Here is a 72,089-nt window from a genome sequence, read left to right on the forward strand (position 1 = left end):
AGCCTAGGACCAATTTCCCTAGTTCAAAGTCTTCCAAGCAATCTTGTTTCAGTAGAGAGGGGGGAGGAGAGAAGTGCCCAGGGGCTGTGTTTCCCCCTTTTTATATCCTGACTCTTTTTACTGGAAAAGTCCTTGCTGAGTTATGGAGTAAGGTAGTTCCATGGCGCCTGTGCATTGCGCTGGCAACGGAGTGAGCTGAGGCTGCGGGGGAGGGGGAACAGCAGGGGAAGGGCCGGGGTAGCCTCCTGGGGCAGGAGCTCAGGGGCAGGACAGGATGGTCCCGCGGGCCGTAGTTTGCCCACCTCTGCTGTAGAGCTTTCATTCTAGCCCTGCTTACTTAGAAACCTAATGCATACTTGTCCTTTCTAACGACTGATGAATCTCATACTTCTATAATACTACAATTTAAATCTATTTAGCATACAATGATTATATAAGACATAGCATCTTAGTTAATCATAACATCACATAACACACAATAAATTAATGATAAAATAAAGTAATTGGCTACAGTCAACATGCCATGAGTTGACAATGACCCCATATCTGAAAATCATGCCCTAAGACTCTGGCCAATTTCATGCTTTTATCATAAACCCCACAATTCTTCCACAAATCTGACTAGCTACCAGGCAAGCCCTTAGTCTCACCATTTCAAATACTGCATGAACAGCTTAGCCATCCAGTTTGATATTTGGACTCCATCTTTATTGTAGTGAAAATCCATATCCCTGTATGTCAGCATGTTGAACATTTCCCCCAACTCTAGGTCCAATCCAGAAAGGTACTTTATTGAATTCCTAAGTATAAGCACATTAGTAATCACTAGGATGACTCACATTCTTGACACTAGGTATCAAAGCAATATGGAGTGGGCTGGCTTTAGTCATGTATTTGAGAAACATGGTTAATAGGTTTGAATGGACTTATAAATATTTTTATTTACATAGCACCACTAGGGTGCATGTCCTTATAGATAAGTATGACGATAATCTCATTTGGACCTTACTAATTTAGGCCCAAAACATGAAGCAAAAAAGCACACAGGTGGACCCTTTGCCCCAAAAAAGAACCCCACTGAAGTCAACAGAGTTCCACAGTGGTCTGCCTATATTTGTCGGAGCCTGATCTAACAAACACTACTGAGCATACAGCTTATGACAGTAACTTCCCTATGCGAGGTGATTTAAAGCCAGGTGTGTTGATAACATCTCTTCCTTTGGAGAGCTGGACTCAAAAGAGACAATATGCAGACAAAAGAAGTGGTAAGGAAAACAGCTGTGACTGATGGCTGTAGTTAAACAATGAGCTTTTTTAGTTCTATGATTTGTGCATGGATTTTTCTTTTGTTGATATTTTTTCTATTTATGTTTAGCATTAATTGATTTTGATCTTCTGTCTATTTATTGTTCTCCAGGAGATTGTGGGAAAGATAGAACAGCTCTTTTTGGAAGGTGTGTGTTTTAATAAGGAAGTAGGAGGTATGGATGGAAGTAAGTCTGACTCAGGGTTTGTGTTACGGATACAGAACCACATGGAAGAAAGCTTGGAGTTGAGAGTGGGAGGAAGATATGTATGGAGTAGCTCAGGGGCGGTGGAACTGGGCCAGCAGGCAGGCCAGTGTCCCTAAAATGGAAATATTAAGTGGACTCCAGCCCCCCCAAGGGGAGGGGCACAAGGGAGACAGCAGGACTCAGAGGGGCTGGACTGGCCACTCCAGCACCCAGGATTGGGTCAGGGAGCCAGGTAGGAACCACTGGGACCCTCCTTCCCAGCATGGAGCTGGCTGTTCCCTCTTTATCTCAGCTGACTCTCAGTACCTCCCCTCCCTCCCGCTTTATTCCTTCACCCCGTCCCTATATACAGGGAGCTTCCACGTCCCCTGGAGCAGCTGATCATACAGCTGAGTTGGAACAAAGCAGCGAGCAGGGAAATGAAAATAGACAAGAGATAGGAGTTGCAGAGACATGAAGGAAAGGACAAGGGGGCAAACTGAGGTGTAAAGTTGGTGACCCAATTAAAAAAAAATCAGCATGTCCATAATAGCTAATAAGTGGAGGCTGTAATGTGAACACCCAACTTCTGTTTCTTTGCAACTACTGCACCCTTCTATTCTTTTCCTTTTGCTTGTTTTTTTCCAACAGAAATTGATGAGAGGGAGATGACAGAGTATGAATTAAAAAAACCCTCAAAACCCTTAATACATTTAAACATACTTGATTTTGAGTTTGTAACCATCGCGTTAGCTCTGAGAAGACTTTGACCACACAGTAAGTATGGCTCTTACTGGGAAATGAGAGTAAACACTCAGAGCAGACCTCTATTTGCACAAGAGCAAAGAGAGGCATACGTTGAACAGAGTGTAGTTTGTGTTTAATAAATATAGCTGCTCTTGTAAAAATGTTCATCCTCAAAACAGATTACAAGAAAGTACTGCTACCTGTTATAAACCACTCCATCTCAAGTGCTACTAGCATTTAGACATTGAGCATGCACTCTTGTTCTTGGTTCTGTGTGTACCTATTCTCTTTTTAAGTATTTCAGGTCACATTTTTATCAAATTGTGGCAGCCGCTGTCCATTGCGGTGAATCACACCATGTCACAGCACAGCAAGAATGCAGTTAAAGATGAGTTGGAATGGAACTATTTGGATTTACATCCAACTCACAAATTCTATCTGAATAGCTTTTTACTGATATATATTCACAAAGTAGGAATTTAGGAAACCAGTCAAAGTACTTCTCTCTGTCTCTACATTGTACCAATATGAAACAATGTAATGAGTGATGATTGAGATTTATGATGACAAAGTACAGTTGTACCAGTACATGCTGTGAAGTGTTGCAGACCCCTGTGATGTAGCCACTTAGACAGCACTCCATGTCCATAAAAGAAAATATTTTAGGATAGGGATCTCAGTGACACTTCTTTGAGACTCCGGCAGAGTGAGTAAACTAACATCATCAGACTCCTCTCCCATGCAGTCTGACATATTAGGCTAAATGGACCAGGAGTACTTGAGCTGTTGGGTGGGGAGGAAAAGTGAAGATTTGTTGTTGCTTAGGAGCCCCATATTTAAGTTTGAAAACTCTGACTCCTGTATCAAGAAGAAGTGAGACTCAAAGAGGGGAAATCCATGCTTGTTGGGGACATGAGAGAAGTAAGAGAAATGCCCCTTTCTCCCAGTAGCCAAAGAAAGAGGAGAGTGGAGATGAGATTCTTGTATTATCATGTCATTAATTTTGCATCAATACATCAAGGTGCTCAGTTATGACAAAGGCAATGGGAAGATGCAAAGGTGCAACATTAATACACAATTAAAGGCTCTCTGTAACAGTTTATTCTGTCTGTTAAAGGCCAGGTCACATTGGTATATCCCATATCTTTCATAGGCAAAGGAAACAGATATTAAAATGTTTCTCTATGGTTCAATCCATGTATATATAGATAGTTACTGAATCTTGCTTACTATCCTGTTTGACAGGATGTTCTCCAACTCTGGTATTCATTTCCTTCTTTGGTCAGCCTGAGCCTGAAGTTGTAGACCAACTTTTTTCATAAGGATCTGGGGAGGGTCAGGGAGAAGTTTATAGGTAGAAGGGATTAAGATTATGGGGTGACTGAGTTGGGGGGGTCTTATTAAATGACAGAGTGCCATTAGCTTTTTGAAGGATACTCATTAACTGGAAATCTGATTAATCAAGTAGTGCATGGCAAAATATTAGATTTTATTGTATTTATTTTTAATTTTGGGAGGAGCTAAGAGCTCTGGGTAGATGGTAGGTGCAATAGAAATTGAAAAATAAATGAATCAAAAGATGGACCTAGTTGTATAAGGACCAAGATGTTTAAGAATAAAGTCATATAATAGTGAAAAAACTAATAACTAGCATTAAAAAGACAGGAAATACAAGGTTAAGGTTGAGAATTACCTAGCTTGCAAGGCATTAAGCAGAATGAATTGAGCCACTCTAATATCCATAAGCAGGCATTAAGATTAGTAGTTTATGACAGTGCAATTCATTTAAATGGAAAATATCAGAAAACTGCATGGTCAGGTATACATTTGTTAATGAGGTGTCAGTGAATATTCCTTGATCTTAACAGGAGATAAACTGATCTTAACTGTTTAGAAACACACAGGATGAAAAAAAAAAAAAAAGAGAGAGAAAGGTCAGATCAGTGTTACAAAGGTTTCTGTCCATATATATACTTTCTATAATAGCACTTTTACACCTGATAATTCCAGTTCCTTACCATCCAGTTAGTGCCATCTCATAGCCCTTTCCTGATGTTTTTCTTTGATGACTATGAGCTATCACCTGTTTAAAGAACCTATCAATCAAAAAGAACCTAAATAAATAGCCAATATTCAAATGTCCCCTGAGGTAAAATCCATTGTTACACCCACCAGTTTGACATCAAATGGTGAGCATAGCAGGGTGTGTAGGGATATTGCATATGTGGGCTGCAAGTCCTTTAAAGCATGAACTTTTTTAACCAGGGAGGAACATGTTCTTATTTTTCATGGGCTTGATCTAAAAGCCATCTTAGTTAATAGAAACCCTCCCATTAACTTCACTGGGTTTTGGATATTTTCTTTCCTATTTCTGTAGGAGCATTCTCAGTATTAGGGGAGAAGGAATAATTAGAAGTAAAGGGGTATAGCAATATACAGGCTGACCTCTGAACACTCCCTCTTTGAAGGTAACAAAAGTCTACTGAACAAGGTTTGGCACCTCTCTACTTATGCACTATTATTAATGTATTCATAGCAAAAACTGAATGGTCACTAGTTTATCACAACTCAGAATTGGTGTAACTTGACCAGGCTGAGATAGGATACAGTATAGTTTCAGTTTGGTATCAGAGAAGTTAGCTATTACCATTAATGGAAATTATGCAGTGCTTTGGTGTCATGGTAAAAACCCATCCATATAAATCATAAGACGTTTTCAAGTAGAAATACAGTCGAGAGAAAATAACTTTGTAATGACATTTCAGGTATCAATAAAGGCAAATAAAGTCATTAACTTACTGTTTAAATACATCCTACTCAGTACTTTATACAATCTACAAAAGCTAATTTTAGAGAAAGGTGCCAGCAATAAGATCCCTACCAACAAATCACATTTTTATACACTTATCGATTATACCACAACATAATATCATTCCTAGGGGAATCTAGTGCCTCTGGCAAAGAAATTAGCTTTCAGATTAATAGGATTCCAAGACCAAAATGGATCACTGTGATCACCTAGTTTGATCTCCTGTATAACACATACCCATAGAACTTGATTTAAAAATTGTCCATGCTGGAGAATGCAACACAACTCTTGGTAAACTGTTCCAATTGTTAATTACTCTCACTGTCAAAAATATACACCTTATTTCCAGTCTGAATTGTTCTAGCTTCAACCTCCAGCCACTGGATTGTGTTATACCTTTCTCTGATAGATCGAAGATCCCATTATTAAATATTTGTTCCCCATGTAGATACTTCTAGATTGTTATCACGTCAGACCTTAACCTTCTCTTTGTTAAAATAAATAGTTTGAGCTCCTTGAGTCTATGACAAAAAGGTATGTTTTCTAATCCTTTAGTCATTCTTGTGGCTCTTCTCTGAATCCTATCTAATTTATCAATATCCCTCTTGAATTGTGGGCACCAGAACTGGACACAGTATTCCAGCAGCAGTCACGGCAGTGCCTAATAGAGAGGTAAAATAACCTCTCTATTCATACTCGAGATTCCCTTGTTTATATATCCAGGATCAAATAAGCTCTTTCGGGCAGAGCAGCACATTGGGACCTCATGTTCAGCTGATTATCCACCATGACTCCCAAATCTTTTTCAGAGACAGTGCTTCCTAGGGTAGAATCCTCCATCCTGTAAGTATGGCCTAAATTCTTTGTTCCTAGATGTATACATTTACATTTAGCTATGTTAAAACACATATTGTTTGCTTGCACCCAGTTTATCAAGGGATCCAAATAACTCTGAATCGATGACCTGCCCTCTTCATTACTTGCCACTCCCCCACTTTGTGTGACATCCTCACATTTTTTCACTGATAATTTTATGTTTTCTTCCAGGTCACTGATAAAAATATTAAATAGCATAGGGTCAATAACTGATCCCTGCAGGACCCCATTGGAAACACACCCACTTGATGTTGATTCCCTATTTACAATTACATTTTCAGACCTATTAGTTAGCCAGTATTTAATGCATGTAATGTGCGCCATGTTGATTTTATATTGTCCTAGTTCTTCAATAAAAATGTCACATGGTACCAAGTCAAAAGCCTTACAGAAGTCTAAGTATATTATGTCAACACTATTAACTGTATCAACCAATCTTGCAATCTCATCAAAAAAGTTATCAAGTTAGTTTGACAAGATCTATTTTCCATTAACCCATTTTATGTACATTAATTACATTACCTCCTTTAACTCTTTATAAAACAAGAGCTATATCAGCCACTCCATTACCTTGCCCAGGATCAACGTCAAGCTCATTGGCCTATAATTACCTGGCTCATTCCATTTACCCTTTTTAAAAATTGGCACAAGATTAGCTTTCTTCCAGTCTTCTGGAACTTCCTCAGTGTTCCAAGCCTTATTGAAAATCAACATTAATGGTCCGGCAAGCTCCTCAAACAGCTCTTTTAAAACTTTTGGACGCAAGTTATCTGGAACTGCTGACTTAAAAATGTAGCTTCTGTTTAACATCCCCCAGAGATAAAAGTGGACTGGAAAGTGTGTTATCATTACCATATGATGAGACTATATCATTTGTTTTTCCCCAAAAAATACAGGCTAGAAGTATTTATGGAACACTTCTGCCTTTTCTGCATTATTACTGATAATTTTACCATTTCCATCTAGTAATGGACCATTACTTTTTCAGGATTCTTTTTTGTTCCTAATATTTTTTTAAACTCCTCCTTATAGTCCTTAACTATGTTGGCCTTAGATAGCTCCTTCTGACTCTTTGCTTCCCTTATCAATTTTCTACAATTCCTAACTTCTGATTATATTCATTATTATCAACTTCCCCTTTCATTCATTTGTTTTATCTATCTATCTTTCTATCTATAGATATGTTATTACCCATAACATAGGGAATTTACAGATAGATAGATATATAAAACAAATGAATGAAAGGGGACGTTGATAGTAATATATATATTTTACACTTCCTTCCCTTTTAAACCAGATCAGTACACTGTCAAATTTCTTATTTCAATAAATGATATTAAATCCCCTATGTTATGAGTAATATGGACTTTCAATAGGACTTTCAATTTATGATAGCTTCACCCATTTGTTTCTGCACCCTATGCAACCAAAATAAAATATATTTTGATAGTACAATTTCATTCACAAGATTTGAACCCTTGTGTAATTACTACAGAAGACTTTAATCTTGAGTTTAAACACAGTTATACAAAGGGTTAAGCACCTTTTATTATGAGAGATGGCCAAGGAGGCTGGCTTTCATTTCTCTCCCATCTTTTTATTAACTATTATTGTTTATTTATATATTTATTAGATTTCAAATGTTCAAAAGTGTGTGAGGAGACACACAGCTACACATACAGACATGGTCCCTGTCTCAAAAAGCTTCCATTCTAAGTTCAGGTCTGACATAATAAATAAGATGCAAAGACAAACTCCAAACTAAAAGGACTGGGGTGTGGGGAATTGGGAGAAAGACAAAAAAACAACAATGAATAACACTATGTGGTTATTGAATAATGGCCTGATCCAAATCCCACTGAATACAGTGTAAGGTTTTCCAGTAGCTTCAGTGGACTTCAAATCAGTCCCTAGGGTAAGTATACATCTTGGCAGTTCTGTTGCATTAGGTTTTTGATTATTATTTTTTTAAATAATAGTCACTTGGGTTGTGATTTTGCAAAACCTTATCAGGTTGGGTAGCTTGGTAAGGTCCATTTTATCTGCACCACTACTCTTGGAGAGTTTTGGGGAAAAGGGGCAATAAAAGGTTTCAATGTTGGCTCATATCTAGTTGCAAGAGCTTTGGTGACATTGGAATACTCCCTGAAGAACAAAAAAGGGTCCTTTCCCCCTTGTGTACTAACTGATGTGAGAGGCATAAGGCTATCTGTTAAGATTCACTGAGGTCTATTGCTATAGTCATTTATGAAATAGCATAATTCAGTAGAGGACATGGTGATACCTATTAAAGCTACAGTCAAACTAGACACACTTTGAATGCATTTATCATAGAACTTTCTGTTTTCTTTGCAAGGCAGATACAATAATAATAAACAGTGAGCAAAGAAAGTTAATCTACCTCCATAGAATTCAATAACAAGTCATTGCAGATCCCACAGGCAGTTGCCAACTCTAGTTTAAAAGAGCATTGCATCAGGTAACATGGGATTATATGATCTACCTTGGTGTAAATTTCAAAGATATAGTAGTATGTCTGGCTCTTTCATGACACAGACAAATTGCTTACTTTGCTGCTCTGTCCTATAATTTTGTTAGCACAGTGAAAAACTCATGTAAGTGGACAGATCATAGATTAGAGCTGTTAGGTGGTAGCCTCTTTTGGAAAATTTTCGTAATGCTTTATCTATCACCTGTATTATTTGCTCATTCCAAGCAGGAGCACCTGTTTATCAGCTGACTCTGCCATCTCTTTGGCAACACACTCCTGGGGCAGGGTAATACTGAAATGCCTTTTGCTCCATGGTCAAACCTTAATACTTCAGGCTCCATTTACAATAAAAGTATTGTCTGAGTTGTCTACAGGAAAGTTTCCATACAATCAGTGTATATATTTTAATAGATTTGACTAGCACCACAGGCTGTTCTGATTATTTTTTTCACTGTGGAATCTATCTTAAAATAATAATCAAATTTCCCAATGTTGAACTTCACTAAGAATAAATGCTATGTGATCAGATGCATCAATTTTAACTGAATTTTTAATGAGCTGTCAAAAGGTGCTTTGTAAGCAGATCTTTAATGTAAAACTGTACTTGGGCTACTACTACAGGTCTTTCATTATTAAACAACAATGCAGAGAAGCTGAAAACAGTAAAGAGTCCAGCTATAGAAATCCCAATGTGAATGAAAGACTGGAAAACTTTCACTGGGGATCCATAAAATGCTTCAATAGAATACTGTATATATATCAGCTACTTGCCTACATACTCAGCCTGAAAGTCACCTACTATAAAAGCTACACTGTAGACAGTTAACTGAAAGATGTAAACTACTTGGGAAAATCTGACAAAGAAACTTGCTTTTTAAATTAGGCGTTCAATAATAACAAAAGAGGAGTTTGCAGGATAGTTTGCTACCTGAAGGGCTTGAAGTAGAATACTGTGTACTCTAAATCCCATTTAGACAATTCCTTGTATTCACTAAACATTATAAAGATGAAAGAGTGCATTGTGTTAAAACAATACACTGTATAAGATCAAGTTTAAGTTTCCATCCAGTACTAGATATGTTATAAAATAAATATAATGGATCTCCTCTTCATAAGTCCAATATAATTGCCCTAATTCATCAATGCATTACTCCAATTCTATGCTGGTGTTGCTCAATTGAAATCAATGAAGTTACTCCACCATAAAACTAGAGTAACACAATGGTAAATCAGTGTTTCTTTTTATAGGGCCCAATCCTGCATGTCTTTTCTACATAGGATTCCCACCAATTTTAATGACAGGTCAAATTTTGCTGTGAGGGTGAACTTCATCTCTGCAGAGAACAAAAACAAAGTCTGTGCAACAGTAGGACAGAAGAACATTCCAGTAGGATCCTTATTAATCATTGTGAAAACATTTAAGGCCTGATTTTCACAAGCGTTGGGCACTTGCAGCTCCCACAGAGCTGTGGGTACTCATCACTTCTCCAACTAAGGCCATTAAAATGATCAATTTATGAGATCACAAGCTCATCTTCTCCCCTTCTGTCAGTATAAATAATGGCAGATCCCTTTCACTGGCTGAAAGCTCTCTACTGAGTCCACTAATATTTTATGTATGAACAATGCTCCAGAGTTGTAGGAGCATCTTCAGGCTTAATAGAGAGATATCTGGGTGAAATGTAATGGCCTATGATAAACAGGAAGTCAAATGAACAAATCCAATGGACCATTCTGGCCTTAATCACTATGAAACTATGAAAGAAGGGGGATTTTGGAGAGTTTTGCACACAAATTGCTTTCAATAAACTATTTTTTGGGTCTAGTCTTGTACTCAGGACTATGGCAAAATGCCTATTGGCTTCAATAGAAATTTTGCCTGAATGAGAATCAATTGCATCAAGCCCTTCCATGGTCAATACTATAAGTTAGTTTCATAATCCTGTTTACTGATTATAGAATCAAAGCAGGACCAACCACCAACTAAATCATCTCAGCCAAGGTTTTGTCAAGCCGGGCCTTAAAAACCTGTAAGGAGGGAGAGTCCACCACCTCCCTAGGTGACCCATTCCAGTGCTTCAGCACCCTCCTAGTGAAATAGTGTTTCCTAATATCCAACCTAGATCTCCCCCACTGCAACTTGAGACCATTGCTGCTTGTTCTGTCATCTGCCACCACTGTGAATAGCCTAACTCCATCCTCTTTGGAATCCTCCTTCAGATAGTTGAAGTTTGCTATCAAATCCCCCCTCACTCTTCTCTTCTGCAGACTAAATAACATCAGTTCCCTCAGCCTCTCCTTGTAAGTCATGTGCCCCAAGCCCCTGATAATTTTTGTTGTCCTCTGCTGGACTCTCTCCAATTTGTCCATATCCCTTCTGTAGTGGGGGGACCAAACCTGGACGCAACACTCCAGATGTGCTGAATAGAGGGGAATAATAACTTCCCTCGATCTGCTGGCAATGCTCCTTCTAATACAGCCCAATATGCCATTAGTCTTCCTGGCAACGAGGGCACACTCCTGACTCATATCCAGCTTCTCATCCACTATAATCCCCAGGTCCGTTTCTGCAGAACTGCTGCATAGCCAGACTTTAGCAGTGCATGGGCTTCTTCCTTCCTAAGCGCAGGACTCTGCATTTGTCCTTGTTGAACCTCATCAAATTTCTTTTGGCACAATCCTCCAATTTGTCTAGGTCACTCTGAACCCTATCCCTACCATCCAGCATATCTACCTCTCGCCCAAGTTTAGTGTCATCTGCGAACTTGTTGAGCGTGCAATTAATCCCATCATCCAGATCATTGATAATGATGTTGAACAAAACTGGCCCCAGGACCGACCCCTGGGGCACTCCGCTTGATACCGGCTGCCAACTAGACATCAAGACATTATCTACAGAAGTACACATTTCAATGTAACCTTAGCAATAGAGTCATGACTGATTTCTCCATAATATATAATGTGTATGTGTGCTTCTGTGTATTTTATATATTTGAGCTTCAGACACTTTTCTCTCTAGTATGTGGTCTGGCTTATCATACCTCCACTTTGCTAGTGCTTCAGAAGATGTGGCTTTTCATGAGAAAGAGAAGGGTATAAGTCTGGCTATCAGCATGACGTTCGGTAAACACACTGCTTGTGCTATCATCAGCAAGGGGAAAATGAATCACCTCTCTAATCAACTCTACTTCTTCCACCTCAACTCTTAAATCTTGAGTTCCCTCCCAGTCTTGTTTCTTTGTAGACAGTAAAAATGTGCTGCCTGAAACACACTGCTCAAGCAACAAGAATCCCCTGCAGACTTAAGATAGACAACTTTTAAAAGGGCTTTCTAGAAGATGGTAAACTTGGATCATCCCGCTGAGCTCAGTGACAGCAAAAATCAATCTTGCCAAAGCTCCCGTTCAGTTTACAGTCAGTGAAAGACGAAATTTTCTGGTTTCTATTTCAACTCCATTCCTTTTTGGTCAAGTTACACATTTGAATCCTATCGTTTTTACTATGGAGAGTATTTCTGAAAGCAAATTTTTTAATTTGAAATTGCAGCCATCAATGCCCTGCCAACTTTTGGCAATTTAGTAGCTTTATAGCTCAATGATTCAAATTCAGTGTCCACTGCTAAACGCCACATTTACTGTGGCCCCGGAGGTATAAATGTTTATAGAAATAGAATAGGACTTAATATCATATAATCTGTGATACTGTTTCAAGCTAACCACTGATTTTGTAAATCTGTTGAAAATAGCCCTTTTACTCTGAAAATGTTTGCTAGAGGTGCAATCCTACAGCTAAACTAAACTCCTATTAATTTTGATGGGAGTTTTGTACAAGTAAAGACTGCAGGATTAGCCTCTGAATTTGCCTGCTTACATCAAAGTGTTCAGATCAGTACATGTACATAATTGTTGGCATACTTACTATAATACAGTAACTGAGTGCACAAATGGACAATTAGATCTTTTGTGCATGCAGCTACTGTGATTGTGTTAAGTGACTAGATAAATTATGTGCATGTAAAACTCTGAAAATCAAATGCCTAAATATTTGAAATCTAGAATCTGCTTAGTACTTTGCCAAGTGTATAGTGAGGGGGAAGACACATGAAGTCTTCGCTAACCTGTCCCACAGCCAACAAAAAGGAATAGGAAGATTTTATCCCATGTATTTTAGGGCTAATCCATCCCCATTCCTCTTAAAGCATATCACATCGTGAAGGGGACATGGAGAAGGCAAGGCCATGGCTCCACCCCAAAAATGAGCAGCACAGGAGGTGGCAGACTGCAGAAGTGGGAACAAGCTGCATCACGCTAAGATGTGTAGTACCAGGCAGTATGTCTCCTGGAACTCCCCCACTGTCAGTAGCATTTTGCAGACCTCTAAAGGATGTGCCTGGAAAGCACAATCTAGTTCTTAATCAGTTGGCTAAACCTTTCATGTTTGATGTAATGTGTTTCCTCAGTGACTGTCAGAAATTGCCTTACAATTTTACTATATGGCCATCCCTATTTTAAAGCAGTAACACCAAACTTGCAGTCAGATTTATTCATACACCAATCGAGACTAGAATGATACTGTGTAAATTTCCTGCAGTAAAATAGGTTAACAATGTACATATGGCACAGAATGTCGAAAATCAGGATGCTTGTTTTCCAAAACAAAACAGATTTTGAAAATCAAGCTCAGTCCATTTCTTTTTTAAGCAATTGGGTTAGTTTTCAGAAAGGAAAGGGGGCACATAGCTCAGTGGTTTGAGATTGGCCTGCTAAACCCATGGTTGTGAGTTCAATCCTTGAGGGGGCCATTTAGGGATCTGGGGCAAAATCAGTACTTGGTCCTGCTAGTGAAGGCAAGGGGCTGGACTCAATGACCTTTCAGGGTCCCTTCCACTTCTATGAGATAGGTATATCTCCATATATTAGCAAACTTCAGCTTCAAAATTCAGAGGTGCTGAAAAACTCAGGGCTGGGAATGTTATTTCCAGCCCTTTCCAACTTGCCTTGGATATTGCCATCCTTTTCTTATTTCTGTCTCCGGAAAGCAGAGCTTCAGAGTATAATGTTGCACAAGTAAAAACTTCCACTAATGAACTGAGGCATGCAACCAAAAAGCTTAACGATGAGTGGATGTCCAAATGCCCGCCAAACATGTATACCTGCAATTATCCCCTAAATTCTAAAATACCGATTATCTGCTGCTGTGATATTCCTTTGGTGCTGATTTTGGCAGGCAATTTTTATAGGCATAATGTGATATGTGCTATTTAGTGTTTAGATTAGGCTAGCTATACTGGGAATATCCACAGATAATGGGAATGTGTTCATTGACTTGTTTCCAGTTAACTTTTGGTCTGCATATGAAAGAAGTAGTGCATCTTGTCCTCATGCTGAAGATAATACTGAAGGACAGCAGACATTCAGAAGAAAAGAGGATTTTTGCAGGGGAGATGTCTGTGAACTCCTCCCACTGTCACTGATATGTCATAAATGTGACATAGTCCCCAATACTGACAACAATTACATACATGCTTAACTTTATGCAGGGCTGGCTTTAGGACCTGTGGGGCCAGATTTGAATATCCGGCGGTGGTCCGGGTCTTCGGCAGCACTTCGGCGGCGGGGGGTCCGCTCCGCGTCTTCTGCAGCACTGAAGGATCCCTCGCTGAATGCCGCCGAAAACCCCGGAGCGGACACCCCCCCTCCCACAGCCGAAATGCCGCTGGAGCGGACCGCCGCCGGGTGAGCCTAAGGCGCTGGGCCCTCTTACCCGCGGGGCCCGATTCCGGGGAATCGGGAGAATCGGCCTAAAGCCGGCCCTGACTTTATGTGCACTGAAATCCAATGGGACTAGTCACATGCAAACACCCATTAATGCACGATATTTTGCAGCAAAAAAAAAAAAAAAGCATGGATGACTGTGATGTGGTATACCAACCCCACACAGGGCTAGACTGGATTAATGAGAGCTAGTGGATCAATCAGCCTCACCCTGCTACACCTGCAATAGGTGTCAAGCGTGGAGGGAGAAGTTAAATAGGCTGAACCTATTTATGTTGGTGGTGATCAGGAAGGAGAGCTGATCACCGGCATCTACTCAGTGAGAGAAGCCTGCCTAGAGCCAGGGAGCTGGAATGGACTGCTGGCAGATAGAGTCTCTCTGAAGGAAAGTGGGCCTACAACAGAGAGCCTGAGACAGTTGGGAAGGAAAGCAGGAAGAAGTGAGTCTGTGATTGTGGAGGGCCCTGCAGCAGCAGAAAGACTCCTGCTGAGTCAGGGACTGACCGGCAAGGCAAGCAGAGGAAACTCTCCATCAGCAGAACTAGCTGAGCGGCAGCAAATGCCATGAATCTCTGAAATGACCATGTGGAAGAGGCTTAGAAAGAGTGATGCTGATACACAATGAGCTGGGGAAGAGATTGTGCCAAAGGCGCAAGACAGGGAAACATAGGAAGTGGTCCAGGGAGGCAGAAAGGGGGTCAGTGTACTCAGGTCCTGGTCCAGAACCCAGTGAAGAGGGAGGGCCTGGGGTCCTCTGCCAGCGCACTGAGGAAGGAAACTCCCTGACAAGGGGTAAGGGCTATTGAAAACCAGAGGTAAAACCTGATACCAGAGGTAATGACTAATGAGTCGAGTCAGACTGAAGGCCCAACAGAACTATTGTTTGATGGGCTATTACTTTATCCCAGAAAGGATGGAACTATATCTGACCCAGATGGAGGGCTGTGTCTCAATAAGAAACAGGCCACTACAGGACTGGATCAGCTGTCAGCAGGAAGTGCTAAAGTAGAAGAGCCTGCTATGGCATGCCCAGTCACAAGGGTACATTCCAGCCTCATTCCACTCTGGTCCCTTAATGACACAAAAGAGCTGGAGCAGCATTAAAGGACCCATATAAAAGAGTCAGAGAAGTGAAAAGGAACCGTGGTTCCAAAAGGGGTATAATGCTGTCTCCCAAGGACCTCCTCATTAGTCCTGGTGTAGGGGCTGCACTGTGGGTGGGGCTGGAGGTGGAGGAGTGTGTATGTAACAGAACACAGAGCTGCAGAGATTCCAGGCAGTGCTGCAGCCCACAGGACCCCCATCAAGGGCTGTCAATGTTACACGGGGGGCCTCTCCAGGCAGTGAAGCAACTTGTGATAGCACCAAAGTGGCTTAAAGTCACCTTAACCCTCCCTCCCTCTGTGCTGTGTTTCTTAGAGGCACAGCACAGAATCTCATCCCATGCCTTCATTGTCATCTCACCCCATTGACTTCCACCAAGGTGTTCATGTGTAGGTTCATGCTGGAAATATCACTTTCCTTTTCCTTGTTGATAACCATTACAGTCATCCAAGCAGGAGGCAGAAATAATGCCATGTGGCTTAGGTGACGCATCACATCCAATGAATAGTGAGCGGTGAACAGTCATAGGTATAATCAAAGCAAACAGTTCGGGAATATAATTAGTAAACAGAATAAATGCCTAGATTTGCTGAATAAACTATTCACTATAAATTATTTGTCTAACTCTGCACCCAGATATCACTTAAAACCTACCATGGTGGTGCTATCATTTTTGTTGATGTGTTTGCTTAATTTCTGGATACTCTATAAAGTTACCTAATGTCATGTAATTCCCCAAAAGGCTAGCTTGCAAACTGGTACTTGCACGAAACACATCACAAAATTACATATAGCAAGCACTATTATGCCCATTTAAATAAGAGCTGCAGTTACAAGTGTCAAGAAGACCTCAGTTAGCTATGTGACTCCATCCCCCCCTTGTGGAAAATGACCTGTCCTTGGCTAATCATACTTTGGTCATCTCCTGGCTGGACTACAGCAGAGCATTATACCTAGAGAAATGATGAGAGAGAGAATGAACCTTGTGCGACAGATGTTATTGTTTCACTTAATGCTGTACTGGAAGGAGCTGAGATACTATACTGATAAAGATGGTATAAAAAAACTTTTATAGAATAAAATAAAGGTGAATAGCTCTGAATTGCTATCTTATCTGATCTTGTGCCTTGTATCTCTACATAATTTTTCTCTTTTTTTTTTCTATTGGGATTCTTAGCCTGAAAGAGAGGTTATAGGAGCAGTGGAATTTAGGGGTGGGGAGAAACTATAAAGAGAACTATGCAAATTTGCACAGTTTGTTAGACATTTACAGACAAAAAAGCTTATTCTGCACCAAGAAGGATCATTAGTTTCAGTAATTAAGAGAAGTTTCCTCCGGGATAGCTCTTGTATTTACAAATTAGCATTCTTTTAAGAGAGTACTGGGCTCTAATTCATCACAGATATTCTTCTTGTTTTTCTGTAACTTGAGCCCAAACAAACAGGTTTTTTTTTAAACTTGGGTTCTAATTACCCTTTTTCCTCATGTAAATTACATTTTTTGTGAGCAAGGTTTCTCCAATTACTGTTGAGAGTTATCCACCCTAGGTCTGTTTTTTCCATTGGGGTTTGCACCACTTAAGGAAAATCTGTTTCTAATCTAGTTCTTCATTCGCACACCACAGGATGCCAACACTTATGCATGTTTTTTTTTTTTTAGTCCAGAAGGAAAACTACTTCTTAGTCCTAGCAGTTTCCTTGGTTTTGTTGTAACTTTGTTTAGTGGAAAAAAAGGAAGGAAAAAAATAGTATGGTCTAATGGTAAGAGCAGGATTTGGGCAGAATGGCTAATGGCTCCAGAATTTGTCTTCTTCACTTTATTACTTGTCCACTACTCTGTGTCCATGGACAAGACACTTAGGACAGATTTTCAGGTGCCTAAAGATGCTGATAGGTGCCTAGTGGAATGTTCAAAAGTGCTTAAGCAAGTTAGGTGATTAACGCCCATCGTTCCTGCTTAAGCACTTTGAAAATCTCAGTAAGGACCAGATTTCAAAGATATTTAGGTGCCTAATGATGAGACAGGCACCTAGTAAGATTTTCAAAAGCACCTAACTCCCATTTCAAGAACATAAAAACGGCTATACTGGATCAGACCAGTGGTCCATCTATCCCAGTATCCTGTCTTCTGACAGTGGCCAATGCCACATGCTTCAAAGGGAATGAATAGAACAGGGCAATTATCAAGTGATCCATTACCTGTTGTCCAGTCCCAGCATCTGGAACTTAGGTGCTTAGGTGCTTCTGAAACTCCAGCTAAGAGCCTATCTGGATCTTTAGGCACCTAAATACCTTTGAAAATCTGGTCCTTTAGGTATCTTTTTGAAAAGCTCGTAAGTGCTTCATTTAGGCCTGACCTTGCAACCACGCATGTGCTTAACGTTACTACCACAAGTAACCCCATTGAAATCAATGAAGTCACTCACTGTATTAAAGTCAAGCATATTTGTAAATAGTTATAGGATCAGGGCCTTACACTCTTTGGAAGTGTTTAGCTAAAATCTTCCTTGTCTCAGTTTACACACCTGTAAAATGCCACAGAGGTGCCATGAAGCTTAATTAATTCTTTGTAAAGCTCTTTGAAATCTCAAATAGGAAGCACTATGTGTGTTCAAATTATCATTATAAAGTGTGCTAATAAATCTCCATTATTCCCAGATATGCCTCGGCAGCATGAAAAGATATTTACCTGCTCTGAAAGCTGGAGACCAAGTGATTATCATTTTTAAAAGGATAGCTGTAGCAATTAAATAGTGTTCATACAGATTTTCAGTAGAAAGACCCTACTAGCTATTAGACATTTGTTTTGTTGTTCTGTTACAAAGCTTGAGGAAACACTTTTAATTCCAAAATATAGAATGGATTGAATTTTAGTTAATTTATTAAAATGAGTCAAATTCCCAGCTCTAATTAAACACATATAAATTAACTTTCCAGCAATTTTTTTTTCAGAGAAAAGTATTGTCACTGCTTCCTACTAAACTGGCTTGAGATGGGAGTTGAAGTCACAATGCTAAGTGGAAAGTGATTCTGATTCGCTCCACTAGATCCAGAAAAATACAGCAAAAAATATTTAAGAGGATTGTGGTTAAATAATAAAGCTATTACTTATGGTTTCTGGAAGTTTTATTGAGCAAAAGAGGGAGAAATATACCAAGTAATCATAGAAAATGGAGCATAGATCATGCTCCTGTATGAACATCTCTCCAGATCTAGTTATGAGGTGAAAGATTCCTGCCATCTCAGGCATCATTATTGCTTCTCTTCCTGACAGGGCATAAATTATTTCAAACAAAGGGGTCAAAGTGTTCACCCCAAAGATCCCTCCAAGTTTTACTGCAGTGGATAACCTAATAAACATCACCAGTGACAAAAGGGAGTGCAGGAAAGCGTTTGATTACAATTTTTAGGATGGATGACATAACATTTCTGACACATCAGATGCAAGACCATGTAAAAGTAAATTGCTTCTCTCAAGCACAGAACTGATGATCTGGTAAACCACGGAAGGCAAAATAATCTTCATCTCATGGGCATTGCTGAGGGGGCCAATGCAGTTATATTTTTGAACAATGACAACCCTATGTGCTTCCGCTTGGAACCACTGCAGGTAGACTCTTAGTTGACCATTTTGCATCACTTAGTTGGTGAATGCCCTGTGGGAAAAGTGGTACCCATAATAATATTTTGGCTACACCAGAATGGTGTCAAGGTAATAACGGGTTCTCTCAGAAAAAAACAAAGATGAATATAGTTAAAGAACCAGACCATCTTCTTTTTGTATGCCTGGTTAATATTTTCTTGGTTCACTTTACTAATGGATATATCTCACTGGTAGAAGTAGTGCTTTTACAATGCTTAAAATATACAAAGACCAAAAACTAAATCCAGATATACAGAAGATTTTCATAGAAAATCACCCACACTAATTAATGTTCATGCAAAATAATAAAAATGTCAGCCTTCCACAACATACACATCTAATTCACTGCTCTACAGCCAAAATGCTTCTGAAATAAATGTAGTCAAACTTTACTAATTCTGGGTCACTGAGAACGAAAATGATGCTTAAAATTGTTGATTGGCTCTAGTATTCAAGATATGCTATTGGGTCAGTGTATACGACCCTTGACTTGGGAATCGCGGAGGATAAGTGAGTTATAAAGGGAAGGGATCTCAATTTAAACCAGAAATGACTAAAATACATCTTTGACTGGATCTATGAATAAATCTATGACTGGGTTTGAACAGTACTTGCTTTTTAGGCAAAACAATGAATGATGCAATCTGAAGCTGGTATTGCGTCATACATGATATGAATTGCATCATGTTATTCCTAGAAGTCGTGGATGATGCAATCATAACGAAGCTTACATCACTCTGCTGAACAAATTGCCCTATATCAGCTCTAGAAATCATACAGTGTCATGCTCTCTTATTTGTCAGTGGCTAAACAGAAATGTGTTCCTTTGCAAAATCAAACAAAGTGAGCAGAGATGCCTCGTATTTGTGTGAACAGTGCAGATAACTTCTGCTATGTTTGTGGTGAAGTGACTTTTGCATCACAAAAGTACAGTATAACCATTATGGTTAAGAAAGCCCATCACCTTTATTTTGGCTGCAAAATTGGAGATCAGGACAAGACGTGGGCCCCACACATATGCTGCAACACTTGTGCAACAAATCTTCACCAGTGTTTGAACAGGAAAAGGAAATCTATGCCTTTTGCAGTGCCAATAATTTGGAGAGAGCCAACAGATCATACCAGCAATTGTTACTTTGGCATAGTGCCTCCAGTTGGGAAAGGTGTGTCAAAGAAGAAAAAGTGGACTGTGCATTATCCAAACATTCCATCAGCTATACGCCCAGTACCCCACGGAGAAGGACTGCCAGTTCCTGATGCACCAGAATCATTCTCACTTGAGTCAGACGAGGAAGAGGATGAAGCTTCTGGTCCTGAACCATCAATGTCACAGGACCCACATTTTCTCCCATCCTCCTCCTCTGAACCACACCTCATAACACAAGGTGAACTGAATGACCTTGTCAGGGATTTGGAACTACCCAAGAGCAAGGCAGAGCTGTTGGGCTCCAGACTACAGCAGTGGAATCCCCTGGCAGGTGATGTTAGGGTTTCCATGTTCCGTGACCGTCAAAAGGATCTTGTCCCATTCTTCTTCAAGAAGGTGATCTTGTAGCCTGCAATGACATCGATGGTGCAATGGCAGCCCTCAACATCATTCACGATACAGATGAGTGGAGAGTGTTCATTGATTCATCGAAGACAAGTCTTAAAGCTGTTTTACTGCATAATGGCAATGTTTTGCCATCAATTCCAGTTGGTCATGCAGTCCATATGGAGGAAATCTATGACAACATGAAACAACTTTTGAGGTGCATAAACTATGACTAACATCAGTGGCAGCTTTGTGGCGATTTGAAGGTTGTTGCTCTCTTGCTTGGTCTGCAGACTGGATACACAAAATACTGCTGTTTTCTCTGCGAATGGGATAATCGTGCAAGAGATTCTCGCTACATCAAGAAAGATTGACCACTCTGACAGTCATTGGAGCCTGGGAAGAAAAGTGTTCAGCATCCACCACTTGTTGAATCAAGGAAGATTTTGTTACCACCCTTACACTTCAAGCTGGCTCTGATGAAGAACTTTGTCAAGGCCATTGACAAAATACAAGCAGCTTTCAAGTACCTCTTTGGAAAATTTCCAAGATTAGGTGAAGCTAAGTTAAAGGAAGGTGTCTTTGTTGGTCCTCAGATTCGTGAACTTCTTCGAGATGATGCATTTGACCATGCACTGCGTGGCAAGGAAAAGCCGGCATGGAAATCCTAATTCCAGTTAGTGGCAATAAATTTTCTCGGAAACAACAAGGCAGACAACTACAGGTTGTTGGTGGAAAACCTCCTCAAGGCATACAAAAGCCTTGGTTGCAACATGTCACTAAAGATAAATTTTTTTGCACTCTCATCTAGATTTTTTTCCACCGAACTGCGGAGCAGTGAGCGACGAGCACAGCGAGCGATTTCACCAGGACATTGCAACAATGGAGAAATGCTATCAGGGCAAATGGAGCCCATCAATGCTTGCAGACTATTGCTGGACAGTGACAAGAGATGCTCCATTTAATGAATACAAGAGACAAGCCAAGAAGCGCCGAGTAGACACTGAATAGGACTAAACTATCTACATAATAGTTTTTTGCCTTTTGTTTCATAATACATTTTATTTATATAACCCTTTTGCTGATTTTTAAAGTGTTACATAAACAGGACAGGTGAAATATTATCATGTAAAGCAACCATAAACACATGAAAAGACCTAGGTTTACAATTTATGATTAAAACTCTACTATTTACACAATATACATAGACATAAAATGTAAAAACTTAAATATCTTAGAAACAGTAGCCAATCAGTTGTTTTAATTGTCATATTTGAATTCAGCACATCAAAATACATAATAAATAGCACATATCATCTCTGAAGCAGACGACTTCTCAAAAATTGTAGACCAGTGTTACCTCTGTCCCTGAACTCAATGGAATGCTTAACAAAAACACAGTAAAAAAGTTGAGATTGCAAAATATCCTTAACACACAGAGAAAAATTCAACCTTCTTGGCTACTAAAAGGTTGTCGCTGAATGATTGTAGCTGAGAAACTCAATAAGAACCTTCCATTTTACCAGAACTACCAGATCCCAGCTTCCCCACCAATAAACACAACATTGTTCGCATAACACTCCCTGGGACAACAAATCCATTTTAAGTTTTTCTCTTCACCCTGTGGTTCTCTCACATCCAGTGATTATCAACGCCCCTCTGATCACTCCCAACAGCAGCACCTTTCATGTGCCATGGGTCTCTCACCCATTATGAATGTTAGTACTACCCATCAAATCCAGCTACTAACAGGATCAAGACAGAGTGCAAGTTGATTTGGGCAATATGGAGAACGCGGACTATAATTTTCTATAGTTCTATTCAGTTCAAGATACCTCATCATAAACTACTCAGTAATGACCTTACTAACCCTTGCAAACTCTCATAAACACAGGAAGGTGGGAATTGTGCATCCAAACTCTTACTTGAATAATAATACAAAGCATAGAACATACAAAAACTTCCACACAACTCTTTCATAAGGCTACTAATAATAGCTCAAGTTTTCTGTCACTGTCATCCACAAGTGTTTAGTGAAGTGTGTGAAAAGCTGAGAACATATAGGTTGAGACTTTCATTTTCTCTTGATGTGTCCTGCAGTCCTCTGGCTATGGTACCTTATATTTTCCATCAAAAGAAGAAATGATGTTTTTTGCAGATGGGCATTGGACCTGTGGGTCCTGATGAGAAGCCCTTTAAAGTTAAGGAAATTATTCCCAGTGACTTCAAAGGGCTTTGAGTGAGGCCCCTGATGAATAGGGAAGAAACTTGTGAGATATTTTCAGAGCTGACCAGGTTTTCACTGTATTGCCCCAGTTCTATTTAATGGGCGTTGAATAGCTGAAACCCCAAACTAATATTTGAAAATTTAAGGGAAAGACTATTACTATAAAAGCTTTAATGTATCAGTACATGCTTTTCAATCTATAGCATCCCATAGATTAAATAACATGCCAAACTTGCAGGCTGGCCTGTTTGAAGCCACCAAAAGAGCGAACAGAAGACTAGGTTTTGCTTTAACCGTAGACTGATGAGAATTATTGCAAATGTATATATCATATTTACAAATCATGTGCATTTATACAAAGGGGATTTTCAGTACATATGCAATCCTTCTCCAGCCTGCTATGATATGACCTTGTTATACACTTCCATCTATTCATTTCAAATGTCCCATTTCTTCTTATCCATGAGATCAAATTTAGTAGCAGGCGACCATCAAATGTTTCTTTCAAAGTAAAATTCCAAAATTAGAAGAAAAGGTCTCAGTACCCCTGAATTTTCACTTTCTTTGAATTCAAAGATCTCCTACTGGCGAGTGTATTTTTTTTAAACATTTCATTTTGAACATGTACTCTGAATTTAGCAATAGCACTTCTTTTTTCCCTGTCCATCTAATACCACTCCCTCCTTATAAGAATAGCTCTTAGCAGTTATCTAAGTAGAACACGAATGAGCAACACTTCATGGAAGCTGTGTTAAAAACTCTTTCTCATGGGTAAGACTGGGATTTTTTCTTTACCCTATTACTATTAACTTTTTATTAGTTTTTAAAAGCTTTGGTTTTATCACTTCTCTGAGCAAATCCACTTCCATAACCCTTATCCACATGAGGAAAACTCAAGCACCATGGTGCTCACTGGACATGGCTTGAACTAAGCAAGTGATTACACAGGTCTGCAAACTAAAGCACGGAAATGTATACAGAATGTTGTTCAATAACTTCACAGGTCTCTTGCAGCACAGAAGATAAGGCAAAAAAGAGCTATGATAACAGCCAGTGGGTTACACAGTAAATCTTGGCTGCTTTATATAGGAAAGGGAAATTCCAGACCACTTCACTGCAGCCATAGAGGAATATGTTGTAGTGGAGACTGTGTGCAAAAGGTTCAGAGCCCTGTTCTTCTTGAGCTGTCTGTGCAGCATCAGGCAGAGGTGAGGCATGGGGGAATTTTCCCACCACCCCTCTACTCAGCCTAGGGTATTACTTCAGCTGTAAGTCTGAGGAGGACACTGGACAGTACCTGCACAGCCTGTTAGCAGGTTATATCCCTTCAACGACATACTGATCTGTTTCTGCCGAGTTATTGTGGCAGTTTACTGTGGTTCCTTTACTCCACCCTGGATAAATGGCTATGGGAGTTGCTCTTTGGCCAGAGAAAGTGGGTATCTAGGACAGATGGACTGCTGCTGGGAAATGCTAGGGAACAAAGCCATAAGAGATTTACTTTTTCATGTGAATTACCAATAAAGTCAAACCCTAGGAAGAGAGCAAATTTGGAATGGACCTGAGCCTCCTCTGTGTTTCATTTTCTGTGATCATTTACACCTATGCAAAGTGACTGTAACATGGATGTACAAATGCTATCACTAGTATGAGTGAAGAATTTTGATTTAATAGTGATTGCCACCCGCTTTGCACAGATGTAACTGATTGCATAAGGCAGTGAATAATCAGTCCCAATGGATCTAGGTTCTGTTTAGAGCAGAATGGGAGCTCCACTTGATTATAAATTTTAGAGTCCCGCCCCGCTTTGACTTGCAAACCTCAGTGTGAAAGTTATGCAAATTTAGACTTCTTTGTGCTCAGTTAGTGCCTCTCATTAACATGCACCCTACACGTCATCTCAGAATTTGGCCTCAGGAATTCACCCTCTTATCTACTCCCAAAGTATAAATTAAATAATAATAACAATTCAGGAAACTGGAAAAGACACATATATATGCTGAGGGTGAGGTATAGAATCTAAAGGAAGAATCTGTCCCCAAATATTGATTCTTCACCAATACCTTCAGGTAATACACAATTGCAAAAAAACATACACCCTGTCCCAGTGCTAGAATCCTGGAGATCTGCAAAGCTGCTGGATCACTGAGCTAATCTAGCAGCACTGGCATTCTAGTCAGATAGGCATGCTACAATCCTCTCTCCTCACACAAGTGTATACATCAGCCATCACAACAACAGTGCTCTGGTACTATGATTCCCTCTGATCTTTCAATACATGACTTAGTAGAGGAGCAGGATTAACAGTTGTTCTAGTCTTGTGCTTGTCTTCTTCCCTCATACCCATAAAGAAAGGAGGGTGTCCAGCTCTCTGGATCTCCTGAAATCCACAAATAGTCCAGGGGATGCAGGAGGCTATGATTACTTGCACTGAGGCTTTTTCCCTCAGCTGCATGCCAGCTGCTGCTGCTGTCCCATGATTCCTTGGTGGGGGTGTGCTAGCAGTTTCCTCTGTGGACCTCTATCTCTGGAACTCCTCTGAAGTTGGGGTTCCACAACACCAAAGAGACAACAGAAAAGGTAATACAGTTCCATCTGTATTAATGATTCCATATATTCCCCAGATAGACCAGGAAGAGAACATGATGTGCATTACCACTAATCCTGTCTGGTCCACCCATTACATACTCACAGGTCTCTGGTTCTGGAAGGGCCTCCATAGAATCCAGGACTGATAGAGAGTTTCAGGTAAGTGGCTTAGTCCTCTCTGCCGCCTGGGATCCCCTTAGTGCCCAGTTCACAGAGGAAAAGATAGTCTGCTCTCACTGAAAGAGAGGGTTGGAGCCAACAGCTAACTCTGATCTACTGGAAAGAATAGCCTCTTCAAGTTAAAGTTACAGATTTATCTATGCATTGACACTATGCCCATCACCATTGTATCTGGGCCAGAAGATGATGTGAACCCAAACCCCAAAGTGTGTTCAAAATCTGGATCTGAGCTTTGAGTCCATGAGTAGTTAAGCTCAGACACAGCTGAGGAAGAAGAAGAATTTAACAATTTTTTGGCCCTCTCAGTATTTTGAGAAAAAGAAGGACTAAGGACAGCTGAAAAAGAAGCTGTGAAAAAGAATGGATAGCTTCACTGTAACAGTGCACAGGAAAGCAATTATGAAACTGAAGTTTTAGCACAGCTCATCCAGTGCACTAAATGCCCCAGTAACAACTATGTGGGTGAAGCAAGACAATCACTACACTTTCAAATGAACTCACATGGAAAGATAAGAGACAAGAACACCATATCACTTGTGGGTGAACACTTTTCACAAAACAATCATTCAATATCTGACATCTCCGTCCTTGTCCTCAAAGGAGACCTGCACAACACCTTCAAAAGACAAACCTGAAAGCTTAAATGTATAACTTTGCTAGAAACTAAAAATCATGGACTGAATAGAGACACTGGACTAATGGTCTATTACAACAATCTATAACCCACTAACTCACTCCCATCTTTTTTCTCCTTTCCCCTCCCCGGTGACTGGAGAGAAATTAATGAGCCACTTCACTTTGATTGGTCCCTTGAAATATGTGTTAATTATGTATGCTAAACAATTTGTTCCACCTTGTATTTAACTGTGGTCTGGTCTACACTACAGACCTATATAAGTATAACTACATCGCTCAGGATTGTGTTCCTTTTATGGGGCTGAGGGCGAGGTGAGGCGAGCTAGCAGGAAGAGTTACAGAAAAGGATGTGGGCAATCACAATAGTTACATGTGCCAATAAGTGGGCCCCCAGTCCTGCATATTCCATGTGTAGTATACAACAAGGCATGTGCTTAAAGTTAAATATATGCATAAGTCTTTGCAGGATTGAGGTCTAAATATGTAGATTTACATACACTGTTCTAAAATTTTGGGGCCCAGTTGTGCTGCTGTGTTGATGTCAATAGCAATTTTGCAACTTATTTTCATGGGATCAGGATTGGACTCTTGGCTCTTAATACATTTGAGAATGTGTTCAGTATTAGTAATGGATAATTGAATAATATGTTATCAAATTTACACAATGTTTTTCATGATAGAGACATAGATAAGTAATTTGTTTTGTTTTGTTTCTTTAAAAATTATTTCACAAATATATATGGCCCAGGTCCTCAACTGGTATAAACAGGTGTAACTCCATTGACTTCAGTTGAGCTATACCGAATTAGTTCAGCTGAGGATTTGTCCTGTTAAACGCTACACCAGATAAGATCAAAACAATAAAAAACTAAAAGGTACAATGTATTGGCTGCAGCAAGCCCACAAAAGAAATTAATCCCCAAAATGCATGTTAAGACATATGCATTGTAAGACTCTCAAAGTAGTGTAACCATGTATTGCTCTTTGTAACTACTGAATATCACAGGTTGAAATCAGAAAGCAGGACTTCAGGAAAGAGTGAAATTTGTAAAAGGCCATGTATTTCTAGTGACACAGATACTTTATCTAAGCAATCAGGGGAATTCTGAGGGAAGTGTGGTCTAATAATATAAGATCAGTTTTATATTTGGATTTTACACCAAGGCTGCAACCAAACGTGTCCATTAATGGCTGTTAGCCAGGACGGGTAAGGAATGGTGTCCCTAGCCTCTGTCTGTCAGAGGATGGAGATGGATGGCAGGAGAGAGATCACTTGATCATTGCCTGTTAGGCTCACTCCCTCTGGGGCACCTGGCATTGGCCACTGTCGGTAGACAGGATACTGGGCTAGACGGACCTTTGGTCTGACCCAGTACGGCCTTTCTTATGTTCTTATGTTTGTATGTGTTATTACGACTGTGTCTTTCTCACTGCCTAAGCTCCAGTACCAGGTTTCCTTTCCAGTAGAAGCATCCATCTTATATATGGTTTCAAAGGTGGCTTTGATAAATAAAATACACAGACTAAAACTTCATCAAAATGCTACATATTTTTCTTCATTAATGATCTCATTAAAACGTTTCTATCAACATAAATTAAGGTCAAAATTTTGAAACATGGGTTCCCACATTCAGGCATCTAAATCTCTATTTCAGCACCTAATTAATTGGCCTGATTTTCAGAAGTGCTAAAGTCCCACAGCTCCCACTGAGCTAATTACTTAGGTGTTTAACTTTACATTTGAAAATTTTGACCTAGAATCTTCAAAAAGGAAGGTAAGTATTGGGAGTCTGGCTCCCCATTACCTTTCACCTTATTTAGTCATTTGTACCTCTGCAAAGGTACCATTCTGCCTTGTCCTCGTGCAAAGGCTTCATATAATAAAGCACTCAACTGGATACATAATTTTAAGTGTTTGATTAAATACTGGGTTAAATGCTTTTCTGGATAGAGGTGTCAGGACCTAATCCCAAACCCAAATGAATCAATGAGTGTCTTTCCATTGGCTTCAATGGGTTTTGGCTCAGGCCCAAACTGACAATACAAGGCGAAGGCCCTATAATGCAGGTGTACATTTGACTAAGGCCTGGTCTACACTATAAAGTTAGGTTGATGTAAGCAGCCTTGCATCGACCTAGTGCTTGTCCACACTATAAAGTTAGGTTGATGTAAGCAGCCTTGCATCGACCTAGTGCTTGTCCACACTACAAAGTTAAGATGTCATAAGGCAGCTTACATGGACATAACTATGGAGGTGTACAGACAGCAATGCTGCTCCTGATAATTTAACTCTCCTTCTACACCGACCAATAAAACCATCTTGACAAGAGGTGTAATGATTAGTGTGACATAGTCAGAGTGACAAGCAGTGTGCCCACAATGCTCCGGTCACTAGTTTGAACTCCACTGCCCTGCAGCCAGGTACACAGGCATGCACCTCTACGTCTTTAAAGCCATGGCAATTTTTGAAATTGCTCTTCCTGTTTGCTCAGCATGGAGAGCTCACATAGCATCTGCCTAGCTTGCAATGCCAGCTCCACGCAGCAAACACACACATGCCTGGAGTACACCGGAGGTGGTGGATCTGCTGGATCTATGGGGAGAGGAGGCTGTGCAGTCAGAGCTCTGCTCCAGCCACAGGAAGTTTGATATCTACGGACAGATTGCCTGTGGCATAGAGGACAAGGAGTATGATAGGGACATGCAGCAGTGCCATTCAAAGATCAAGGAACTGAGGCAGGTGTACCAGAAGGCAAGGGTGGCCAATAGTTGCTTTGGTGCATCACCAAAGACATCCCTCTTCTAAAAGGAGCTGCATGCTGTCCTCAGCGGTGACCCCATCTCCATCGTCAAAAGCCCTGTAGATACTTCGGGGGGTCTGGAGACAGTGGCCAGCGGAGTGAACCCCAAAGACCATGTGGTGGATGAGGAAGTGGAGTTGCAGGAAGGTGGGGGAAAGGCAACAGGAACTTCTGATGACATGGTGAACCAGGACATCATTTTAACTCTGGAGGAGTCTAGCCAATCCCAGCACTCTGGCTCTGGTACACCTGATGCAGGAGAGGGAAGCTCCAGTAAGTGCTCATTGTGCTTTGATACTCCAAGGAAACATGAGATAATGCTTTGCTTTCTTAATCAGGGTAGAAGAGGGATTGAAATAACCAACACAGGTACAGTTTGTATCTGCTTCTAAGTCCCCTATGCAGCTAGGCAGAGCGGGCCCTGTAGAAAAATTTATTTATATGCACTGGGATGTTCCAGGAATCCTCCATAGAGAGCTTTAGGTAATTTTCCTGGAGATACTCTGCAATCCTCTGCCAAAGGTTTCTTCGGACGGCTCCCTTGTTTCTTCCCCCACGATAGGAAATATTGCCGCACCAATTGGCAAGTACTTCTGCAAGCACCATAGCAGCACATTGGTGAGCAGCATATGGACCTGGTCCACAGCCGCATGCATGCAGGAGCTGCATCCTTGCATACTAGGTTACCCTCGGGAGCTATCACCCCCACCTGTGGAAAATGGTACCACTATTCAGAATAGTAGCCCTAAGCGCTTGTAGTGAAACCCCTCTGAATTCCTCACTTTGTCCCATTTTGCCTGCCCCCCCCCCTCCCCCCCACACACACACTGCCTGCCAAGGGAAAGTGGGAAAGCTATGTTTCTAACTTATTTGGATCAAGGCTGTGAGTGCACACACAATAGTGCCTCCGTCTATTTTTTCTTTAGCATCTGCAGATGTGCCCTTGAAGGTCTCCTCCTGCACACTGGCTGAGTGACTCCATCCAATAAGAAGATGAAACAAGAGGAGTAAAAAAGACTTGTTTCAGGAGGTGCTGCAATCCTCTGGTGCTTCAGATGGCAAGAAGAGATCATGGAGAGAGTCTAACAATGAAAAACCTGTGAATGGATAGTCAGGATAGGAAACAGGGGCAAGAGCAGATGATAAAGCTGCTCAGGGAGCAAACAGACATGCTGAGGTCCCTGACTGAACTTCAGGCAGAAAACATCCATGCTCACTTCCCTCTGCAGCCCATACAAAACTGTTTTCCTTGCCTTCTCCACACTCCCCCCAGATATTTCTTGCATGTTCCAGGGCTGTCGCAGTACCCCTGGTACTCCACCCCGATGGAGATGTTTCCCAATGACAGCTGGACATACATGCAGCCGTGAGAGCTTCATTGGCAAATGTGCTCTTGATTTTCATGTTCCTTTCAGAAGACAGAAAATGTTTGCATCAGTGGTTAATACAAATATACATATAGAAAGTAAATGAATCTTTATTTGTCTCTTACATATGATGGTTGCTGCTCAAATTCATAGATAATGAATTTGCATTATAAAATGACCACACATACAGCAATCACTACAAGTTCACACTTTGGTGCAAGAGAACAATGCCTGGCTCAATGCATTACAAAAACCCACATTACTGTGGCTCATTGTCAAAATGCTTCTTTAAAGCCTCCCTGATTCAAATAGTTCCCGATTGAACCCCACTAACAGCCCTGGTATCTAGCTGGTCAAAAGCAGCAGCCAGCTGATCCACCTCAATTCTCTGCCCCTGCAGAAATTTCTCCCTCTTAGCTTCTCAAATGTTATGCAGAGCAGAGCAGGCTGCTATGACCATGGGAACGTTTTCCTCATTGAGGTCTAGCCTGCCAAAAAGGCAGTGCCAGTGCCCCTTTAAGTGGCCAAAAGCACATTCAACAGTCGTTCTGCACCTGCTGACCCTTTTGTTGAAGCGCTGCTTGCTGCAGTCAAGGTTGCTGGTCTAAGCCTTCATAAGCCACAGGAACAAGGGGTAGACTGGGTCTCCAAGGATCACTCTTGGCATTCCCAATGGGAATCTTCTGGTCTGGAAAGAAAGTCCCTGCTTGCAGCTTTCTGTACAGGCCAATGCTCCTGAAGATGTATGCATCATGCACCTTCCCTGACCACACCGTGTTAATGTCAGTTAAGCAACCCTGGTGATTCACCAGTGCTTGCAGTACTATAGAAAAGTAGCCCTTTCTGTTGATGTACTCCATCACAAGGTAGTGTGGGGCCAAAATGGGGATATGCATGCCATCTATCGCCCCACCAGTTAGGGAATCCCATTGCCACAAAGCCATCCACTATTTCCCACACATTGTCCAGAATCACAGTCCTTTGTAACAGGAGACAATTAATGGCCCTGCACACTTGCATCACTGCAATCCCCAAGGTGGACTTCCCCACTCCAAATTCATTTGCAACTGATTAGTAGCAGTCTGGCATTGCTAGCTTCCTCACAGTGGTTGCCACTCGCTTCTCCACCATTAGGACAGCTCTCATTTTGGTGTCCTGGCACCAGAGGGCAGGGGCGAGCTCCGCACACAGTTCCAGGAAGGTGGCTTTGTGCATATGAAAGTTGTGCAGGCACTGCTCATCATCCCATACCTGTATAACAATGCAATCCCACTCAGTGCTTGTTTCTTGCATCCAGAATTGATGGTCCATCGTGTGCAGCTACTCCATGAATGCCAACAGCAATCTTGAATTCTTTCTGTCCATGGCATAGAGCAGGGCAGACACCATGGTGTCATCATCAGATTTGCAGCTAATGAAATACTGCAGGATAAGTCTTATTTCTTCCTCTGTGGTAGGGCACCTTCCCATGCCATTCAATGATAACTTCAGCAGGCACCATTCTCTTAAACAGGCTAGCAGCATATGGGCCCGGGAACTTTGAGTCACCAGCAGCTGCTGTTCTCTCTCTCCTTTTGTTACCCTCAGGAGTGAGATATCAGCTAAAACCAACATGGCCTGTGAAAAATGTTGCCTGTATCCAGTCCCAGTGCCCTATACTCAGTTTTATGTATCCCAGAAATTCCCTCCCTGTTTCCCTTACCACTGGCAGGTCTTACCCACCGTAGCTGGTGCTGTTAGTGGTACCTTGATCAAGCCCTCCAAAGCAGAAGTGCCATAAGCATGTCTTGTTTAACACGTTAGGGAACAAGTGAATGGGGGGTATATATGTCTTAAGTTATGCTTTCTGTACATATCATATTGACAGTGGTACTTCTGTGTGAATTATCTGTAGCTGTGACCACTGTGGTCTTCATGGGTACACCTCATGGGTACACCCTCCACATCAGCAGAATGAGTCACCCAGATAAGGAGGCAAAAAAAAGGATGTGGTAGGACATATTCTTTGAGATCCTGCAAAGCTAGTGTTGATCAGACCTTGACTAGAGGCCCTAGAGGGTGAACATTGCAGACAACCTGGGGAAGGAAAGAGCAGAGAGAAGAAAGACCCAGGAGATCCAAAAGGAAAAGGAGAGGAAGATGCACCAGGACATAATGGAGCTTATCCATCAGCAAATGCATATGCTGCAGAATCTTGTGAACCTCCACAGTCAACAATTCCAGATTAAACCGCCACTTCAGTTGGTGAAGAACTGCAGCAGAGCACCTCCCTAAAGTCCCGCTCAGCATTCAACATGGCCTCAGGGCCAGCACTCCACACAAGGGGGAACCACAGCTTCACATACACTAACCTGTGAGAGCCACAGTTGATGTATGTGTAACTACAATGGACAACAATGATCCTTTCCCTTGTTTATTAAGGTTCCAAAAAAATTATGTTAAAATATATTTACTATTATGTTCTTCAGATTATTTGTTAGTTACTGTTTCTGTAACTGAATAAAACTCTTATTATTTTGAACGTGATTCATCTTTATTAGTGTACAACACGTGGTGTATAATGTCTGTTGGCAGTGAAAGTTATGGCCTTGTACACTCATGGCCCATAGGCCCAGTGGCAAACAGTGTAGCCATCAGAAATGTACAGCAAGCACCCCAGCATTATTAGCTGCACTGACAGTGATAGATGCACAGACGTGCAGCAAGCACACGGTTCCTAACAGGCCCCCAAACTGCTGCCCCAGGTTGAGCACAGTACGCCACAGCACACTACCGTGGCTCCCTGTTACTGTGTTCTTTCAAAGCCTCTCTAAGCCAGATAGCTCCTCGCTGAGTTCGTCTGATAGCCCTTGTGTCTGGCTGTTCAATCTCATCCGACAGCCACTTCACTTCCACTCTCCAATCTGGTGGCAAATTCTCCCCTTTGCTTCACAAATATTATGCAGGACACAACCGGCAGCTACAACCATTGGGATAGTTTTTGCATTGAGATCCAATCTGGTGAGTAAACAATGCCAGTGCCCCTTCAGTCTATGAAAAGCACATGCAACTGTCATGCCGCACCTACTGAGCCTATAGAGACTCTCTCCTTGGTTCTGTTGAGGTGACCAGTGTACAGCTTCCTGAGCCAGGGGAGTAAGGGGTAGGCAAGATCCTCCAGGATCACTAATAACATTTCACCATTGCCATTGGCAATCCACCAGTTGGGAAAAAGGTCTGTGCTTGTAACTTTCTGAACAGTCCTGTGTTCTTAAAGGTGCAAGCGTCATGCACCTTCTCTGACCTGCCAGCGCTGATGGAGAAGCATCCCCAGTGGCCCACCAACACCTGCATATCCATAGAAGAGTAGCCCTTTCTATTGATGTATTCTGTGGCAAGGTGCTCTGGGGCCAAAATAAGAACATGAGAGCCATCTGTTGTTCCACCGCAGTTCAGGAACCTCATAGCGGCAAAGCCATCCATGATGTCCTGCACATTGCTGAGGATCACAGTCTTGCTTGGCAGGAGGTGATTAATGGTCCTGCACACTAGCATGACTATGGCCCCCACATGGATTTTTCAACTCCAGAATGACTTCCTACTGACCGATAGCAATCTGGCATTGTGAATTTCCACAGCGTGGGATTGCCACTCACTTCTAAACTGTCGGTACAGCTCTGGTTGGTGTCCCTGTGTTGGATTGCTGGGATGAGCTCAGCACACAGACCCAGGAATGTGGCCTTGTGCATCCAAAAGTTCTGCAGCCTCTGCTCATCAACCCAAACCTGCATTGTGATGCGATCCCACCAGTCAGTGCTAGTTTCTCAAGCCCACCAATAACCATGAATTGTTTCTTGCTATGTCCCACAGCAAGCTGTCCTCCGATAAATTGTCTTGTTCCCTGCAGTTCTTCCTGAGGCTCTACAAATACCGGAGGATCGTGCATCTTATGTTTTTGTGACCCTCTTGACAATTATGCAGAGTTGTATAGGCTCCACACTTCTGTGAGAGATGGTGGGCAGAAGCACGTCTAGCACAGGCTTGTGGGAAACTGAAAATCGGCACAAAAATTATGGGATAGAGATATAATGGGATGAAGAATGTTGCATTGTGGGAAGTTGACCCCTTGCTCCCACTGAATGATGGCGCGTTGCTCACTGGGATACCAGCTCATGGTGTACTGCCCTGTGCATCAACACAAACACGCCTGGTGAGTACGCACAGCACTGACACAAGGAGCCATAGTATGCATGCACACAAGCAATGTACTAATACCAACATAACTTACATCGGCAAAACTTTGTAGTATAAATATGGCCTAAGTCAGAAACCTACTAAACTTGTTTTACCATTCTTCACATTCCTCTTTTTTGTTTGCTGTCATATCTCACAACTCTTCAGGCTTCTGCTGAAGGATGACTTTGTGGAAGGAAAGTGCATTCCGCCCAATTACATAGTTATGTTGTTTATAATATAAGACAGTATGGCAATAAAACATACATTGTAAAAAAAACCACCCAAATGATACCAACTCTCTATTTATTTTATAGTGATATGGCTACAGTGATTATAAACTCATTATCTTTGATTACAGAAACATGAAATGCTGATTTCTAACATTTAGTGTTTCAGTAAGTACGGTGTCAACAGCTTTCAAGATGCTTTGGAAATGGACGGAGTTTATATTTTCAGAAATGACTCACCACTTGCATGTTCTGCAACCCTGATTATTACTGAGACAATCAGCAAACAAATCAGGTTTTATAATACACACACACACAAATATTTAAAAGTGAGATTCATAGTATTCTGTGCAGGGATAGCACTATTACCAAATCAAGTGCAATGAAACTAATATGGAATACTCACACTCTGAGTAACTTCCCATGTATGCCTTCCTTCAGAAATGTTTCTTTTAATTCTCCATAATGAAGATATTTTGGAATGCATTTAAAATGATTGCACATCTTAATTTTGTCATAGGATTGTTGAGTGAATAAAAAAGACCTATTATGTTATGTAATTCATTTCCTGCTAATGCAAGTTTATTTTCCACAGCATGGGTTTTTTTAATGCTTCAGCCAGGCTAATATTAACTGTTTCCAAACATGTTGATTCCATCTTGTTCTATTACAGCTACATTCTAAATCATAAATTGCTACAGGTATTATATTTTGCGTTAAGTTTTGCCTGTGGTATGGGGGCTCCAGAGGGCTCTTAGAAGTCAAGAGAAGTATGGCTGCTGCTTCACCTTATGTCAAGGTGCAGTAAGTGCTCTCCTGCCTGGGCAAATTCCTCCTGATCTGTGTAGATGGGGAGGGCCTTAGCTCCACCTCCTCCACTTTGAAGAAGCTAGCACTACTGCAGGTGCTAGACAGGAGCAATGGTTAAACTCAGGTGAGCTTAGGACTGCAAATGTGCCTGGCACCTGCAAAGGGACATTAGTGGGGGGAAAGCTCCTTGTACACTCCCTTCCTTGTGAATATCCATGGGGCTAGACACCATCTTGCCTCTTGATAGCAAGGGCAATTAGTCAATGGAACCATTTGCTGGGCAAATTATGATAAAGTCATTAGACCACTGAGCTACCTTCCTACTCAGACTCAGCTATCTACAATACATTATTATATAGGTCTCTGAAAATAAGCCTGTAAATTTACACAAGTACTACTATTATTATTAGTCCCAGGGTTTGATAACTGTTCTGTAGCACTGATGTTATTTTAAATGTTATTGTTATAGTTTTTTGTTGTACTGCTATTCATATGGAGAGACTTTTAAAATTTAGGTCCTTGTTAAGAAGCATCGTGCTTGAGATTTTGAGGAAAACATTTAATGTCTATCTCTAAGAAGAAATGATCTTGGAGCTTGTTCAAACTTGTTGAGATAAGAACCAAGATACAATATTTTGGGATGTTTCATTTTTTAAATCTTTACCTCCCAAGAAAAATCTTGTAATTTTTTCCCCCAGAGACAAGGTGGGTGAGATATCTTTTATTGGACCAACTTCTGCTGATGAGAGAGACAAGTTTTCAAGCCACACAGAGCTCTTCTCAGGCTAGGAAAGGTACTTCAAAAGAAATTACCTCACCTGCCTTGTCTCTTTAATATCCTGGGATCAACACACCTACAACTATACTCTCTTTTTTCCCTTCAGTTATAACATTGGCATTTTTATTTCTTCCATGTTATTTCTGGATATCAGTTTTGAGAACACTAGTTGCTTGGGGTTGAACCTGATAAAGAAAATAATGAGAATATTTGAAACTGCACATGGATATTGCTAATATAGAAAGGTGTGTCCATTTTTTGCTCCTCTTACTACTCAAGAGCTCCCCCTGATGTCTTGAAATATATTGATAACTGTATAATTAATACAACAAAAGGTCTCTGCTAGCCTCCCAATATTAAAATATTCAGGAATACTATACAGTACTAGAGTGATCTGATAGCAAGTGTGAAAAATCGGGATGGGGGTGGGGGTAATAGGCATCTATATAAGAAAAAGCCCCAAATACCGGGACTGTCCCTATAAAATTGGGACATCTGGTCACCCTATACAGTACACTGATGTTTTAATGCTGTTATCATTTAATATTTATCAACAAAACTAAATTTGCTGCTGCCTTGTGAATATGGGCAGAGCAGCAGATACTAAAACCTGTGTCTGCAACCTGGATTTGAACATGGGATGTGTTTCCAGATCTGCATTGCACTACTTAGTGATCAAACAGTAGCCTATCACTAGTCCCACATGGGATTGTTTTATGTGTTTGTGTGTCCAACAGTGATGACTTCTCTGACTTTAAACCCAGTAAACTTGGTTTGTGTCCTTGATCATTAGTAATTTCCCATCCATCCTTCAGGCCACAAAGCACAGTAAGAAAACAGTGGAACACCTCTAGAAAAAACATGGGGTTCACAGATACTCTTATGATGCTAGTCTAGCACCTTGTTTTTCAGTCCCCACCATGTTTTTCACTAGCAGTCACTGCTTTTGAGGCAATTAGGTTTACAGAACAACAACACATGATGCCTCTGTTAGTACCTGTTAGTAAATATTAATGCTTTTAGTTCTTTCTTTTGGTATATTGGATTCATTTGTATATCAACTATTCTCTAGGATTTTTATCTTCAGCAAAGAGTATGTTTCAATTCTAAGACCCAGAGCACTGGTCCTTGACTGATAAGTAACCCTATTCAGGAGTTTTACCTATTATGCTATATTTTAACAATGTTGAGAGCCTTCATGTCTATACAACTCCAGATATTCTTGGAAACCATCTCATTGGAAATTAATAAAGGATGATTGTTACAGCATATGTTTTCTGTTGGGGAATCAACTTGGAAGAATGATGGTGGGGTAAGAAGGACCCACTGAGAGATATTATTTTGAGGAATTGTTAGTCCTCTCAGTTGTAAATAGCCATGCCTTCACACATAGATCAGGTAAACTGAGAATGTATAGAAATGACATCACAACATAGGTTTCTGGGAAAGAATTCTTGGCAAGGAGGTTTCGTTTGTCTGAAATCCTATATAATGATACTGATATGAAAACTTAGCTGGGGGAATGAAAACTGCACATCCCTACCAGCTGCAGGAGAGACACATATCCAGCTCTGACAACAAAGTGTGTATTCTGTATAGTGCTGTTCTAATCTCTGATTGATAATCTTAGATTAAATAATTCCAATTGAACCTGTTATTTCGACAATCTTGAGTCATCAACTCAAACGCACAACACCTCAGAGCTACATACCTGGGCTGACAACTGTCACAATTTAATTGTGAGTCTCACGGGGTTTGGTATTTTCAGATAAAGCCCCATCTCCTGGAGATCGGTGATTATATGGCAATCTCAGCCATCATGGTTGCAAAGAAAAGCTTGAAAACCTGACCCTACTATACCTGATGGCTCAGAAACCAGAAGGCAGACAGAAAGAGCCCCAAGCTTACTATTTTTTAAAAAAATCTCCTGTTTCTAGGACAATATCCTGATTTTTTAGGGCCTGATTCATGAATTTTAAATATTTGGTGTTGCTGATACTGAGTCCATATCCCAGCAATCACCCCCCTCCGAATTCAGTGCCATCACTCAATCCTTTTTCAACCAATTATTTGGCCTTTGAACAATGCTCTGTCCCAGTTCATCTTCCACCTTGCCCGGGTTCCTGTTTAAGCTCTCTCCTTTTGCTAACCCCCTACTAACCAATACTCCCAATCTCTCATTCACTGCCCCTCATCAATCCATTCTTGCTCCTTCACCTCTCGGCTCCCCAATCAATTCTCTATCTCTCACCCAGGATCCCAAATACATAACTGCCCTAATCCATCCTTTCCCCCTCAACCTTCCCAATCAATCCTCTGAATACTAATGCATGCTCTGCTGCCAAAGCAGTCCACTCTCTGTCACCACAGCCCCTGCATCCAACCTCTGCAGCTCCACCACCACCAACACCACTCCCCACTTAATTCATCCTCTGCTCCTGAGGCACCACCAATCAATCAGCAATCGATCCCCTGTTTCCCAAGCCCCAAAGTAATCCATCCTCCATCCCAACAGCACCCACCAATCATTGAATCCTCTCCCATACCCAGGCTGCAGCCAGATAATCCTCTGCCTCCTTTCCACCAGCAAACTAGTCCTGTGCCTCCCAAAGATTTTTTCCTCCAAACAACTCAAGCTGTGTCTCCCCACCCCAATGCCTCTCTTCCTCTTCTCCCAAGTTATATTGGGTGGCTGCATGAGAAGGGGTGGTCTCCTTTGCTATTGGGCTCTGGCAAGGAAGGGGGCAGCCTGACCTACCTATGCTCCCACAGCCAGGCCAGGAAGAAGGCAGATGAACAGCAAAGTGGCAGGCCGTCAGCTGGTATATTGCTGAGCAGCTGTAGCAGGGCAGAGACAGAGTCGCTGACTGGTGATAGGACTGGGGGAGAATGGGAAAACAATGGAAGCCAAAAGCAAAAGAGATATGGTAGCATCCATGGCAGAAAGCAAGAGATGAAAAGGAAGGGAGTAAAGGGAAAACAGCGGCTGGGTTTTTCCTTATGAACACTTCTTTTAATGAATGAGTAGGTAAGTGTGCCACTAAATACAGCATACATGAACTAAATCTACAATACTGAATTCTTTCAAAATCAGCTTCCTTGTTGAATATTCTGCTCATTTAAAATGGTGACATTCAGAGTAACTAAGTCCAATTGCAAACACCCAATTATTTATATTTTCCAAGTTAAACTTTTAATACAATAATTACAGGGGAAATGTAATTCATATTGATACCTAATTTTTAAAACTGGCGTCCTCCCTCCACACTCAACAACAAATATGTATTGCTTAATTTTATAATGTGGGAGATATAGTTCCAGGTCTTTATTTTTATAAATTTCTATGATTATAGAGTTTGTACAATCTTTTAGGAGAGAGCCTTTCATAAATTAAACAGCATTTCAGTATTCCATTATTTTCAATCTGTAAAGCCTGTAGTGTATTTCTCCAACATATAACAATTCTAGCAGTTGCATTTAAACAGATGAATTACACCCTCATATTGTATGTGTTACTGTGGATCTTTAGTTAAGTTTAATGCATTTTTTACTTTGGTCTGTAAATACAATAATTGTTGCAAGATTTCTGTGTAAACTTACTTTTAATTACATAGTTTTGTTTAATTACAAGAAAAGTATCTTGGGAGAAAAAGAATGCTCATTGTTGCCTAACTCATTTCATTGACCTCAACACTGCAAATCCTTATATCCAAATCCTTTTCTTATACGAAGTATACTGGTTTTTTTTCAATTTTTTTCCAGTTTTTAACATGTCAAATTGAATATTTGGTGATTATTTTCTTTAAAGTAAATTCATGCTTTTTTCTCTGCTATTTCTGAATTTTCAATGAGTTTACTGCTTTTGTATTCTTCCTTGAAGCTTATTGGTTTACTAATGTTCAATATTAAAAAAAAAAAAAATTAAGAGGTCACTTGATTTTTTATCTGTTGATTATAACACATCACATCAGGCAGATGGATTCTATTCTACGTAGGTACTCAAACAGTCCTGATCACTGAAGCATCTGAGATACTTCCAGGAGAACTTTAACATGGTTAATGTCTGTCATGATGTGACTGAATCTCTCTGTGTCCTCCTCTGCTCGGAGGGTGGGGAGGGGCAATGTGTGGGAAGTAAAGTATTTTGTTTTGGAAGGGTTTTTGTTATCAACCTTTTTATCATTTGCAGACCCCTAAAAAATTTCGAATGGAGGTGCGGACCCCTTGGGAAATCTTAGACATAGTCTGCAGACCCCCATGAGTCCACAGAACACAGGTTGAAAACTACTGTGTTAGAGGAAAGTTTGAAGAGCAGAAAGTGGTGAGGTTTATGATGGTCTTGAGTTCCTGTGGGTTTTTTTTTCCCTGGCTGGTCTGGTGAATAAGGCACATTGGACTAAGACTCAGTACAGATATGTTCAGTTCTGAGGTCTGCCACAGACTTCTCATGTGACCTTGGGGAACTCATTTAATTTTTCTGTGTCTTAGTTCCCCATCCATAAACTGGTAATAATAGTCCTTCATTTTTGTCTTCTCTTTGAGTAGAGACTGTTTCATTATGTGTTTGTACAGTGCCTGGCACAATGGAGCTTCTGGGTGCTACCATAATACAAATTAAAAATAATTATAGACAATCACAGTTTCGCAGTCAGAATACTGACATTTTTCAGCATTTTACATATCCCTGTTATGAAGAAGTAAACCATGCAGGCCATAATCCCCTTCCCTCAACTTCTTCAACTGGGATTTTTCCATGTTCAACAATTTAGAACATTCCAGTCATATCACACTTCTTTTCCCACAAAAACACACATCCACCTTCACTCTCTTCTCTGCTCACAGTTCACATTTATGAACCACTGATTTTTTAATAGAATACTTACATTTTAAAATATATATTTGAAATGCCTCAAAAAAATCTCAGTCTGTTACTTCGCTTGTCAGCTCTTTGGGCCCATCTTTTTGTAATGTGTTTGTGTAACCCACACACCTCCTGGGTGTGGTGCTCTGTCCCCTCTAGTGGCACCGAGACCACTTAGACTAGAGATTAATTAGTCTGCTACAGCCAGGGGTGAAAGTAATTTAAAGGATTTACCAGTATGCCAGAGTCCTGAGCAGGGGGCGTGGCCTCAACCAGAAGAGGCAGGGCCTTTAAATACCCGGGCCCTTTACATCAAGATTTAAAGGCCCAGGGGCTCTGGCTGCAGCTAGGAGCCCCGGGGCCTTTAAATCACCCCCAGAGCTACCAGCTGCAGAGCCCCTGGCCCTTTAAATCACCGCCAGAGCCCTTCCGTCGCTACCCCAGGGCTCCAGCAGCAGGGTTTGGGAGGCGATTTAAAGGGCCCGGCGCTCTGGCTGCTGCAGGCAGCCCCGGGCCCTTTAAATCACCACTGGAGCCCTGCCGCCATTACCCCGGGGCTCCGGCAGCTGGGCTCGGGTGGTGATTTAAAGGGCCTGGGGCTCCCACAGCGGCTGGAGCCCTGGGCCCTTTAAATCACCACCAGAGCCCTGCCACCGCTACCCCAGGGCTCTGGCAGCGGGGCTCGGGAGGCAATTTAAAGGGCCCAGGGTTCCAGCCATGGCAGGGAGCCCCAGGCCCTTTAAATTGCCAGCCTGGGGAAGCTGGTCCGGTCCAGCACGGTGTACTGGCTCTTGCCGGTACGCCGTACCGGACCATACCAACATACTTTCACCTCTGGCTACAGCCTTAGCTAAGAGGGAGGTTGTTTTTAGCTCATGCCGTAGAGGGTCATGGATTTAGCTCCAGATGTCCCAGGTTCAATCCCACTGGCTAACAACCGGGGTTGGTTGGTGTTACAAGTGGGGGCTCATCCAGGATTTTAACTGGGAAGTCTCTAAAGCTCCAGATACGTTTCCTCACACACACACACACACTTCCTGGTTGTGGTGCTGTGTCCCATCTCATGGCATGGAGACCACTTAGAGATTAATGAGTCTGCTACAACCTTAGCTAAGGGCCATGTGGCTTTTAGCTCATGCAGTAGAGGCTCATGCATTTAGTTCCAGAAGTCCCAGATTTGACCCCGCCCACTGATGACTGGGGTCTGTCGGCGTTACATTTGCACAGTCTTGCTTCTGGGCACCTCTACACTAATAATAATAATGATAATGTGGCTTCTACTCACTCTGTGCTGAAAAAAATCTTTACAAGAGCAGGGAAATAACAGAGCTGGTCAGATACTTTGGAAAATCCTTTGACAGAAAATGCAATTTCTACACAATCAAAAGTTGCCTCTGAATGCTGGCTGAGCAGGGCCGGCTCCAGGCACCAGCTTCTCAAGCAGGTGCTTGGGGCGGCTGTTCCGGACAGGGGCGACAGTTTCAGGTATTTGGCGGCAATTCGGCGGAGGGCCCGTCACTCGGCCTGGGAGTGAGGGACCTCCCGCCGAATTTTCGCCGCAGATCGCGATCGCGGCTTTTTTTAGATCGCAATCGCGGCTTTTTTTTTTTTTTTTTTTTTTGGTTTTGGCTGCTTGGGGCGGCCAAAACCCTGGAGCTGGCCCTGTGGCTGAGAATTAGGATCCAAAACGCTATCTGGGTGGGATCTTCTCTTAGGGATGCAGCAGGGATGGGGTGCAGAGAGCGCTGTAAGGATCCCGCCCAGATCATCAGACTGTGAGAGGATGCTGCACAATGCAAAGAAGGCAGACGTTTCCTGCCAAGTCTATTTGGCATGCCTAGGGAGAAGCTGAGAAGTTTGGAGCACTGGCCAAATTAGATTTTCAGCTCAAATCTGAGCCTAAGCCTTTTTAAAGCTTTGGGAAGATTGCACATCTTTAATACAAGCAATCTTTCTAATACAGCTGTCAAGCTATACCTGGTATAGCTTTACCATCCACCGCTTAGGCTCAATCCTAGGTTTAAAAGCCTTAACAATTACACCTAAAGCTACTAAGAGCACACTATTGTAATCTTGATAACTTATTCACTTACCAAAAATGTTATTTTATACCCTCTAATATTATTTTAAATTCATTATTTTCATTACTTTATACAGCAGCACTCCCTTTTTAAAGCTTCTAATATCATTCTTTTCTGTTTGCAGTTTTATAATGTCTTATGAAATGGAATTAACTGGAGATTTTTGATGGGAACAATTCTATCAAGATGGAGGTGGGCTTTCTGGTTTACTTGTAATTCTTGTACTGGGCCTGTTCATTAGGCTGTAATCCTTTCAAACACCTGCAGTGTTTTGTTTTTTTATTTTATCTGAAAAGCCTGAAAAAAATGTAGCAGCATCTTGACTTGCAAAAATAGTATCCTGTCTTCATTTTCAGGGGGAGCTGCTTTCCATCAGGTCGTGTTGCATGACAGCACATAGGGTCTGATTCCCCCCTACCTTACTACTTTGCGCAGTCATTTAAACCTATGCAAAATAGATGTAAAGTGCTATTAAATCAGAGTTCTGCCCTCACTTAAATCAGTGGTGACATCTACAGCCACTTAGCAGTCATTTGCGCATGTGTAAATAACTACACAAGGTGCAAGGCAGTGGAGAACCAGACTCACAGGTGGTAGCAGCAGGAGCAGAGCCAATGGGGCATGCTAGATTCTCTCCTCTTTCTGCCTTTGGCTCAGAACAACAGAGGACGGCAGTAGAACACCTGCTTCCAGAAGGAGCAGCAGAGGAAGCAATAGATCCCCAGCATCCTCTTCCCCATAGTATGGAGCCAGCAATCCCACGAGCACTCCATAAAAGGCTCCAGCACCTCAGAAGATAGAGAGACTCTAACAGTAGAGAGGAATGTTAATATACCGATCTCCTGGCAGAGAACTGATGGCACCTGAAAAACATTCTTTCATTCTTCCAGACTTTGCTTACACATGTGATCATATGTACATAGAACTCACTGCATGTATGTAAGTGGAGTTGGGACAGGATAAGTGGAATTGTCTTCTGTTAATTCTATGTGACTTGATGGAGATAGGGCAACAGCTATGGTACCAGAGTCCCTCTGAGTCTTAGGTGTAGATTTTCCATTTCTCCGTTGCTGCACTGGTCCATGCTAATATTAGATCTACCAGCTGACTTCAATGCTGTTAATCATGAGGTGTTGTTAACTTAGGCTACATCTACACTACGGGGGGGGGGGTTGATTTTAAGATACGCAAATTCAGCTACGTGAATAGCGTAGCTGAATTCGACGTATCGCAGCCGACTTACCCCGCTGTGAGGACGGCGGCAAAATCGACCTCTGCGGCTTCCCGTCAACGGCGCTTACTCCCACCTCCGCTGGTGGAGTAAGAGCTTCGATTCGGGGATCGATTGTCGCGTCCCAACGGGATGCGATAAATCGATCCCCGAGAGGTCAATTTCTACCCGACGATTCAGGCGGGTAGTGTAGACCTAGCCTTATATACAGAAAGATACAGGAATAGACAAGGCTACTCTTGAGTGTCTCCCCTTTCCTGGCTGAGAGTCCTACATTATGCATTGGGAAATTTCTCATTGATTCTGAGCTCACCTATAAGCAGAGTGCCTCAGAGTTTTCTCCTTCCACATCATTTTGTTTATGGTGCTGGGGGTTAATGACAAAGTATGGGCTGTGAAGTTTTCAGTACAATGATGACACTCAGATCTATATCTCCAATTTGGCTATTCCAGCAGTGGCAACTGAATTCCCTACCTAATATCTGGAGGAGGTTTCAACATTGATAAAAGCAAGATGGGCAAAGCTCAGGCCACACTGAAATGCTTTTGTCAGTTTGGGCAAAACAGGTGAAAGCTATGACAGAATCTTTATCACTATGTTGATTGACAGAGTTGTCTGCTGTTCATCTCTTGAGTTCTTAAGTTCAGGATCTGGTTAGAGATTTTAGACGATCAAGTAGCAGTGGTGACTGGGCTGCTTCTTGCCATGGCCAGAAATGTGTAGTGTTTTCTTTCAGACACAAACTTCATTATTGTACGTCAGGCTTTTTTCTCTACCAGATTAGAAGATTAGACTAATGCAATGTGCTTTGCATGGAACTACACCCTAAGTTTATTCAGAAGTTGAAACTGGTGCACAATTCTGCTTCCCACTCATTCAGTCATGTATCTCAGCGCAGGATATGACACTGACACTGTGTGATCTGCACTGCTTGGCTTCCTGATAGAATTTAAAGTGTTGCTATTGATCATAAAGCCCTAAATGGCCTTGAAAGGCCATCTCTCTTCCCGTGGTTACTGCACAGTCTAGCACCTTCCAGTAGTGGCCTTGTCATTTGAACTCTAACACTTCGCAGCAATCTGCAAGGTTGTTCAGAACAGTTGTATTTAGTAGTGTAGAGGACACTCAGAACTCCTAACAGCAGCAAAGAACTCTGTCTTTGATGGATGCATCTTGCAAAGTCCAGGCAAATGCAAACCAGCACAATGAATGCATGTTTGATGGGTGAAGTTTGCCATGACAGCTGCTCTTGGAGGTGGGCAAGACAAGGAAGTTGAGTCTGGCTCAAGCAGAGTGTTTGGCTCTGACTCAGCTCTATGCCCATGTGAATGAGCCAAGAAAGAGCCAACCCAGTAAGAATATTCTGGCATTTCTTCCTGGCAGTTACAGTGACTGTATATATCACTTCATACATTCTCCCGTTTGTATGCGTATAATCAGTTCCAATGGATCGACTAATGTTTTGGCATGGCTCTGCCTTGGCTCTGGCTTCAGACTTTCTGGCTTGTTTATGTCCATTGCATCCAGCATGCTTGTGAAATTAATTAATGTGTATTTAAGAATAACTAATATCCATTCTATGTTTTAAAAAATGGTCCCGCGATAGGGGAGATTAAAATAAATCAAACAATGAATTACACATTAAAATAACCTTAACTACCAGCTTTAGTACATCAAAGCAGGGTAATGCAAAGTTGAAATTTAACCTCTGACTCCGTTACCTACATCTATATATTACAGTGCCTCGTGGGTGTGGGGCTGTTTGTGGATGTTTATGTGTATATATAATACACACATATATATTATATACGGTATATGTCGGGGTTGCATTCTTGAAAAGGGTGACGGATACCGAAACGACAGATACAAGGGAATTTTTCCCCATAAAAAATAATGGCCCACCCCATCTCCTCCCGCCCCCTCCACCTCCTTCCTGCCTCTTCCTGCCCATTTCCATCCATTCCTCCGAGCGCACCCTGTCCCCATTCCTCCCCCCCCAGCGCATCCTGCACGCCACTGAACAGCTGTTTCCCAGTGTGCAGGAGGCGCTGGGAGGGAGGGGGAGGAGTTCACGCTGCCAGCGAATGGGAGGGAGGGGCACTGACTGCCGGTGGGTGCTAAGCACCCACAGAAAAGCGATGCAAAAGGTGAAGTGACGGATATGCGGATTGGGACCAACGTGAATCGGAACACGTTTCCCTATTGATCAGCAACGGATACACAAAATGACGGATAAGGGGGAGACGTATACCGGGGACCCCCTGTATTTTATTTATTGAAGAAGTATCTAAGAATGAAAAAAAATAGTGCATTGTCGTAATATACTGGTTGCTGACACAACAGACTATAACAACTTTTGTTTGATGTCCTGGCAGGACGGTTCTTTAATATGAGTGTTATTGATACCACGGATTGTAGTATCTCTTATAAAACCATTACAGGCTATTATATTAGTGCGCATTTGAATATACAGTAATTGATGTATCATTGACATAACAGCCCATTGCCTCAATACCTCTCCAGCTGTATGTAAATTAAGCCCTTGAACTGAACATAATTTATGAATTTCAATGCCTTCCATATACAACTGCAACTATACTTTAGTAAATGAAAGAGCTTGACAAGTTTTAATTTTCCATCAGTAAAACAACAAAATTATTATTATCACTATTTACCAAGCACCCCAGAAAATGATACATGTTTCATAAAATACAGCCTGTCAGAAAAGCATAGAAAACCAGGTCCTGCGTCATTGCAGTCAATGGGAGCTTTGCTATTGACTTCCATGGACACAGGATCTAGCCCATAATCTTGATTTGACATGATACAACAAAGGAAGATCATAAAGAAGGAGGGATTGGTGATAGTAAGATTGTGGCTAAATGAGTATGGAAAGGTCACATCTTGATGATTATTTGCATTGTAGTCCCACCTAAAGACCATAGTTGGGGATCAGGTCTCCTTGTGCTAGACGCTATACCCACTTATAACAAAAAAGACAGCCACTGCTCCAAAGCACTTACAATCTCAGTAATGATGATGTTTCAGTTTCCTTTTACAATCTGTTGTTGATTTACTGAAATTATATTCCACTTTATAGGCTCATTTGAACAATCAAGCTGTGTATTAATAAGGAGGATCCATAAATATCCTTAAATAAGAAGCAATTTATTTGTCTATTTTTTTTAAATGTTTGATGTTGATGACACAGGAAAATATCACCCCAATTTATCCAAGAGAATATTCAGCATGAAGCTTCCTTGCATAGCTTCGCAATGTGCCTCAGACCGGGCCTGTATGGAATGCCTCTTGGGTAGTTCAGATTCCATGTCCACTCAGTCTTTGTCTCTCTACTAAATGTTAATAGGGAAGGTGATTTTTGTGGTGTGGACTGTCCAGCAGGGATTAGACTGAGATCACATATTTATTTCATTTAGGTCAAAGAGCCATTAGATAGTAATGCCTTTACTCTGACCTGAGCGGGATTGAAACCAGTAATCTGATGGTAGAGGGGAAAAAAAACAAAAACTTGTTTCCTTTTGCACTCTTCGGACCTAAAATTAGTCAAAATGTTTTAAACCAACATGAAAAACATAGTTTGGTTTTTTTTAAATACACATTTTGAATGATCTTTAAACTTTTTAACTTGTTTGGCTCATTGGCTGTATCTGACATTAATGTTGAGTGCATTTGTATATAGCACCAAAGAGCCCAATTCAGCAGTGGATTTTACTGCACCTTTTGCAAAGTATATTCTCCCTTTGAGACTTATGTGTATATTTCACTTGGGCTAATGGGAGTTATATGCACTGAGAGAAATTAATAACCTATTCATTCTGTACACTGGGCAGCAATTTTTCATTTCATGCATCATATACAACTGGCTATACAAGGTCAGTAAGTATTCTTAACATACAGAAGAAAAAAGATTGAGACAGCTTTATTGTTTTGAAAGCTAGATACATTGAGCTCATAATTCATTTCCATAACAGTGTAGCATCAGAAGCTGCACTGACAGCCAGTCATAAAATCCTTAACACAAAATCCCTGCCCTCTCACTGAAGTCAATTTGGCCCAAATTAAACAACAAAGGAACAAACCCAAAAACACTTTACAAAAGAATCTGTAAAATAAATTGAGTTTTGGACTATTAATAACACAAACCAAACAGCCAATTCCATTCACATAGACTAAGACCTCAGCAGTTCAAAGTGCAATGGAAACTCTGAGTATTGTAATGATGTGAAAAGAAAGTTGAAAGTGTTGAAGAAAATGCAAACTAGTCAATAAAGGATGTTTAAGACAGATGCTAGTTAAAAGGCTTGTCTATAAGGAAACTGACAGGCAGAACTATAGTAGTATAATACAGCTGCAGTTCTGCTGGTATATCTCCCAATTTGGATACTCTATTTCAAAATAAAAATGACTTTATTCCAGTATAATTACTCTGCTTCCAAAGATTCACTCCCAAGGACTTTTAGGTGTAAATGAAATGTCATTTATTATCTTTGGATATAAAGGACACTCGAAATGGAAACAGATGAGCCTGAACCTCTGGATTGAAAATTTCTTGAATTTGGGGGCAATTCAGATACAGACCCTCTCTAATTGTGTAAACTGGGACAAAAGTAATGAACTAATCTGAGTATGCCCATGTATTTCCTCAGGATAATCTTTACCTTTACCATGGCTTTGTGAATCACCTCAGGGAGATAGTAAACATAGCTAAAAACTCAATTTCTTGAAGGAAAAAAAGTTCATTTTCATTTACATTTCAAAGGCTATTTTAATGTCTACAAATCTAATTCCCAGAGAAAAAATAGTTTTCTTAAAATTAGAATTTGCATTAAATCCTCATTATTTTTGGCTACAATTCAAATAAAGACTCAATCTGGGAATTAATTTCTGATGGTGTTTATAGTGCATACTTGATTAGCTGGATTATGTAGCACAACACTGCTTCTTAATCCACTAATAATTTCATGACAGAATGGCCATTGTCCTGGAAAAGTGCCCTGTCCAGGCCAAGCCTGCTTTGGCAAGTAGTGGAACTAAGTGACCTTATACATCCTTCCCATCTTTAATACCTGCTCTTCTCTTGTTTTAGCAGCTAGCTTGATGTTTGGTGCAAGTTGGGTAGAATACAATACTTGTGCTAGGTCTCTGTGGTTAGAATTGGTTTCCTTTCCTGTAAATCAATGTTTCCCATACAGAAGCCTGGGCTTAGGTGGAGGGAGGACTGAAAAGAGAAGCTGTGGGGTTCCAGGCAGAAAAGAGAAGAGCAGTGCAATGGTAATGGTATATGGCTACAGTTATAGTCTCAATGCAAACGCACTGCTATGGGCGACATGATGGGCAGCTCCTTGGGCTCCCTCCCTGCAAAATCCCTTACAATAGGGCACTAATAGCTCATACATACAGGACTACAGGCTCAGGAAGCAGCTCTCTGGGCCCAAATCTCATAACAGAACACCTTAACAGTGAAAACACGTTTGCATGATACAATTTGATTTCCTGATAGTGAGCATCCAATCGTGCCAAATTTTCTCTTTGCTCCATTTTCTGTACAATATGACTGGGACTTTAAGGTGCACATGGTTGAGTTTTACATAAACTGAAACTTTTTTCTTTAGTAGGTAGAATGCCTGTTCAAAAAAACACCCTTCCCCTCAAAAAACCAAAACAACTCCCAGCCCCAAAAAATCTCCAAGAGCTTGTTTGATGTTGATGTAATTCTTTTGTCCTTTTTCTATGCGCTGCATGCAAAGATCCACAATCAACTACACTGTAGGGAAGTCTGAACTAAAAGTAAAATTACAACCAGAATAACAAGTTTATAATTTCAGTTTTTCTCTTATTTTCTTATTTGTGTGATGTGTGTGTGTGCCTTCTGTCTCTGAGGCTGTCATAACTATAAAGGGAAGGGTAACAGCTGTCCTGTGTACAGTACTATAAAATCCCTCCTGGCCAGAGACTCCAAAATCCTTTTCCCTGTAAAGGGTTAAGAAGCTCAGGTAACTTGGCTGGCATCTGACCTAAAGGACCAATAAGGGGACAAGATACTTTCAAATCTTGTGGGGGGAAGGCTTTTGTTTTGTGTTCTTTGTTGGGGAGTGTGTTCGTTCTCGGGACTGAGAGGGACCAGACATCAATCCAGGTTCTCCACATCTTTCTAAACAAGTCTCTCCTATTTCAAACTTGTAAGTAAATAGCCAGGCAAGGCGTGTTAGTTTTCCTTTGTTTTTCTCAACTTGTAAATGTACCTTTTACTAGAGTGTTTATCTTTGTTTGCTGTACTTTGAACCTGAGACTAGAGGGGAGTCCTCTGAGCTCTTTAAGTTTGATTACCCTGTAAGGTTAATTTCCATACTGATTTTACAGAGATGATTTTCACTTTTTTTCTTTAATTAAACGCCTTCTTTTTAAGAACCTGATTGATTTTTCCTTGTTTTTAAGATCCAAGGGGTTTGGATCTTGATTCACCAGGAGTTGGTGGGAGGAAGGAGGGGGGATGGTTAATTTCTCCTTGTTTTAGATCCCAAGGGGATTAGATCTGTGTTCACCAGGAGTTAGTGGGAGGAAGGAGGGGGGATGGTTAATTTCTCCTTGTTTTAAGATCCAAGGGGTTTGGATCTGTACTCACCAGGGAATTGGTGAAAGGTTTCTCAGGGCTTCCCAGGGAGGGAAAAATTGGGAAATGGTGGCAGCGGAACCAGAGCTAAGCTGGTAGTTAAGCTTAGAAGTTTTCATGCAGGCCCCTACATTTGTACCCTAAAGTTCAAAGTGGGGATCCAGCCTTGACAGAGGCACCTCTCACTTTCCTAGCCATTATAGGCTTACAGATCAAAAAAATAAGAAACAAGAAAACAAAGTTAAAATAAAAGCTACAAACAATAGTTTCGGTACCTTAATCACTGGTTCTTTACGTCTTTCTTGTTCTCCAATCAAACTTCATTTAGCTAGGTTTGCTATCTCATGCTGCTGTTGCTGCTCCTGGAATAATAATTAAGGAACACCTCATGAAATACAGTATTGAGAAAGAAGCCTCACCATAAAATATGGCCTATCTTTGTACTAGAAAAGCTTCTACATCAAGTACATACACAAGAGAAATGCCAAAAAGAGGATAGGTATTTAGAAATTTGGTCAGAGGAGGCCTTCCCTACCAGCAAGCCAGAATCTTTAGCCAGATTATTTGAATATTAACGTGATCCTGAATAAGTAATATATGATGCAATACATTAATATTTTGTAGTAACTTTGCCTTAATAAAGAAGGGATTTTTAAATAATAATAACCACAAGTAGCTGTCCCTTCTTACACTACCAGACTGATTGTTAAAGGAACTGTTGTAGAACTTGTAGGAGCACACAAAAATTACCTCCACCAATGAAGAAAAAAGTGGATAAAATGATAGTAATTTAGAGGCATTGAGGAGTATCAACAAAAAAATATTGTCCATAGTATACCAAAATATATATTCAGGTAGCACTATATTTTTCACCCAGTGCAAAAATACACTGGAAATTTATAACATCATTACAGAATAGTGTGATGCTAGAACTCAGTACAAGTTAATACAATTGATACTTAGGACTTGATCCAAATCCTACTGAAGTCAATGTAAAGACTACTTTTCACTTCAGTGGGAGTTGGATCAACCTCCTAGATAATTTGAGTAAGTCTACATTATATTTTTATTGCAAGTTGGCTAAATTTATGATTGACTTTCATAACTTTTTGTTTCAAGAGATGATAAAATGATTAGACTTTGTATTTACTATCTCATATCTTATTGAAAGCATTTGTGTGTTGTAGTGAGATATGAGTTGCATATGAAACCCTTTTCAGATTAAAAGGTTCTTATTTTTAGATGACCTTCCCAACCCCACATCAAACCAGCAATGCTTTATCATCATAATAGGCCAAATTCATCTATGGCATAATTCCATTGAGATAAATTAAGCTACACTGATGATATATTTGGTTAATTTAGTAAATATTTTCATCACTTTGATTATATGTAATTTTTAAATATAGATTTTATCCTGGAATATATGATTTACTTAGTCACAACCTAGAAAAGTGAATGTCACTTATGGGAAATGTAAGCATATTGGACCCTGACAAATTGAATTTAATCTTAAGAAATCCTTTGATTTGACAGATGATATTGTTCACTTCTGTCTGGATTTGTTTGGAGACCCCATTTTATGGTTGAAGGGCTGCATATATAGAAAGCCTATACATCTGCTATGCAGTTCAGCTGCTATTATGAAGCGTGTGTGGTTTCTGCAGTCTTAAACATGCATTACCTGTCTTGCACATTTCCTAATTAGTTCAACCAATTTTCTTTCTGTCTCCAGGTAATATGAACCAATGATCTGAATCTGATGTTGTTAACAGAATAGAGTTCTGAACAAATGTTTTAGGTCACAGTCTGTTTACAGCACTACAAAGAGTGCCTTATTTGTCCCCTAATTTATACATTTAGATTTCTTTATTAATTTACCAGAAAACTAAACCATTTTGAATTCCAAGACCTTAACAATTATTCAAGTTTATTCCAAAGCAATTATTGATCCAAGCTGCAACTCACAAGAGAATACTACTCTTAAAAGTAAGATGTCAGGATTGAAAGATAACCACATCATTACAGTGTTTAAAAATGTATGAATATACCTGCTCAAACACACCATACAAGTTTTTCAAACTTTAGTTTCCCTTCCACGATGTCCTGCTTTTATTTATTTTAATATGAGTGACACATTCAATCAAACAAATCACCTGCTGGAATGTGATAGATTTATTTATTTACATAGTAAATCTCATACACTACATTAGTGCTTTCTTCTAGTACAGTGGTTCTCAACCAGGACTCCAGGGCCCCCTGGGAGGCTACGAGCAGGTTTCAGGGGGGGCCGCCATATATGGCAGGCATTAGACTCTCTGGGGCCTACGGCAGAAAGCCAAAGCATGTGTGGAATTCTGTGCAGGACTGCGGCATTGTAATTGACTTTACAAAAACACTGACCAGGCAGAAATGGGACGTGCTCTGGTTCCACCTTCAGAAGGTGCACAGACACTTGTATCTGAAACAGCACACCCTACCTACTCCCAGGTCCCCACATCACTCAACTGATTGAACCCTGTAGTGAGTCGGTGTGGCTCCCCTCCTGTCCAGAAGAGGGAGCCCACGTGCCGGCACCAGAGTGGGTGGGACCACCACCGCCTGTCCCCGCCCCCCGGAAGTCAAGGGGCGGGACAGGAAGTATAAAGGCCGGCCGCCAGAGCTCAGTTGGGGCCCAGCCACCACAGGGAGCAGACGTGCGGCCGGTAGCTCCTGGCCAGGAGACCGTCGGAGACCGGGGCCTGGACCCTGGCTGGCCTGAGCTACCCCGGGCCCGCTACGAGGAGGAGCCGCTGGAGCCCGTTCACGCCCGCCACTGGGAGAACCCCTGGGAACCGGACCCCACTAACCCTGAGGGTGAGACTGGACCCGAACCCCTTCGCCCCTGCTGCTATCCAGAGGAGCCGCCTGAGGACCATTGGCCGGACTTCCCGGCAGAGCTACCAGACTTGCCGCCGAGCCCGGGCAGAGAGGAGCCCATGGAGATGGACTGGCCCGATCCCGGCGTAACGAACGAGGTAGGCTGTGAGGGGGATCACGGAAGTAGCCCGGGGATAGCCGACCCCGGTCCGGCTGCAACTGAGTGTGAGCCTATGTCAGTGTGTTGCGGCCTGGATACCCCACTGACCAGCAGCGGCAGCAACCGCTGTTAGGGCCCCGGGCTGGAACGCAGTGGAGTGGGTGGGCCTGCGTTCCCCCCTGCCACCCCCTGCACGGGTGGCAGGCTTCCCCCTCACCCAACGCTCGGCTACAACAAGCCTAGGCGTACCTTACCAGAACTATCTGCTCGCTCAGCCCCTGCAACAAGGGCCTGAGCCTAACTGTGTCTGCCCCGCCCTGATCCAGGGCCTGGGCTTTGAACTATTTGCTCGCTCAGCCCCTGCAACAAGGGCCTGAGCCTAACTGTGTTTGCCCCGCCCTGATCCAGGGCCTGGGCTTTGAACTATTTGCTCGCTCAGCCCCTGCAACCAAGGGTCTGAGCTAACTGTGTTTGCCCCGCCCTGATCCAGGGCCTGGGCTCTGAACTGTCTGCTCGCTCAGCCCCTGCAACCAAGGGTCTGAGCTAACTGTGTTTGCCCCGCCCTGATCCAGGGCCTGGGCTCTGAACTGTCTGCTCGCTCAGCCCCTGCAACCAAGGGCCTGACCTAACTGTGTTTGCCCCGCCCTGATCCAGGGCCTGGGCTCTGAACTGTCTGCTCGCTCAGCCCCTGCAGTCAAGGGTCTGAGCTAACTGTGTTTGCCCCGCCCTGATCCAGGGCCTGGGCTCTGATCTATTTGCTCGCTCAGCCCCTGCAGTCAAGGGTCTGAGCTTTAACTGTGGTTGCTCCGACTCTGCACTAAAGAGCCGGAGTTTCGGGACTAACTGACCGCTTGTTCCCACAGTAGTGAGTCGGTGTGGCTCCCCTCCTGTCCGGAAGGGTCGAGCCCCGGCTAGGACCTACCACAAACCCATATTCATATCTGGTTAACAGACTTTCAACTGGATATATGATACTCTAAAGGGGAGATTGGAAAAGGCCCAAATGAGAGTTCTGTGCACAATTCCCACTGACTTTGCTTGATTTTCAGTGGATGTTGGGCCCCCTAACTGCTCTTTGTGCCTTTGAATATCTCCCCTTAGGAATTTTTTCTTTAAAATATATCTAACAAAACTTATAACCATGTAATAATTGCAATTATAGAGTGGCATAATATGTGTCCTGTCATTTGTATATCTGCTTAAATTTGGCTTAAAATCATAGAATCATGTAGGATTGGGAGGGACCACAATAGGTCTAGACCACTCCCCTGCACTCAAGGCAGGAGTAAGTAATATCTAGAGCATTCCTGACAGGTGTTTGTCTAACCTCTTCTAAAAAACCTCCAATGACGGAGATTCCATAACTTCCCTAGGCAATTTGTTACAGTGCTTAACTACACCGACAGTTAGGAAGTTTTTCCTAATGTCCAACTAAACCTTCCTTACTGCAACTTAAGCCCATTGCTTCTTGTCCTATCCTCAGAGGTTAAAGAGAACAATTTTTCTCCCTCCTCCTCATAACAACCTTTTTTGTACTTGAAAACTGTTACTATGTACCTTCTCAGTCTTCTCTTCTCCAGACTAAGCAAACCCATTGTTTTTCAATCTTCCCTCATAGGTTATGTTTTCTGGACCTTTAATCATTTTTGTTGCTCTCCTCTAGACTTTCTCCAATTTGTTCCCAACTTTTCTGAAATGTGACTCCCAGAACTGGACACAATATTCCAGCTGAGGCCTTATCAGCATGGAATAGAGTGCAAGTATTACTTCTCGTGTCTTGTTTACAACACTCTTAATACATCCCAGAATGATGTTTGCTTTTTTTCAACAGTGTTGCACTGTTGACTCATATTTAGCTTTTGATCCGCTATAATACCCAGATACCTTTCTGCAGTACTCCTTCCTAGGCAGTCATTTCCCATTTTGTATGTGTGCAATTAATTGTTCCTTCCTAAGTACGTTGCATTTGTCCTTATTGAATTTCATCCTATTTACTTCAGACCATTTCTCCAGTTTGTCCAGATCATTTTGAATTTTAATCCTATCCTCCAAAACACGTCCAACCCCTCCCAGCTTGGTATCATCCGCAAACTTTATAAGTGTACTCTCTATGCCATTATATAAATGTACCTTCCTTTATGAATCAAAGGCTAATTAGGTTTTTCAGTTGATTGTCTGATATCCACACAGGATTCTCAGAGGTTCCGGACCTGTGTTGCTCATGAAACAAATATGACTCAGTATTGGCTTTATACATTTTATTAAAACATTTAAGCAAACATAAAATCAAGAAAATATATCACCAAAGCTAAACTACTGTTAATAACACTAAGCAAATCTAAGAAAAAAGCAGGATAACTATCAAATCGAGGTTAAATACAAAAAAAAGTGAACAAGTTAGATTCAATATTGGATTGGAATTAAATCATGAAATGAGTTACATCATCTAATTAATATTAATTATCAATCTCTACACATTCTAAAGAGGATTACAAGAAGGTGATAAACCCCAACTAAAGAGCTGTACCAAAGTCAATCTGGTCTAGGGCATAGAGCTGATTAAGGCTACATCTAGTCTACATGCCAGTGTCGGCGGTGTGTCGTGTACATGTAGCTACACGCCACAGTGAAAAGCAGGCTGAGTTCACTCCGCGGTTTGTAGCTACACGTGTCAGTGAAAGACTTCAGCAGCGGGCGGGCCGTAGAGAAAGGTTTCAGCAGCTCCCCATTGTCTGAGCCTTGCACTGTAGTGAGCGTTTTCCTGCTGCCTCCCCATGGCTGGATTCTCCCTGTATCAGAAAAGGGCTTCAGCTGTAGAGAGCTGCCTGAGCCTTTCCCCACTGCCTGAGTCTTTCCATGCAGTAGGGAAGGGCCTCAGAAGTAGGGGGCTGGTGGAACCTTTCTCTGCTGCCTCCCCACTGCTAGAGTTTTTCCCTGTGTCAGGGAAATCTCCAACAATAAGGAGGCAGTGGGATGCTACACTGCTAAAAATAGCAGTGTATGTAGAGAAGCACGACTTGGGTGAGTAGTGAGCTGTGTATATGTTCTCAGAGCCACACCCTTCAGGCATGTCTCTACTCTACTCTCCTAAGCTCTGCCTCACTGGCAACACTGCTATCTATATCCATGCTAGGGAAGCTACATGGGTATGTATGACTGGGGTCCCAATGGGAAAGAGCTATGATCACTCAATTAGGTGAACTGCAAAGAATAGGGCAGACAATCACTATAAAGCTAGTGGATATTCCAATACTTAGATTTATCAAGACAGCATAAAACAGCTTCTTTATTACCTTTCTGCAGGGATCGGCAACCTTTGGCACGCGGCCCACCAGGATAAGCTCCCTGGCGGGCCGGGCCAGTTTGTTTACCTGCCGCGTCCGCAGGTTCGGCCGATCGCGACTCCCAGTGGCCGCGGTTCACCATTCCAGGCCAATGGGGGCGCCGGGAAGCAGCGCAGGCCGAGGGATGTGCTGACCATGTGCCAAAGGTTGCCAATCCCTGCCTTACTGGTTACTCAGAAATCCAAACAACACAGTTCCCTTAAAGTGATCCAGCCTCAGGCCTCCATCCAGGTACCTAAGTCAAATATGATAAAGATTCCTGAAAATCTTATTTCATCATACAAAAAAAAAGGTTGTACCAATCCCAAAGGATCGGACACATTACCTCCCAGGTTACTGAATGTTTCAGGCCTTACTCAAATACATGCTGCAGCCAATTCTTATTAACTAAACTAAAATATATTAAAAAGAAAAGAGAGAGTGTATGGTTAAACAATCAATATACATACAGACATGAATTCAATTTTTAAGGTTCAGATTCATAGCAGAGATGGTGAGCTTTGTAGTTGCAAAGAATTCTTTCAGAAATAGTTCATAGGTTATAGTCCAATGTCATTGCAGGGTGTTCCAGTTTAGGACTGGGATCTCAGTCCTTATGGCCTAAGTTTCCCCTGTATGAAGCCTCAAGCAGATCTGAGATGACAGAATCAGGACCCAAGGATCTTTTATACAATGTCATGTCCTCTTTGACAAATTGGGAGTTCCTCCGGGAACAAAGGATAATTAAGGTGACTTTGAAGGAGGTCTGTTACCTGTACTTAGCTATAGAATTAACATAAGGCAATTTGCTTGTTCCTCCACCGTTCACAGATTATTTGCTATACATTTCAAATAGAGATGAATACAGAGATATCCCATGTTTACAATTCATTTAAATGCTAGGATATCTTTTGATCTCTGAATTATCAGAATACAGCATAGACAGGGACTGTTGATTACATTGTCGACCCTACTCATACATATGTAAATACACAAAAACACAAACATTATCTTCCCACATGCCTTTTGGGGGTTATTTATTTTACAGGATATTTAACCCTTTATAGTGATGCATCACAGTATGTATGCCACACACTTTCAAAAGAAACGTGAAGTGTAAACGTAACTTATATGTCTTAATCTTGAAACCAAATTATCATACAATGACTGGACCACAAGCTCAGAGCCAATTATCAAGCTTTCTTCTTAGAATTGTATTCTTATGTTGTGATTAACCCTTTCCTCTCCCCTCTCCCCCACCCTCCAGGAGAGAGAGATTATAATACAGACGTTAATCAAACATGGATGATATCAGAAGTTTGACAACCCTTGTTTACCAGAAATTCCAGGTGACAATTTCAAGTCTCTTAAAGTTTTTCAACATAGAACACACTCTAATGAATAGTCTTATGCAACAATATTTAGGGCTGTTTAAGTCTGGAGAGTTTTTCTTTCTGGCATCTTCTCCTTGAGGACTTTATGGGTGTTCATACACACAACCACATTTTCCCACCCTAAAATTAAAGGATATAAAAGGCTAGGACATCTCCCAGCAAATAAAAATGAAAGACAACAATAGAAAAGAGGAAAAATAAGATATGGAGAGGTTACTTACCTTGTAGTAATTGGAGTTCCTCAGATGTGTTGTCCCTATGTGCAGTTCATTTCAGGCTGCTCAGGCACATGGAGTGCATGCAAAAACTGATGTGAACTGCACATAGGGGCAATCATTCAAAGAAGAGAGGTTTTCAAATTGTTTGGCTCTCACGGTCTTCTGGACTCTCCGAATAGGAGCTGGGACTGTCGTCAAAGAACCAGACTGTGATATTTTGCTGACCAGCACTTTTAGCTAGTGGGAGATCCTCAGGTGCAGGGAGACTGACCAAAGGCTGGTGTCACCTATGAGATGACATCTTGACTTCTTCTTCCCAAGATAGCCAGGCCTTGGCCATTCTGGAAGGGCAGTTTTCAATCAGGTAGCTCATTGACTTCACAGGTATCTTGGCCTTGATTTTTACAGTTTGTAAATTTTCCTTACTCTGCCTTTCAGTGCCTCCCTCCAGAGCCTTCAGACAAATTAGATGGAACACCTACTTTGGAGTCATGCAACTTGGTTCAATCAAGTTCAAATGAGCTTACGTCAATTTTGGAAAAGTCCCATTTCAATCAGCAATTTTAAAAAATATGTAGTGTTTTACATACTAAAGAGACTGTAAATCTTTGGCAACCACTCCCCTTCCCTCTGCAAAATGTCAAAAATCCAGATGCATAGGACAACTTTTGAGGAAGCTGGCATAGTATTACCCCCCTGAATGCTAGGTTCTTGAGATGACACTTGTGTAAGATTTTGTGTAAACTTGTGACAAAAAGTCCTATAAAAATTGCAGATTGGTTGGGTTCTTTTTCAACAACCAGTCACTCATTCATTCACTCATGCATTCATCCATCACCAAAATTTAAAATAAAATTGGAAAAGCTCATTTTCAATTAAAAAAAAGACAATTTACAGTAACTTCTCTATTTTGGTATTCAGCTATAAGTCAAATAGCTTATCTTCTGTAATTGTCATCTTGATAGGGAAAGGTTACTTTAAAACCTAGCATGATGAAGCTCATTAAAGAACAGGTTTCAGAGTAACAGCCGTGTTAGTCTGTATCCGCAAAAAGAAGAACAGGAGTACTTGTGGCACCTTAGAGACTAACAAATTTATTAGAGCATAAGCTTTCGTGGACTACAGCCCACTTCTTCGGATGCATATAGAATGGAACATATATTGAGGAGATATATATACACACATACAGAGAGCATAAACAGGTGGGAGTTGTCTTACCAACTCTGAGAGGCCAATTAATTAAGAGAAAAAAAACTTTTGAAGTGATAATCAAGCTAGCCCAGTACAGACAGTTTGATAATAAGTGTGAGAATACTTACAAGGGGAGATAGAGTCAATGTTTGTAATGGCTCAGCCATTCCCAGTCCTTATTCAGTCTCAGAGAGACTGCTGAGCTAGAATTGATATGCAAACTAGACACAATCAACTCCGGTTTGAATAAGGACTGGGAATGGCTGAGCCTTATTCAAACCGGTACTCCTGTTCTTCTCATTAAAGAAATAATTTAAAAAAAATCATAGATGGTCTGTATTGCCACATATGCTATTTTTTTCACATACCATACAGTGCAGTGATATTGCAGCAATATGCATGCATTGTATGCTTTTAGTTGCTTACTGCTTAGTTATTAATCTGGTGCAGTCACAAATTGCACAGGGCAAGTATTATAATGAGAGCACCTAAATGCACTTTAAAGCAAAGTACTTGTGTCATTGTTAGTAACTAATTGGCTAGGACATATCATTAAGGTTAGATCAGAAGAAAGATGAGATTTTACATCTAAAAAACTTCATGTTGTGTCTCAGGCCTTTCCAGAATTTTTGAATTATATTTAGATTTACGGAGTATTCTTTACATAGATGTTGTTATTTAGAGTACATTGTCTAAGACTTACTGTAATACAGTGTAATTGAGATGATCCACGCTGTTATGAAATACTGAACAGGGTCATACCTTACATAATCATCCTGATTTTTGAAACCAGTAGGAAATCTCTGAAACTGACCCGACTTCACCTCTAACATTTTTAAAAGGGATAAAAGAAATGCCATTCAAATTAAAGAAATGAGGGTTTTTTAAAAGCACATTGGAGGCCTCTGAATTGTAGCTTCATCTCATTCTCAACAGGATTATGAGGCCCTGGAAGAAGTTCCAGATGATGAAGAGAGGGGAGTGAAAGTACAGCAACAAAGTCCTGCAATGTGCTGAACAGAACTGGTTGAAATTTTCTGAACAAAAACGGGTTTTGTTGTTGTTGAAAAATTCATGTAAAAGCGAGATTAATACAGAGAAAAAAGAGGACAACTGAAAAATAAACAAATATATTTGATTTCAAAAAATGAGGGGGGACTGATTTTTGGGGGGGGGGGAAGTCCACTTTGAACCATGCAAAATGAAAATAACTTGACATTTAAACATTTTTCTGAATAATGGTGTTTCCATTTTTTGACCAGCTCTAAAACTGAATGGTTTTGCTTCCATTAATGAGAGTGGGACAGGAGCATGCTCAGCATTTCACAGGAACTCAGCCATTGGAGAACCAGGCCTGAACCCCAAACCTGCTTTCAGAGTTAATTAACAATCTGAAGCTTTGCCTGGGTTCACTGAGATTTGCAAAGCTTTTCTGGTGATTTCATGCTAAGTTCCTGATGAAATCCATCCACTGTTCATAGTTTCAAGTGGAAAATTTGGTGGCACCACAGCCATCAGGGATTTATATGGCTGGCAATATGTTGTTGCCATTCTGGGTTCCAGTCTCTTATGCTGCAGAGCCCTCAATATTAAAAACCAATATACTCAGTTACTGCTCTTCCTCAAAGAACTAACCATCTAAACAGACAAGAGATACAAAAGCCTGAGTTCAAGAAAACATCCCTACTCCGGAAAGGCACTTAAACTTGTCTTATTGAAGTCTATAGGTCTTAAACACATGCTTAAAGTAAAACATGCTTAAGTGCTTTCCTGAATAGGACCGGATTTAAGCACATTCGTAAGTGTCTTTCTGTTTTGGGACCAAAGAAAGAGAGGAAGGAGGTATTATTATCACCACAGAATTGATAAGTAAAGTACCAGGACAGTTTTCAATATTTTGGACACTATTTCGATTTTCTGTGACCTCAGCTATAGAATAGTTAGTTCATACATTTTTAATGTTATTTGCTAGGATGCCCTGAGCTAATCATTTATTCACACACTATGGAAACTCTTGATATGCTGATGAAGAAAGTTCATTTTGGAATTGGCGAGTACCATACTGGTCACCAAATGAGAGAATACTGCTTGATTCTGGAGGATAGAGATTTGATGCTAAATGACAGATTTTCTAAAATATCTTATTAATCTAAGAGGTTAAATGATAGGTTCAACCACCCTTCTCCCAACTCATCGCTTTTCTCTGGTTTACTATTTGTGTAATTTACATAATGTAATTTTATGAATGAATTGGGGGGGGGCAGAGGAATTAGTAGAAAAGTCCTAATCTATTCACTTGTCTCTGGTTAATTAATGTATTGTAAAGTATGTATAAACTTTTTTTAACTTGGTGGGTTTGGGAGAGAATGGATGATGTAGAAGGATAGCAATAAACATGGATACTTCCCTGTATTTTACTGATTTGAGGGCAGCTCACTAGTGACTGAGAGTCTCTATCCTGCAATAACTCCTTCGCTCACTATCTCAGTCAGGATTACGAGGCATGAATGAGCAAAGAGGATTAGCTACTCCACACTTAGAAGTGGTCCCTCCGAATCATAGACACATTGATATGCTCTATGTGACTGGTAGATAGATAGGATTTCAGCTTCCAGATCTGATAATCTCATATCTTTTGGGGGGACTGGATGATTTTAGGGGATTGATAATGGGATTTCAGTGACTTTCATTTGTGCATTAATAGTTCAAACCCAGCCCAGGCCAGCAGCGACTGAAAATAATAGCTATCCAATGGCTACTTGGGGGTAGTGCGAAATGTATTTCCTGGGATAGACAGGTCCCTATCACAAAAATTGCCATTGCAATTTGTAGTGATTGGCATCTTTGCTGAAAACAGTCAGTAGAAAGGACAATGTTTGAATAGTCAGGAATACTGAAATATATCCTCATATTTAGTCTCAGAACAGATCTGAACAGCATGGCTTCATTCTGTGTGAGGCCTTTGTTCTGAGTGGACTAGACTATTGAAATTCCATCCCACCAGGACTTCCAGCAGAATTTCTCTGTTGTTTACAGCTTGTTCAGAAAGCAGCCACACATTTGCTCATCGGCTTGAGTGGCTGTGATGTTACTATGCATTTCCTGTGCTCTTTACATTGGTTGCCTATGAAGTGTCCCTGAGGGTGTTTAACAGTGTGGAAGGGAGCTTGGGTCCTCTGTCTACCATCCAGCTCTGGGAGCAGAAGAGGCGCTGCCCTTCCCCTGGAGCTGGAGGGGAGGCAGAGTAACCCCATATTCTGCTTCTCCATTCCCTGGAGGCAGGGAGGCAAAATGCTTGGTGCTCTGTCTCACCATCCCCTGGTGCCATCGGAGGGCAAGGAGGTGACGAGCACCCAGGCATTCTGCATCCCCATTCCCTGGAGAGGGGGGAGGAGCTGGGGAAATCTGCCTGTGGTTCAGTGGAAGTTTAAGCTAATCTGTAATAGATTCAGTGAAACATTTTGCTTTGCTAAATTGGCTTTTTCTGACAAAACTAAGTTTCATCAGAAAATTTCTGACCAGTTCTAGTCCTGATTGGTATTTCTCTGCCTTGTATACCCCTTTATGTCTTGTGTCAGTAGGCCGAAGTGTGTGGAATTCTCTCTTTCCTCAGACATCTGTCTCGGTTCTTCCCCCCGCCCCTAATTGTGGTTTTCAAAGGCGCTGTCATAAACGTACAACTAAGGGTAGCATAAAATCCCTCTTTACCCTGTAAAGAGTTAATTCCTCTTTTACCTGTAAAGGGTTAAGAAGCTCAGATAACCTGGGTGACACCTGACCAAAAGGACCAATAAGGGGAGAAGATACTTTCAAATTTGTGGGGGAAGGTTTTAGTCTGTGTCTCTCGGAGCCAGACAAGAAACCAGGACAGGAAAATTATATCTCTTTAAGCATATCTAAACTAAGCATCTAGTCTGGCAGAAATAGTATGTAATAGCAGAAAATAAATGTGTTAGATTACCTTTTGTTTTAGCTTGTGAATGTTCCCTGTGCTAAGAGGGAGGTTTATCCCTCGTTTTGTAACTTTAAGGTTTTGCCTAGAGGGGAGAGCCTCTGTGTTCTTGAGTCTTTTGTTATTCTGTAAAGTACTTACCATCCTGATTTTAAAGAGGTGATTCTTTTACCTTTTCGTTAATTAAAATTCTTCTTTTAAGAACCTGATTGATTTTTCATTGTTCTTAAGATCCAAGGATTTGGGTCTGTGTTCACCTGTACCAATTGGTGAGGATATTATTCTCAAGCCTCCCCAGGAAAAGGAGTGTAGGAGCTTGGGGGGATATTTGGGGAAGGTAGGGCTCCAAGTGGCCCTCCCTGAATGTTTGTTTAAATCACTTGGTGGTGGCAGTGATACTAAGGCTAGAAAGGAATTTGTGCCTTGGGGAAGTTTTTAACCTAAGCTGGTAAAATAAGCTTAGGGGGTCTTTCATGTGGGTCCCCACATCTGTACCCCAGAGTTCAGAGTGGGGAAGGAACCCTGACAGGTGCTGTTCATTATGAACCCCTATTTATTTTCCACCCCCACTGTTCTGATTTGTGTTAGCTCCCCTTCCGTTTTTGATTTCATAACCATCAGAGAATGGATTTCTCATGGTTTTTGTTGTATTTTGTATTCTACTGAACCACTTCGTCCACATCCAATTATGGAGACTGTGGGACTGGCCCCCAAAGCATGCTGATCTTCCAAGAGGCATTGCATCTCCACGCCCCACTCATTGGCACTATGGCTACATTGAAACTTCACTGCCAGCTGTGTGCCTACTGCACCAGCCCACAGAATCCCTGGTAAAGGGGAATCCCTTTTGTAATGCAGGGTGTGGAGATATGTGTGTCTCCTCCCCATTGCCATCCTGGAGTGGACAGGAGGGGCATGGAGGAGGAGGCACATATTTCTACTATTCTGTTATTACAATTAATTGCTAAAGCATCATCCAATCAGAAAATCAGTCAAGTTTGTTCTGAGTGGTCATGCCAGGGTAGGATGGGAGCATCTCAGCTTAACTACTAGTGGATTTCTGAATGGAAACCTCTGTGGTATATTTTTGTAATGTTGGATGATCCACTGTTAACTTCTTTCTCTGGCTTCTTACTCCCTTTAGAGGGGTTACGCCTGATCCTGCAAACTCGTATTTTGGGAGCAAGTCCTACAGCTGTCATTGGGGATGAACACATGAGTAAAGAGTACTCAAGTGAATAGAGGCTTGGATCTATTAGGCACATTCTAATACTACCTAGCCTGTAACCCCTAAATGTCCCTCCTTTCCTAGGTAGCTTTTGCAGTGAAAGACCCATGAAGTGAATCTTGAAGGGTTTTGCAGTAGTGGTTCCCCTCTCATGGGCTTTTCCGTGAGAGGAGAGCACTGGCAGAACATAGATGATTAGAAAGGTATTTATAGAGTTACCAGTAAAATACAAACACAACACACACAAATTTTCCCTATTAAAAATATACTTAATTACCCCAAGTGGAACATCTGTTACATTTAATCTGATGATAGATATAAAGGGACCAAAAAAGGCCTAATTAATCAGAGTAATTGAACACAAAGTTGAAAGCTGTATCTATTAAGCAGGAAAGAAGGATGACAATATCCTAAGTGCTATATGCATTATTAATTGTTATATCAGATTCTATTAGCACAACTGGACTGAAAGATCTGTCAAAGTTGTCTTCATAAACAGCTATTTTCAGTAATCATAAATCAGTTGTTAAAACTTGCTCTAGGCAAAAACTTGACATACTAAATCTCATCTCTAAAATTATTTTATTTTAGTCAGATTCCTATCGCCAGGAACCAATTTAACCTTTTAAAAAATATAAGTACTGAAAAAAAAACAGGAATTCACTAGCTTTGGGTGACTCTTTTGCACTTGGTGCTCAGAAAAAAAAAAAGACCATGCTGTGTTTTTTCTTTTTGGTATGATGTTGCACAATTAGTCTTTAAAGTGGGCATTTGGTACTTAAAAATAGTAAATATCAGGAATTAACCAGTGAAAATTGACTGTGGTGCATGCACTGTAACTCTTTAACAAATGTGTATGTTCAGACAACTTTTAAATGCAGATTATATAATACTGAGCATTTATATAGCCTTACACTTGTCAAAGCACTATACAGACAGCAATTAAGCTTCAGGACATCCCTGTGACAGAGAGAGAAAAGGATTTTACCCCTATTTTATATATGGGGAAACTGAGAGAGGTGAAGTGGTGTGCTCAAAGTCACACAGAAGGTCACCAGCTGAGCCAGAGCTAGGATTACAGTGCAAGCCCATCTGACTTCCAACCGATGCTTCTTGCTCCAGATTACATTGCCTTTAGCATGCCCTTTACAGTTACCTTGTGAATGGACCGAATCCTGCATCTGTCCATGCGTGGAACTGCCACTAAAGTCAATGGAAGTGCCATGGCTTAGACTTATTTCTGTACTATTGTACTACCATAAAAACGAACAAACAAACAAACAAGGGTTGTTGCACTTTAAATGTCCCTTCCATTTTGAAAGAGTCTTCTGGCTTAGAGGAATGCCACTGGAACCAGTAATATCTCTCAAAATGGAAGAACCTTTTTAATGGTGAATATGGTATGTTAAAATATTTCTTAGAGTATGTTTAAGCCCATGCATAAAAGAAAGTGCATTAAATGTTGTGAGGAAAATTCTCAAAACAGGCTGCCTAAAATGGATTGAGTAAAACCTACATTTGCTTTTTAGATGGTCTAATGAATGAGGCAATGAACTGGAACTTAGAAGACTTGGCTTTGATTCCAGCTCGGCTCCATCCTTCCCCTTTGACTTTGGGTAGATCACTTAAATCTACCTACTTTCCCATTTATAAAACGGGGCTAGTACTTCTCTACTTCAGAGGGGTAGTATGAGGATACAAATCCATTAATGATTGTGAGGTAATTGTCTCAGGCAAATTCTGTCCTTGGATGAGACTCTCTTTATCTTAAGGGAGACATACATCTGAGGATAGATTCAGGGCTTCTGTCATTAAGTCACCATATTGACATTGTTAGTTTATGGTATAACAGCTTGCAGAACAGTACGTAAAATTACCTACCATGGGCCTGAGGAATGCCCGAAGAAGGCCCCAAATGAGCTACAATACCCAGGTATAATAGGGTGATTTAAGGTACACATAATTTCTTCTGAGTTATAGCACTTATTCTGAGTATGTTTGCGTTAGTGAGTTTAAATCCGTTCCTTAAAAACTATATTAAATTATCTTGCTAAATTAATTCACAATATTCTTGTTAACAACTTAAGTTACAGTACTATAAAATTTCATTCCCACACCTGCTATAAATTTATTTACTGCTATCCATAGCATAGTTTTAAAACTCATTGTGGCATCATCTGGTAAGTGTTTTCATACTCAGACATTTTTAACATCCTTCATACTAAGCTATTAGGAAGTTTAACTGTAGCTAGTAACCATTTCATCGATACAAATAAAGCATTGGCTTCATAGAATGCACCTTAATTTAGAGGGTAACTGAAGAAATGCAATCAATGAGTAACTCACTGAATAAGCACACTCAATTAATGCTTTTAAATGTTTAGGATTTGAACTGTTTGAAAGACTAAAATGAAATACAGATCCACAGCTTCAGATTTATATCTTGTATTCTGAAGTAATTGACATGGAGTTCTAATTTTTCTACAGCAATGTGTTCTGCACTCATGTTATATTTTATACAGTTTATTCTGTAATACAGAACTGTTTATTTTAGCACAAAAGAGGCCAGCCCCATATTCTCACTACATTATTTTTGCACTCCCGGACTACTTCTGCAGGTGACTGCTGTTGCATGCCTGTGGATAGAAATAGTAGCTGCAAATTAATGATCACTGATTTTTCACACCATTGAATATAGTGAAAATTAGGGACAGATCCTCAACTGCTGTGAATTGGTGGAGCGCCACTGAAGTCAATGTAGCTGATTTACACCTTCTGAGGATCTGGCCCATGACAGTGACTATCTCTAGTCCTATAGTAATATGTATATGTAAGTGTGTGTTCTGGAGAAGGGCAATCTGCATCTAAAAACACATAATCAGGGACCCACTCCCTTAAGTTTCTGTGAGTTGAGAAGATCCAAAAGCAACTGATAAAGCAAGGAAGGTAAAAGTGCCAAATCCAAGGCACTGTCCCCAATTTGCCCTTTAAGTCCCTCAACAGGATCAGGCTCTGCAAGTGCAGAGAGGCGGGCTGGAAACAGTCCTGGTGGTATGCCACTTTGTGCCCCCATCCCCACTCTACCCTACAGGGATTCCAGGGGCAACATAAGCCTCAGCATGCACTAGTTCCACCACCAGCCCTAGCAGCTGCACATGTGCATACATCCCCCACATTCACACAGCAGATACAACAGATTGAAACAGGAAGGGAGCTCTTAGCACCTGCTCCAAAGAGAAGGGAAAGCTGCTTACCCAAGCACAGGAGACAAGGAGGGGCACCTTTCCGCTTTCAGAAAAGAGTGGGAGTTGCACTCTCCCCACACTTTAGCCCTTCACACACACACTGAGAGAAGCTTGAGAGTAGCAGTCAGGAGCACACTGCAACAATGACTTGGTGGAGGCTGAGCTGCCGGAATGGCAGGAATAATGGGGAGGAAAGCAGTGAGGATGTATCCCGGAAACCAAAGTTTTCCATGGCACAAACCCTTCCCCCACTCTGTAGTAGAAGGAAACTATCATTTGCAGTGTCTGAGGGTTCCAACTCCCCATTTTGCATCCTGCGTGAGACTGACCTATGTTCTCTGAAACTCCCATTGGCTCAGAGGGCAGGATTGGTCCTCGATATGGAAGTTGAGCAGCACATGTTTGCTGCTGGGGCTTGACACAGACTGAATAAATGTTGACAAGGGTGTCTTTTAGTCCCAAAACAACAGCATTAGAGATTACAATAAGTAACATGATATAAATCTGATTTTCAGATAACCAGATACGAGCAAACAATTAGCTTTGCTTTTTCATTTTTAATGCATGCGTGACTGACACTGTGCCTTCAAATGTTGCTTAGATTTACAACAGTAAACTACAAGTCACAATTACCCACCTTAATATTACAGAATTAACAGTGGTCTTATTTGTGGCTTATAGGCACAGCCTACAGTAGGGGTTGTTGCAGAGGCACACTGCCCCAACAAAAGCTCCTAAACATATTGGGTACCTCTACACTGGAGCTGGGGGTGTAATTTCCAGCCTGGGTAGACATACACCTGCTTGTTTTGATCTAGTTAGCATGCTAAAAATAGCAGTGTAGCCACAGTAGCACAGGTAGCGGAATGTCCAAATACAGGACCCTCTGAGACCCTAGGTAAGTAGTCGGGCATCTAGCCTGGGCCGCCTTTCATGCAGTCACAGCAGCATCACTACTTTTAGTGTGCTAGTTTGATCACTGCTAGCACATATCCAGCTACACCATCTGCTCTAGTGTAGACGTACCTATTGTGTTTCAGGTAAACACAGCGCTTCCTGGACAACCGCCATGGGTGTGTCTACGCTTCATCCAGAGGTGTAATTGCAGCACAGATTACATTAGCTTGGATTTAGCTAGCACAGCTAACAAGAGCAGTGAATCTGTGGTGGCATGGGCTGCAACACGCTGGAGACTGTAGGTATGCTAGCCTGCACTGAAGCCAGTGCTCCTGTGTCTTCACTGCTATTTTGAGCTGTGCTAGCTAGATTAAAGTTAGTGCAGGTACGCCTACCCGAGCTAAAATCATACTCCTGATTGCAGTGCAGCCTGTGCTGCCCTTTGTGCCACTGCCTGCATGGGGCTGGTGAGGAGAGACGGAGAGCAGGACCATAACTCTGCACCTCTGAGGAGGCTAGCACCATTGGAGTGGAGCTTGCGGTCACAGCAGTTCAAAAATTGTCAACATGATGTACCCCAGCCTGGCTGTGTGAATGGGAGGTGAGAAGGCTCTTCCCACCTCTGCAGGACAAATATATTGCTGCACCATGTGGGATGTAAAGTTAGTTCACAAACTCTGGTTGATAAATTTTCATATTTTCGTTTTCCCCAATCTGCACTACCTGTTCTGCTTTTTATGACTGTCTTTGGACGTTACCAGACTGATCAGTCCTAAGCTCAGTGATATTAATATAAAACCAAGTGTCCAATACATTAAGGTTACTGTTAAGCCTCAAGCATCCATAAAGTAAATGAAACAGTAAAATGAAACCAGTCTTTAAGAAATACAGAGCAGCTTTGGAAGCTGTGACTTATGACCCCCGCCTTTTTTTTTTTTTTTTTTGCAGTGTCACTCCCGCTATCGCATCAGACTTTTGTGGCGTGTAGAAGTTGTGCCGCCCTACCAATAACTTTTGTTCCTTCTAACAGCTTCAAAGCTTCATTAGATTAAACACAGAATTAAGATTTAAAAGTTTTTCTGATTTTTTTACTGTTCTACAAAACTTTTTATATACAAAAATAAATTCCAATGTGACTGTTAGCTACAGCCATTTTCCCCTCCATTTCCAGAGTCGGAGTGCACTACTGCCATCTTAAGGCAAACAAGAAGTATTGGTCCAGCACTGAGAATTGATCTCGTAAGTGCCCACCAGTTAAATGCACCTATTAAACTTTCTATGTAACCTATCAAATGCTACTCTGGTCCTTATGTTACTGTGGAATCTGTGCACAAATTACTATGGCGAGGAGCACATTTAGTACTTTTGGTGTTACTGGGCTGCCTGGATAATCCTCAAAATGACAAATCACTATCTGTGTGATTAATTTTCTTTCTGTCAAGTCTAGAAAGATGAGAGATTTTGGGGACATCGTACAACATGTCAAGGAAATGCCAGCTGTCTCAATTACATCTCACAGCTAACAACGAAGCAAGATTGATGATTCGTACACAGCACTGTTTTTCATAACTTTAACAAATCTGAATTCCTCTGCAGATAAAGTAATGGGATCTGTCAGTCAGTCTGAGACTCAGAACAGAGCAGCAACAGATATTTAAATAATCAATATTGTAACACTTGAAGGGGGTTGCAATAAACCAAGGGAACCTAAGTTTTCATACAATAAAAGAGATATTACTTTTTGTCATTGCTCATGATTACCATACTGAAGACACTTACTGGCAAAGGCAAACTGTTAAAGAAATTATGATATATGACACAAAAGGAAAACAGAGACGAGGTAGGTAGGTGATATCTTTTATTGGACTAACTTCTGTTAGTGAAAGGCAAACTTGCAAGATACATGGAGCTCTTCTTCTCTGTGTAGCTCGAAAGCTTTTCTTTTTTTCACAAAAGTTAGTCCAATAAAAGATATTACTTTACCCACCTTGTCTCTCTTGAATCCTGGGACCAACATGGCTACAACAACACTGGAAACAAAGGAAAGCAGTTATTTTTGGATATAGGACACTCTAATGTACTAATGTCAAATATGCAAATGAATGAAAAAGTCTCATCATATTGGCTAACATCGTTCTATTAGGTCTCTTTGATCTGGTAACAGATGCTTATTAGACATACTGGGATACCGCTTCATCTCATACTAAGGCCTTGTCTACTCTATGGGGGGGAGATCAATCTAAATTACGCAAATTCAGCTACATAAATAACATAGCCAAAGTTGAGGTACTTAGATCTACATACCACGGGGTCCACACTATGCAATGTCAACTCCCCTTGCACTTCTCATTCAGGTGGAATACAGGAGTCGATGGAAGAGCGATCTGTGGAAGATTTATCTACCGCTGATGCATCGAGCACCGCACGTCAATCCCCTGGTAAGTGTAGACAAGCCCTTATTAGTTTATCTCATACTAAGTTCAAAGATCTTGCATAGGTAACTCTTATAATGCAGA

The sequence above is a fragment of the Malaclemys terrapin genome, chromosome 1 (assembly GCF_027887155.1).
Source record: "Malaclemys terrapin pileata isolate rMalTer1 chromosome 1, rMalTer1.hap1, whole genome shotgun sequence".
Lineage (NCBI taxonomy): Eukaryota > Metazoa > Chordata > Testudines > Emydidae > Malaclemys > Malaclemys terrapin.